The 72089-nt window shown below is 36.1% G+C and overlaps 1 long non-coding RNA gene across 2 annotated transcripts; it reads left to right on the top strand.

Moving 5' to 3' along the window:
* Positions 1 to 28559: 28559 nt before the first annotated feature.
* Positions 28560 to 47926, top strand: LOC146441644 (uncharacterized). Of its 2 annotated transcripts, none has more exons than XR_014850466.1 (3): positions 28560 to 28740; positions 43719 to 43870; positions 46506 to 47926. It is a non-coding gene; the product is annotated as an uncharacterized LOC146441644 (long non-coding RNA). The 2 variants fall into 2 exon arrangements; XR_014850467.1 differs by lacking the exon at positions 28560 to 28740 and adding an exon at positions 30910 to 31012.
* Positions 47927 to 72089: the final 24163 nt, after the last annotated feature.

Genomic DNA, 72089 nt, shown 5'->3' with positions numbered 1-72089 from the left:
GCCTGTTAGTCTGTAATAGCCAATGTTTGGAATTGCTAGTGGGTAGATACTTGAACAGTTGGTGTGTAATTGACATTCAATATACACATCTGAGAGACAACACTGAAACTCTTTTTCTATTTTAGCAAAAGATTGGATAACAATCAGAACTAGTGTAACCAGAGGGCAAAGTGTCAGGAAAGCAATCAGCAGATGAGCAGATAAAATGGTGATGGAATGGTATCACATATCAGATGAGGCTGAGAAGTAATGATCAAACAAGGCTAGAGAAAGATGAAATAGACGTGGAGAACACTTCTGCCACTGGCTGCTCCAAACAGACTACAGTACTTGATATGAGTCTGCTGAAGAAAAATGGTTGGACTGAATCATAGAGAAAATGACACTTGCCACAAAGACAGTTTTAGAACTGCATTCTATCGCATTACAGAATGCATTGTATCATTTGTCAATATTATCCTCATTAAGTGAATGTAACATTATTTGAACTATTTGTTGGTCTCAGAAGTGTGAGACTAACAAGCATTGCATGAACCAGATCATTTGTACAAAAAAAGCATCTTACTCAGAAAAAGCAGCCTTACAATTAAAAAAAATGAAAAATAATTTTTAAAAGCTTGAATAAGTTTGAAAATTCACATTGTCTTCTTGGTGAAGTATTTAATGAAACTGGATGATTTTGTGTTAGCAAGGGATTGATAAATTATCTCTGAAAACTTATATTTTTGACAGTTTGCTGTAGTCTGCAGGAATTAGTTATTTTGGTGCAAATTTTATTTATTTTACAGGTATGCAACTTGAGAATAATTCCAATGATTTTTTGCTGACTTACTCAGGATATAGTGAATGGACCCTGTCTACTTTTTTCAAAATTGAGACAAGCAACCGACCTGTAATGAAATACTCAATTTTTAACATTTGGTTTTTTTTTTTCCTTTGCAGTTTTTTGAATATACAATGGTTTATAACAAAAGACATCAGGTAAAACAATTCCAAAGTTTTACATGTCAGACCTATTGTTCAGTGATTTTCTTAGACCATGTGTTATGTGTGTTTTGTCTGGATAGACTTATTACAGTAGAAGTCCACATACAGAAATTTGTATTGAAGAATGTTTATTCTAAATTTTAAATTTTTTTTAAAGAAATGCACAGTACAGTGATGGTTTGGTGAGTCCTGCCTGCTTCATATGAGTGCTTGAAAAAGATATAAACAAAGAATTATTATACTACAGTTCCTGTATAATGGAATATCTATTGGGGAAAAAAAAATCCTTGAGAGTTAGGTTGCAAAGACTGAAGCTAGCAATCTACTCCATGCTTTATACAGTGCAAATTCTACAAAATTGTATGGCTAATAATTAGGACTCTGTATTCATCATTCTCAGTGCAACTCAAAATTTTATTTTTTTCAAGTCAAGAGTTTTTAAGAAAATTTAAAAAAAATTAATAAAATAATATCATTTCCCTTATATTACTTTAGTGTTTAAGAGAATAATCCAGCATATGAAGAGATCTGCAAGTTCCTAATATGCACATACACAATGTAACAGCTAATGCACATACTCAGTATAACAGCTACCACAATGTAGAATATTCTAGGAATGAGTGCTCTTAACAAAGCTGATTTGGAATCATTAACTATAAAGAAGTATATTTTTAGGCCTAACAGAGCAGTCACATAAAATCTGGTGGAGCCTGGGTCAGATCCCATCCTCCAGTCAAGGAACAGAACCTCTAAAATTGGAATCATAGAAACACAGAACCATACAACAAGACAGGCTGGAAGGTAAGACAAAAGATCACCCAGTCCAACCTTTCATGAGAAAGACAGCCTGGATGAGATTATCCAGCAATCCACTTGTGTCTTGGAAACTTCCAGTGTCAGGGACTCTACCAAGTTCCTGGACAGGTTGTTCCAGAGAGTGATTATTCTCATTGAAAAAAAAAATTGTGATGAATCCATGATGAAACCAAAATCTGATAAAAGTCTTGTTCCAAGTGCTATCTGAGATGAGAACATGGGACAGAGGAAGGAGAGACAGTTTCAGGTAAATTAAAATGAACCCATCAAAATAATGGTGAAGAGTCTGAAGGGAAAGCACTATGTCACAACCATGGGTGAATTAAGTCAGATTGAGTAAGTGTATCCCTCCAAAACTTTCCAAGAAACAGGTTTCCTTAGGATGACATAATCTCCTAAAATATTGTTTTCTGGATAATTAACAGTCTTAGCAGGTACAAGTTACAGATCTTGTTCCAAGTAATGTTTCCTGATTGAAGATACCAATATGAAAGTTTAATGATACACTGGCATGTAGCGTATTTTTCTGAGAGTCAGCACAGTGACTTCAAACTCTGTCAGAGGAGACCACTCAGCTGGAGACTTTAATATCTTGGCTAGACATCCTGCTCAGTATTTATTAAGTGAACAAAAAGAGAAGAGACACTTTCTTCTTACCTGAAATGGTAGTTCATGCCCTCCTATTTTTCCACTAAAAGCCATATCTCAAGTCAAATCTTGTTCTAGGGAGGAAAGCCTGTAGAACATAAGAAAAAAGAAATCAATATCTAATATATAAACTGTCTAAGAATTTAAATTAGGGTAACAGTTTGTTATATTTTGGTCTGAATTATTTATTATTTATTAACCAACTGTTACTTTTTAGTTGCTTGTGGTTTACTCATTTATGAGGGGAAAAAAAGTGAAGTTTCCTGCTCTTTCTCCTTCAGCACTAGCAAAACAACCTTTTGAATGAATGACTGCATCTTGAAAGGGTAGGGTACGGAAGGAGCTGCCTCAGGCTTGGCATGTTGCCTCCATACTTGGCACGTCTCTTGCAGCTCCTTTGTTGAAAAAGGGCCTGAGGAAGTTGATTGGAATAGTCTGAGGAACATGAAATAGAGGTTTATCTTAGAATAATTATGATTACTACCTGCCAAACCTGTTTTTCCTCAGTTGTGCTTGAAGTCTACTCTAAGTATATGAGAGTACAAATTAATGTGTCTGATAATTTAGAAAAGCATCTTTGATTTTTGATTTGCCATTGCTAAGAGTGGCTATTAACAATATGCAGACAGGGTAAAGTTTTCTGTAATAAATATACTGAAAATATATTCACCTTCTCAGTGTTTTACAGATATAGAGGAGTAATCTGTAGAGTCTACCTGGAATAGACAAGGGCATTTTGAAAGACAAAAACAGCCATGGTAACTTCATCTGTGTTACTGAGTCTTCACTTTGATTTATGAGTTACAATTTTATGAGTTACAATTTTATGAGTTAGCTAGAAGCCTTTTTTCTAGGAAGGAAAAAAAGTCCCTGCCATAATGATATGGATATCAGTATATCAGTTTTAATTTTTCAGTATGGCTAAATGGCTTTCTGCACTAATTTAGATTCGCGTGTCTCTGTTTTGTATTCAAAGAGATTTTTACTTAAATTTTTAATAACTTCCTGTATTAGATGTTCATTCTCTGACTGTGTTAATCAGATCACACATCTCTAGATTTGGGTAATTTTTACGTAACAAATAAAATTCAGAGGTGGATGACCTTAGCTTGTGCTGTGCTGGATGTTGCTCTGTTCTTTAGTGAAGACAGACTGAGGCCAGGGATCTTTGAGAATGTTCAGATTTGGAAGGCAACTTAACAGTGTTCAGTTTCAGACTTTTCTATCTCAGAAATGAAAGAACAGTTGCCCTGAACTGTCTGTAGGCAGGAATGTCTTTCTGTTTTCAGTGCTTCTCCTGTTTTGATTTTTATTCTAGGACAAGCATCTGCAGTTCCCAGCATGAACATATTATTATGGGGTGTGTGCCAAAACATCAGAAGTAATGCTGGTCTTGTGGAGAGGGCAGGATTTTCACCCCTCCTTGATCTCTCATCAAGGTAAATTTGCTGCCAGTCTTCAGATCTACCACTTTTCTTTGCTGTAAGACACCCTTTGAGCGATAACTGGAGACATCTGTAAGGCTTTTGGTCTCTTCCATTAAGCTGTGGACAGCGGGATTTTGAAATTGAAGAACTAAGTATTTAGCTTTTACTTCTTGTTTTGATAAAAAAATATTAATTAACAGGACAATATTGCTTTCAACAGGCTGTGTGCACCTGCACCCTTAGCAGCAAGTCCTCAGTTTCTGTTGCCTAGGAAAGAAATAGGGGTCTATTCTAAATCACAGATATTTAAAATTTTAAATGTATTTTATTTGGTTATGTCAATGGAAACATTTTAAATAAGCTTCTGTTCTATAATTTCTAAATTTTATTACAGAGAGATGGTGCTTTCAATGGAAAGTAAGACTGACAGCACTTCCAGAGTTCAGGAAAAAAAAAAAAAGGTGTTCAAGGATGTGTAAAAATGCAGATTGACATAAACTGAGTCAATATCACTGGAAATTACTATTTTATTGATAGTGAGTTACATCATCCTTTTTTAACTGTTTGTATGCTAATGTATATTTGATTCAACATGTGAATTTTGGACATAATTTGAAAACAAAAATACTTCCTGTAGAGCAAACTAAAAATTAGAACTAAACTGTGTCACTGAGATTGAATGGCTTGAAGTATGACAAAGATAAATTATCTTGATCAGTAGAGTAATAGAAATTGATTTGTAGTGTGTGAGAACGCCTGATATTTCATTCTGCTTATCAGGTAAAAAGGAAAGATACATGGATTGAAGATGAGGGTAGGAGCTCAAATCACAAAATTTACAGCTGGTTGGACCAGAGGTATTTCTCCAGGCTTTCAGCTTTTGCTGTGTAACACTCTGCAGTCAGCTGGATGACTGTGCTTCTTGGCACTAAATTTCACTGTCAGTTTTATTGCCAAGTGTCTTCCATTGTACCCCTTCTAGTGCTGTGCTCATTTTCAGTGTCTCAGCAGATCCTTTAACTTTCCACCTGTCCTCATTAGGGGTAATCCATTTATTTCACAGTTACCATCAACATTCTGGAAGGTATGCAATGGTTTTTTAACTTAAGGATCGTGGAAATTCACTCAAAAAATTATTGTGCTCTTTAGCCATGTTTTCTAAAGATTCTGAAAACTGGTTTGAACGGGCCAGTTTCAAAATGTCTCAGAAGTCTGGTATTTTTACAATTTAGGCAGCTATACTTTACAGTATTCTTCAAGGACTAAGAATTTTTTTTTTCTTCTACTTTTCTTTGTTGCCAGCAATGCATTTAATACCTTCCTGAATGGTGCTGGTAGAACCAACTAATTCTTCACAATTGTTTTTTCTTTGGATGTCAAGTAATCTTTGTAATATCAGCAAATTTTGTTACTTTTCAGTTCTCTCTTATTTTCCAAATCACTTTTATGCAGAACAGCATGGGATGTTGACATTTAAGTGCTAACAACATTTGATTATCTTTTGCAGCAAAACCTGACCACTTTATCCCTCGTATTTTGTGTGTGTTAGGTCTTTCAGAGAAATTATCTTCTTTCATCATGTTCACTTATCTTCCGCTAAATATTTTGTAAAGTATTCCATCACATTGCTTTGCTTCATCACTCATCATACCTCATCTTCTGTGATAAAATAATTGAAACAGTTTCTCACTGGCAGGGTTTTTGTATTTCCTACTGGGAGTTTTTATCCTAAATTCCTGGTAAATGTCCAGGGTTTAAAACACATTGTTCTGATAGATTTTATGGTTAAGCAAGTAAGATTTCTATGGTCAAACTATAATTAGGTAATAAGAATAACTGCATGTGTCCAGACACTTTGTGTGTTGTCATCACATGAAAGCTCTTTAATCACAATTGACAGTTGAGACATTCATGGTCTTTCACCATTGAGCTGCATCCTACCTAATGTAATCCAATTATTTAATGCAGATTTTGCACGAGAAAAAGAAGACTACAAGGCAATCATAGGTGAAATCTCTTTCCCTGGTTTGAAAATACCTTCCATTTACCTGCATCTCAACATGTATATAATTTCAAATGTACTTCAACCATGTTAAATCCTGCCCTGTATTGGATTTCTCATCAGTTTATTAAAAAATAGGAAAAATGAGTAATGGAGAATATTATTGTTCATAGCTTAAAGACAAGAAAACTTACATACCATGAGTGATCTGCACAATACCAGTGGCACAATCTATAGGAATCTAGCACCAGAACCCATGTTTCTAACTCTCAGGAACCGGTTTTAGCTATTATAAAAGTACTGATTATGTCATTTAGAGCAAAGATACCAGATTTATATCTCACCACATATTTCAAAGGTATAATGAGAACAGAAGTGTTTTGCTCACTGATAAAATATTAATGCTGAAAACTGAGGCAACTCAGGAAACCATATGAAGACATTTCCCTTGGAAAACCATCTCAGACACATTCCACATCCTCTCTCTCTTACTAGTTACATTAATAACACATCATTCAGTGCATTAAGTTTTATGTTTAGTGAACAACAATGGAAATACTGCTTCCTTTGTAGAATGGCCAAGGCAGTGGATTAAGAGATGCATTATCAGAAAACTTCCTGAATTTCCTGGCTGCTACCTGCCTGAACTGTATAAAAACCCAAGGTCTGTTTTGTTTTTTCCATCCCCAATTAAATTCCTCTCCTGTGCTGGTAAGAAGGTAAAAGAAATTAAATGCTAAAAAAAATCTCAGACTACATCCATCAGCCTTTTTTCTTTTTGTTTTCTTTCTTTTTTTCATGTAATGTGTATGGTGAAAGGAGGTGGCTTACCCCTTCTTCCTCCTGATGCTTCCAAACTCATATCGAAGGCCTGACATCCAAAACACCACAGCAAGCTCCTAAAAAGAGTTAGTAACCAGAGACAGAGCTCCTCATACATGACTACTGTGGGTAGAAAGGACTGTTCAGTATATCTCAGCCTCAGACTGTGTCAGGTCCTTTTGCTAGAATCCTTAGTCTGACATTCACTGTGTTTTTGCTATTGACTGAAGCAATTTACCATAGTTTTATTGTACAAACTTAAACTGATTTTCAAAGGTTAAGTAGAATGCCAATAACACCCATACTACGAATCTGTCTATCTGGCCCTTATAAAAAAAAAGAGGAACTCAGGCACATACACTCCTTACATTTAAATTAGGTACACGAAGTCATTGAATTGATAAATAAATATCAAACAAGCTGTGCATGAACTGCCCCAACTTTCAATGTTATCATACTTTCACCTATGTACTGAAAATTCCTCCTAAAACCATGTTTTTCCTTATTCCTTCTGTCAACTACAAACCCATAATTATGTCTGTGTAGTCTAAGTCCTACAAAAAGACAAAATTGGACGGAAAATAAACCCTTTATATAAAAAGCATATAATTCTTACCTGTGAAAGGTAGCAGGTGTAAATGCATCTTTGTGTGTAAGGTTCTGGAGTGACTGGACACCATTGCTCCAAGCAAAAAGCTATCCTAGTCTTGCACGACGTGAGATAATCTGTACTGTGCTTTACTTTTCCTCATTTTATTTCACAGTAACTCTGACAGTTGTATACCTTTCATGTACGTCTATGCTTTGGACAGTTTTGTTACCAAAGTAAATGCCATTTGGTTTTCATGAAGGCCATTTTACTGCAGAGTTTCCCAAAGTAAGAGGTTGTATTAAAGTATGTAGGAATACCTTCCTTGACTATTATATTGCATGAAATTATATGAGTATGTCCCTGTATTTGATTTCATGAAGTTTCCCATTATTGGGCCAATTAATGATTCATGTTTAAAGGTGCTTATTTCTATAAAGCTGTATTTTTGTCAAAAAATTCTGCTCTAAGAAAATATGAGAAAAAGCCTTGATACATACTAAAACCAAAGCTGTTAAAGCCTAGACTTTTCACAGATCTGAAAGGCAACTGAAAAGTAAGTCACCTAAGGAGGTTGTCTTGCTAGATATTTTGGAGTGATGACTCTTGTCTTTATGGATTTTTGAGGATATTGCTGAATCACAATGAAATTACTGATTGAATTATCTTTAAAATAGCACATATATTTTCTTAAATTACTGAAAAACAATAATATTAATGGTTCCCTTGTGTTCTGGGATAGATCATCTTTCCCTTATTAAAAATGGATTAAGAGAAAAGAATTCCAATTATTGTTTGCTCTGTTAGGTCTAGCAAATATTGAATAAATTTAATCTATCTTTTTCCAGGCATTAATTTTGTGTCCAGTGATTCACAACAAACTTAATTATCCTGAAAATTGCATTAAAAACTGTGATTATGACCACCAAAAGAAAAAATAAAAAATGAATAATGCTTGAATTCTTCCTATGAGTAAAAACCCAAATTTGTGTTCCTAAAGAAAAAGTGCAATGGGAAAATAGGAATAGAAGGTGATGGTAAACTGAAATTCCCGGTGTTTCTCAAATCTGTTTCTGTGTGTCACTTCTTTCTTTGAAATATGTCAGGGAGAAGACCTTTGGTAAGTAACTTCTACTCACACTTTTTAATGATAAAAAATACTGGTACTAGACTAAACAACAAATTGAATTCCCACCATTATTACCTATAACAGTAAATTTAGACATATACCGAAAGTACTATATGAAACAAAAGTAAGAATGTCTAAAAGTCAAACATTGTTATCATAAGAGACTTACAAAGAAAAACTATATATTATCAAAGTGTGACAGCTACAAGAAATACATCCATGCTTGTGGGAAAAGAGGGAATAGTTTCTGTTGACAAACTGAGAAAGAAGATGTTTACACAGACTTTTAATTTGTAGCTTTTAAATCAGCATAGCAATTGCAGTGTGTAAATGGATTTTCTCTTCTATCAAAAATAAAGGAATAGTTTAGGGTTTGTTTTCTATTAATAATAAATTACAGTTCTTTTTTATTAATTTAGGAATGTTCATAAACTAATTGCTTTATTAGACTCTGGAAAACTCATTGTGTTGCCAAAATATTTAAATGGCTTTAGAGAAACTAGTAATGGGCATGAAATTTTGTCAACACTGCAAATAACAGAAATGTGCTAAAATTATTTCAATTCTGTATGTCATAAATATCAGTTCATGTAGTCATATATGCTGTAATTAAGTGCTAGTGAACATGAATAGCCTTTTAATATAGGCAGATATAAAATGACTACTCCAAATAAAACATTATTTTTTATATCTTTAAGCTGTAGGCAATTGGTTCATTTATGGGACATTACATGCATTGCTAAAAATTCAGAGGAAAGCAAAACTGCTCATTCTGCAGATATGTTCCCTTTTTTAATATGGTTATTTTCATATTTTAGTCATTGAAAGATACTTAAGTAACCCCACGGTTTCCTCCTGAATTTGCATTATTTTGCACACACTACATTTGACTTCTGCAAAAACAGATTTTGTAGAAAAAACCCCCCACCAAACAAAACAAATGAGCCAACCAAACAACCAAAGATTTCAAGTTTTGGGAAAAAGAGACTGGAAAGACTGTAAATATCCTTACCTCATTCTTTGTAGAACAGTCCAATAGTGCACATATTTGCTAATAAAAGTATTGCTTTCACCATAGACTAAAGTAGTGGCAGTCTGCATATAATATATAAGATAGCCAAGAAAGATCTTAGCAAACCATGCCAAAGTAACTGGTTTTATCTGAAAATAAAAGAAAATATTCCTCTGGTGCTTTTTTTTTCTTCTTGTCTTTGTGTAATTCTTCTTTTTCACTCCCATTTTCAGTAGTTAGTTAAATTTAATTTCCATAAAAGTTCTAAAACTCAACAAATTAGCATTTTTAAAAATCATGCATGCTACCCACTACTGTATTAAAGGACTGCAATTGCATTAATATATACAAAGTAAAAACCATGAGTTAAGAATAGCATTCCTAAATATTGAGAAGATAAATACTCCCCAGGGTTTTTCTCTGAAAACCTCACCCTAAAGCACCTTGGTTATGTCACATAGTTCTATTTGATGCAAGACCCTTGGATTAGGACCATTTTTGGAACTAAGAGACATTGTGTCATTATGACACACCAGGTCTCTCAGCTCAGCGCTGTATCAATATTGGCTTCAGTAGCTGCACTTGGTGTTGTTGATTTCGTTCTTTCTATAGCCTGTTTTATTTACTAGAATTTTAATAAAAATAATTATAGACACTATTCAGTTTAGGACTGTAATCAATTGCAAAAGCATATAGTTTACTCAGCCATGTAACCAAGATCTAGCAGAAGGTGAAATATGCACCAAAGGCACAGATGAAAAGCAGATGTGAGAAGGACAACAAAGAGCCTATAGCAAGCTCAAGTTGAATTTTGAAGGACTTTTTAAAGTAAAATGGATGGGGACAGAGGTAGGGGCGAAGGAAAACAGAAATGGAGTGCCAAGGCCTAGAAACCAAGATGCAACAAATGTGAAGAACAAAAGAAAAGCAAGACTACTTTTCTGTTTAACCACAGATTCATGCTTAAAATATTATTAATTTATCATGAGCTTGCAAGTAGAGTACTAAACCTATGAAAATTTGAAACTGTGCAGAGCTACTCCCTTTCCTTCCTTATGCTCTCACCCAGCCAAAGCGAGGTAGATACAGCAGCAGGAGGATCAAATTCTCTGGTTGTTCATGGTGAGCAGTGTAAAAAATGGACAAGAGCAGTGCAGTGGTGAACAAAACATGGAATGTAGATATACAATAATCAATTACTTTCCTTTAGGCACCTCTCAGTTGACTGTTACATTTGAAGTTTATGAATCAACTCAGATTAGGACTTTGCTGTGTGTTATGTGTTCTGGCAATTGTGGCTCCTATTCCCTACACATGGTTATGAAGTCACTAATGAAGAGATATATATCTTCCTAGTCATTGCATTCCTGTAAAAGAACGTGATCTGTCCTCACTGCAAGATCAAAGCAAATACAACTGTTATAATTTCTATATCATACCTTCTTTTTCAGTCTTTTAATTGCTTATAGGGGAGGGTGAGGGGGGAAGGAAATGCAGTAGTTTTGTGTTCTGCGAATTCTGCTGCTTTATGGCAGCAAATAATTTGTTCCCTAATCAGACAAGTTATATATTTTATTCCAGTGTTGTGACAGTGTTCTGCTTTCTGGGGTGGAATGAAGACCACAATTTCTTCTCTTTAAAGGTATTATTCAGCTTTGAGGAAGGAGTGGAGAAGAACATAATTATCGTGTTAAGATTCTGTGACAGGAATTAAAAGGCAAATTAATATCAGAGTGTTAATAAGCTCTGAGTAACTCTATCTGTAGGTTACACGTACTGTAACTAATCCAGGCACAGAGCTTGTAATTTCAGAATAAAAACATAACTCATCCTTGGGTTTGTCTGTTTAAAACTGTTTAATTTATAATATTATGTACAGTGTGAACACTTTATACAGACAACTAATTTTTAAAAAACTTCATTGTAGAATAAAAAAAATGTCTTCCATCCTTCTTCTTCCTGCAGTATTTCTTCTGAAAATGCCAGTGCAATTTCAAATATTTTTAAAATAATTATAATCCCTAGCTGTGGAGCTTGTAAAACAAATGAGATCCCTAGATTAAACTCTTCACTAGTGCTTGATAAATTTGATTTTAAATGTGCTTCATGTATAAATGCTGTTCAGTTTGAATTATTTATTATGATGAGATGAACATTTATATTCATATACTGAAGAAATAAAAGCTGGCTTAATGAGTCAATTACTAATAAAGAATTTACAGAAAGCACCAATAGCATGTAGAGTTTTAACATGACTGTCAAAACCTGCCCCTGGGAAATAACAGAAAGGTCTATGGAACTATGAAATCAATTTATTATAATAATGTGAATCTGACAAATGCAAACAAACTGTATCTAAAGTATTTCCCACCATCTCATTGAACAATTCTTCAGAATGTCAGTACAGCACATATTGCAGCAAGCGCTCATTCTCAGGCTGCCAGTTTTACAACAATTAGCAACCACTGGGTTGTCTGGGATGTTAAGTTATATTTATTGAGACTCAATTCCATCCGGGAACAGAGTGTATACTTCCTCTTGATAGTACTATGCCCTTTAGGAACATTTCTCTAAAGAAAATTAGTGGCTGAAAGAATGATATGACAGAAATGTATTTCTGCTGTCACAATTTCTCAAGAGAAGTTTGGGGTTTTGTCTCTAGTACTTAATAAATTCAAATAGAAAGGCTATAAACAACGCACAAACAAAGGCTATAAACAGCATAAATTTTAACTAGCCTGATTAATACAAGATTGAAATTCTTATATTAATCTCCGCATTGGAGATATTGTTTATTTAAGCATTGCTTTCAAGCCCCTACTATCACCTGGGGAAGAGGGAGAGTGAGTATAACTAAATTTTCTAGTCTTTCATTTGCTTCTGAATTTTCCTTCAGAAAAATTTTCTAATATAAATAACAGGTGTAATTGCTTGAGAAAATTTGGATAAAAGATCTAGCATATATTAAAAGTTTAAATTAATAAAAAAATTATTATGACCTCATTTTGAGTTTTCCTAATAATATTAGTTATTAAAATGTACCTATAATGAGCTCACCTAGATCACTACACATGCAACAGAATTCCTTGGGAATCTTTACAAACTTTAGCACTTGTTTTCCATGAGCAGTAGCAAACAAAAACTCATTCAGGGAATTAAATTTAATTTTCAAAACAAAGAAGGAACAAAAGCATTTTAATATCATATAACTGTTATCATCATGATGATCTATTTTTTTTCTAGAAAAACACAGGTGCATAACCTCCAAGAATAAATATAATGGGAAATATGCAACTTTCAGTGCACAATTGTTAAAAAGGAAAAGGGAGAATTTAGAACAAATTGTTTATTGCAACACAAGTTGTGCAGTGAAAGACAAAATGTAAGCAGAATTATTGACAGTAACACATCTGAATTTCTCTTAATGCAGTATATATTTACATCTTAAGCTGTTTTGACCTTGGCTCGTGTATATCACTGTTAAATTTAGCAGATATGTGTGAATAAGGATATTAAATATGATCATCTATTAAAAATGATCAGTTATCTTCTTCTTTCAGATTTTCATGGAACTGCCATTGTCATTTGTGTTTGATTGTGCCTCCTTTTCCCTCAAAGTAACACAGAGTTAAGAATCAATAAGTTATGGTCAATTACTGTGAATCTTCTAAAGTACAGTTAATGATAGGATGTTGACATTTTGAACAAAGTCCTCTCAGATCATGAGAGAAGCAGACACTCACGAATACAAGATCCTGGCTATTTATGAGACTAGACTGTGACATTCAGACATGGGTGCATGCTGGATTCATTTCAGGGAGAAGAATAAGCTCTGCTCAGGCCACAGGGGCAAATAACAAAGAGTCAACAGAACAGGAGCTGAGGAAATATTACTTATCTATGAGAAATTCAGCCAAGGAAATATCATGCATCTATGAGAAATTCTTCAGCTAAATACCAGTCAAATTCTTGAACAGCTTCCTCAAGATATCATTCTCTGGTGGACAAAATTATTAGGACAATAATAAAAGGTGATCAGACAGCGATAAACCACTGTCAGTGATTGTCAAATTGTATCCTAAAAAGAGAGAAGCAAACAGAGACCCACTCTTCACACATTGCAGGATGAAAATTTTAGTTCATGGAGATGCTCTTTTCCTTAGAGAGTGACACACAGAGAAACCAAAATCTTGCTGAGTTGAAAAAAACCTGAACCACATTTCACTTATTCAACAAAATATTCAGGACAACAGCTCAAGATTTGAAGGACTGGGAACACCAAATCCACATGATCATGCTTTTATGTCAAGTTAAATAATACCATAGCTAGAGAATAACATCCATAGGAATTTACAAAGGGAAAGAACATAACAGAAGCTGAAAGGAAAAGTATGATGAAAAATTGTCTAAAGGAACAAATTTACAGAATACAAAAGAAAATGAAATACAAATGACAAGTATAGAAAAATGGGCAGTGAAAAACTTATTTTCTTTCCTCTTGAACAGATGAGACTTTCAGCTTGTGAACTATTCTGTTACACACCAGTAAAAACAGCTAGTGCTGCTTAGTCACGAAAAGTAGAATTGGACATATTGCTTCCCTTCAAACTCTATCAAGAAAACTAAACACTGGGAGGAAGAATTTTATGTAGAATATATAGAACCTGGAGAAATAGCAGCTTGAGCTACATAATGAAAATAATTCTGTAGAAGTGAGCTATCTATACCACAATCAAAATGCACACATGTTGTTAAAGTACATCTCTAGTGGTATCTCAGTGTATAAAGTTGTTTCCTTTTCAAGATATATTGAGGAATATGCGACAATCCAGTGACTGGCTCTGAAAGACTATATGAGAACTAAACTAAAGTTACAGTGGAACATACATGATTTTAGCTAGTTATTTGCCTTTTGGTAGTCCACAAATTTGAGCATTCCTATTTAAAAAAAAGTAAAAAGTAAGTGCAGCACAGTTTCCAGTATTGTACTTAGTAAGTAACCTGATAAGAAAAAAATTATCCTGTCTGTTTTTTTCCTGACATTATGTACTGGACTGACTTTTTTCAACTAGATCCTGATATTCACAAAAATCTTGATAAAAGCAAGAAATCACAACATTAGAAAAAATGAGAAACACACTATTAGGCGTCATGACTAGTTCTGAGAAATTCTGATATTTTTAAAATATTCCCTTACCAAACTCAGAATTTTAAAATGGAAGTTATCACACAGTATTATGTTTTTAACCTGTGCAATACTACCTTCTTGGTTTTGCAGTAATTTTGTTTCCAAATACCATGTAGATCCAGGCAAAAGTAAATGTAAGTAATGGAACATATTGCCAGTTATTAAATTGTAATTGCATCTCACTAGAGCATGGTAGTTGTTTGGTAGCTGCAGATCATAAACTATAAACCTGATAGTAAAAGAAACACTTCTGCTGCTTGGTGTTCTTGCTTGTGTTTCATTTTGCTTTGTTTTCTGTCCTGCTGCTTGAACATAATTTCTTATCAATTTCCATAAACAAATAAGGTTTTTAAAGCTACTCCAAAGATATCTAATAATTTAATTTATAATTTCAAGATCTTTGCTTCATTGGATCTATTGTGGCAATCAGCTCTGAAGCATTTATTTAATTTGCAGTTATACATCAGATTACATAATATTTACATAATTAGCATTCATAAACAAGAAATTATAAATTTATGTCAGAAACACTATTTCTGACAAAGATAAGGAATGCAAGTATTTCCTTCTGTAAAATGCCAAGTATATGGAAGTATAGTGCTTATAGGCCTGCAGGTGCAATGGCTGCGAATTTAACTTGTTTACCACTGATGAGATCAATACTTGAATAGAATACAATAAGATAATATTGCATTAATGAATGACCTTTTCCTTGTCTGTCTTGTCTTCCAGCAGCTATTGATATAATGACAAGTTGAACTCTGAATACAAAGAAATTATTTTGAATAGTAACAACTATGGGCTCTTTATCCTCTTGGCTATGGACTACATAGCTAAGGGCTATGAAGAATGCTTTAAATTTATCTTTGTTCTGCTGGTGCAGGGTTTTTTTTGAGTTTCATGAAGGGGATTTTAGTACCTAGCAAATGATATATAGAGATAGATCTGTCAGGAGGAATATTCAGAACAGCTTTTTTTCTGTCTCTGTATGCCTGAAATTTAGATAGAAGGCATACATTAGAAATAAAGTTTTAATTTAATATAAGCATATCCAGCTTTTTTCATTACTTCTATTATTTACAAGACAGAGATTGTTGCTTGGGCCTATGCAGACAGCAGAAAAGTTGTGTCATTTCTCCTCTAAACAGTATGTGGTCCTTTCATCTGCATTGTTGATGTCTTTCTGGTAAATGGGGATTAAGAAGATTACTAATAGAAAACTATTGAAGTGTTGAGAATATAGTAAATAAATTATACTTGGTCAATATATAATTTTCACAAAAATATAACAACATTTAAGTAGCAGTAACATTATGGCACCATGAAAAATCACTGAAGATGGTCATAAATTGTAAACTCATTTAGTTACATGGGTTCTGCAGAAGTTTTCTCAGTGTGTCTAAGAGGAATTCAGACCTGAACGTAAGATTGGACTTCTGTGGAGACTGGGACTGAATTAATAGTTTGCTAGGAGCAAGTCACATATAGCAAGAAAGCTCAGTGTTCTTTTAAAAGTTGTTTTCTATTATACAGGATACGGATACAGATTTTCTTCTGTCTTTGACAAAATGAATAACATGAGCTGTAGACAGACACGGCAAGAAGATGTATTTTAGCTTCTATTATTTTACCAAAATGTGAAGTGTCATACTTTGAAGCAAATCAAAACTCTGAAGTAAAATGAGACTCATTTCAGTAGAGTGACTGAAATGTTCTGTACTAACAATGGAATCATCTTCATAATAAAAAAAAAAAGAAGTTGTTCTTTTTTTCTTCCAGAATTTACTTTGTCAGCTATCTTGTTTTTTTTTACCTTGGAAAATCAAGTCTTATTTTTCACACATTGGCTTATTTTTTCTTTTGTTCTTAAATGCATTTTTCATCAGAGATAACCCAACATTTTCTTCTGAATGCAAACACATGTTCTGAAATGTCAAATGTCTGAACTATCTCAATTTTTAGAAAATGCCTTCTGTAAACTTATTTTACACTCATCAAGGAAACGCTTTAAAGTTCACAGAGAGTTTATATTCTACATAATCTTTTTAATTAAACAAAAATACCTCTTTTATATACTAGAAATATTGGTCCAAATAGTCTAATTACTTGTATGGCTAGTAATCAGTGCAAAGAAATGGCATCTTCTGATTCTCTACTTTACCATTTTAATTTTACCATCCTTCCACTTCAGAATAACTATATAAATACCTCATACATTCCTGTCTCACATTCTTCAAAGTCAAATTTCCAACATTTTACAATAGTGTCAGTACTTAGGAAGTAGAAGGGGTAGCATTTCATTTTTCCAATATATTGCTTCTGAAAGGCTATGGTCTTTATTAAAGAGGTTTGCAAACATGAACAAAATTATTTGATAGACAGAATGGCTCACAGAATTTATGATTGTGACATCATTATTCATTAAAATAATGATGTGGAACCAAATCTATTGGTTTTAATAGGCCAATAAAACCCGCAAAACTCTTCAGTAAAAGTTTGATCACAAGATCAGTGAGAACATTACACAGCTACAACCTGTTTCTTGAAATTTCACCAAAATATCCATTAAGACTGGCCACATGAATTAGTCATAGTACCCAGATCAAGGTCATGCTAATCCGAATCACAGAATATTCTGAGTTGGAAGGGACCCACAAGGATCATTGAATCGAACTCTTAAGTGAATTTCCTGTACTGGGGTCAAACCAGCAAACCAGCAAACTTGGCATTAGTAGCACCATGATCTAAACCACAGAGCTGATCTCAGGGTCAAATAATCCTTATTTAAAATTTTAGTCTGTTTATAAGAGAGGGTTCACAATTGTTAGAGGGTTCAGAGTCTTGTGTTAGGTAAATCTAATGGGATTTATTTGAGCAGTGAGAAGGAAAGATAGTAATGTACTTGATTGTGTGGACAAGATGAGAAGAGTGAGTTCAAGGATATGCTACATAAATGAATTTTAGGAAAATTATGACCTTAACTAAAATTTAAGATGAAGAAAATTGAATTTAATATGTATTATATGCTTATATTGATTTGCATTTCTTTTTGACAGAGATCACCAACTCATTATGTGCAACAGTTTTAATTGATATATGCAAAATATATACCTGACACAATATTTAATGTAGTCCTGAGACAGCTCCTTCTGCGTTAAATTAGTTTATACTGATCCAGCAGGGTTTAAAAACTATTAGAAGGAGACCCCTATAAGAGAGAATCAAACAAGAAAATGAATTTATACTTTTTAGTTTCTTAACCTAGATAGCAAAATATAAGAACAAGGATTACAATGTATAGAAATTATGATTAATTTTAGGAAATATATGGTCTAATAAATTATTTTTGCCTCATATTTATTAGTGAGATATGGTTTCTTTCTTTCAAACAAGATAAAGAATAACCCAGATTTGACATATTTACTAATTCAACAAAAGCTCTAGCAGTTTAACCTTTCCAGAGGTCAATGGGAACAGCCAAATCATTAGTGTATTCTTGTTAACAAATGTCTCTGTCTCTTCTATGGCATTTTTTTCAATTCTTAATTAGCAAAAACATGTAACAGAGCTCCAACAATTATCGCCACATTAATCTGAGTTAATTTCTAAGCAGAAATAGCTGTCTGGAGCCTTGTATCAGATTGTATGCTATAGTGTTATCTGCAATACATTTTCTCATGAAGTATCAATGAGCCAGGCTGACTAATAAAACAGAGAAAAATGTATAGCTCTTGCTGTCATTTGGATGATAAATACATTATTCCTATCATGACCCTCAGTATTTGTTTCCTTTCCTAGACTGAATGCCTTTATCATTCTGTAGTTAGCAAAATGTTTAAGGAGGATTCAATAAAGCTTAAGAAACTGAAAATAGTAGTCAGTGGTCAGTTTTAGATGAACAACAATCACATTGAAAAACAAAAAAAGCAAATTTTTGTGCCCCCTGAAATATAAATTAAAGTTTGCATTGGATCTACGTGACAATTCCCCCATGGTAGTTGGGGAGATACAGGGCTGGCTTCTGTGAGAAGCTTCCCCCATGTCCTGCAGAGCCAATGCCAGCTGGTTTCAAGCACGACCCACCGCTGGCTGAGGCCAAGCCCAACAACGACAGCTCCTCTGGAATAAGGCATTTAAGAAGTGGCAAAAAAACCCCAAACTCCACAGCTGCAGCTGGAGAGGGGAGTGAGAATATGCGAAAGAAACATCCCTGCAGACATCCAGGTCACTGAGGAAGGAGGTGCTCCAGGTGCCAGAGCTGAGGTTCCCCTGCCGCCCATGGAGCAGAACATGGAGAGGCAGCTGGGCCCTGCCATCCATGGAGGACTATGGAGGAACAATGACTCACCTGCAGCCCGGGAAGGAACCCATGCCACAGCAGGTGGAGATACCTGAAGGAGGCTATGATCCATGGCAAGCTGTCAGGGAGGTACATGGAAACAACGTGCAGACCACAGACTTTAAATTGCAAACAAAACCAAAACTAACCAACAACAGCAGTGATCATGATGACATTCCAAAGACATTTAACAGGTGATAGGTTAGGTGTACCCATTGGGGATATTGTTACTGCATGGACCAGAATGATGACCTGCAGAGCACACAAACACACACAAGACTCTCACTCTGGGGTACCCAGGAGGTGGGTTCACTAAGGGTCAAAAGGTGGGAAGCAGTACAAGAACTGTAAAAATTATCACATGGACTGAAATGAAGACAATGTAGTGAAAAAGAAAAAATGTTTAAAAGAAAGGAATTACTAGCAGAGTTCCTCAACATTTTATCTTGAAACAGAACTCCTGCATTCTTTAATAACTGGGGAGGGTCCTTCTAAGCACAGGCAGTAGAAGCAGAATGAAAAACATAATGAATTCCTGAAACTGCCGTTACTTGTTTTTAACTCTTACTGTTTGTTTTCTGAATGTGCAGTGAGGAGAAAAGAAAAATTAGGGATGATGAAAGCAGTAAAGCAAGAGTTTTAGATCTGGTTTCTCAACAGGAGCTCCCTGTTCAGCAGGCATCTCAACATCATATATTTGGTCATAATACTGATATTAGTAAGAATATTTCTATTCAGCTTGAGAGATTAAGTCAAACTGGTTTGGGAAGTTTCAGCAGGCAGAGTGCAATGAGTTCACTAGTAATGCAGGAAAGTTCTGACTTGATACATCTAATTTCTATGTACCTTTAACATCCTGAATCTACTAGCAGTGGAAAGAACCCCTGGGAAAAGGGGTTTCATTTTGTGTTATTGAAGGAAAACTTGTCTCCTGGCAGTGCCCATTTTTCTCCATTGGTTTCTGTGGCAAGCTTTGCAACTTCCTCAGATAACGAGTTTGTTAGAAGTCATCATATCCTATATTTGCTATTAAGGGCCATGTAGAACAATAGTAAGCCACACTTTGTAACAGTGAAATATGGAAACAGTGTCTGAGATACATACAAAGAATAAACTATAAAGGAGATCTTAGTATGCCCCTAGTAAAACAAAATTATTCAAGTAGGTTGCATGCTTAAACACCTGCTACATTCTTCCTATTTCACCATTATTTTATTACTATAAAGCAGACTTTGGCTGATGCTATCTGTGGAACTGGTTTGTCTTACCAGTTTCCCATTATAGCCTTTTTACAAAACATTTTTCTTAGAAATGAAATATTTTTCAGGTCCATATAGGTGATCAGAGGGTCTGCCTTCAGATTTTTCTCTGTATTCATGGATAAATTTCTATGCCTTCATTGATCATATGGATAAAATCAAGTTTGAAAATATTTCTCACTTGAAACATTTTGTAGATATTAGCAAAGTCTGATATTTTAAAGTGAACCTACATACCAGAAACTCTTTTATACATAATAGAGCATAAGCAATATCCCCATCTCAAACAATGTTCATGTGTAATATATTGTAGAAAACCTTCTCTTTAATCAGAGCAGAAAATTTCTATAAAACAACTCAGAACAGCTTTCTTTGCTGGGAAAAAAAAAAACCCCAAACAATTCTTTTTTTCTGAATTGACCTTACAAGTCCAACAGAACTGAAGAATTTTATTTGCTGTAGAAACCTCTAACCATATTGTCAAACTACGCTTTTCAGTAGTTTGGGATTTGTTCCTACAAGTCAATGTCTACCATTATATATCTCCTCCATACACATTCCAGTTTGGAAATATGTTGGTCTCAATGCTATGCTACAGCAACTACTCATTCCACACTGTGATCCTGGCACTGCCAATAGATGCAGAGTTGTCTGCTCTTGTTCATTTAATGTGCCCTTTAAGAGCTGCAGAGTTGACTTAAAACCTCTGTGCCAGGCAAGTGCAGCAAGCAAATTAGTAACTGTCAGGGAAGGATCTATTGAAAAATTGTCCTCTGTGAGTCATCCAGCTCTTAAGTGAAGGATTATCATTGCTTGCATGATGCTTACTCACAGAGCTCAGACATGCTATATGGATCAAGTTGACAACTTTCTGCAAGTTGTGAGCATCACTGGCTGAATCATTTTCCTTCCACACTTCTGTCCTGCCTGTATATTTTCAGGCTCAGCACGTGCAAATAGACCATTGTCATATCACTGGAAGTATTTCATTGCTTGTCAAACTATTTTTCATCTGGGCTAATAATCTGAGTGAGCTTGCATTGATCTCCTGGAAGGAGAAATGCACTATGCCCAGTGAGAAAAAGAGAAATTAGGCAATGAAAGACACATAAATACCAGTGAGATTGCGAATCTTCTTTTGTGTAATCACTCTGACCTGTGTTGTCATCAGTGACTTTACCAGGGAATTTTGTGTGCTGCAAATGACTGCAATGACCTTTTTCTCCTCAAACTGTTATTCCACTATGCTTCAGAAACAGACAGTTTAAACCATCTGATTATGCAAGCACCTAACTTAGTTTCTTTATGGAAGGTTAGCATAAGCCTTAAAAATAAAGGATTTTTTTACTGTTTCACAAGCTAAGGTATGCTAAATATATCAAGTGACTTGTCAGATTTAAACAACAGGTCAGTGAAAGGAGTTGAGAGTTCATGTCTCACTATTTTTAGTCCAGTGTTTTTTCAACCGAATTCTCCTTTCTGCAAGCTTTTTAAAATAGTTACACCATATCTATTGGAATTAAGGGATTTGGGACCACCATAATGTATATTGAGTTGTGGATTGATAATAATTCTCAGGACTTTTGTGTGGTTTTTAGTCTAAAATGTTTCACTGAACAATGGATGGCAGTACACAATCAGAGTTCATACGATTGTAGATACTTGTACACACTCAGTGCATCAATTATTAGCAACTTTGTTATAATGCACAGCACAAAGGAATCAGTGAGAGAGCAATTATGCCCAAGCATTCTTAACAATTAGACAGACATATAAATAAATCATTTACTGATGGAGTTAGGAAAGTATGTACTTATTTTTCCCTGACATAGTGAAATAAATTTAAAATATTTTATATATACTTTGACTATAGTCAGAAGTGAAATAAAACACTTAGCTTATATTGCCTCATAATATTTTGAAAGCAAGGAGAAATCCCGCTAGACTGATGGAAAAGCTTTGGGGTTTTTGCCACTACATGACAGAAAACAGTAATTGCATGGCTGTGTTAAGAATGTTTGACACCAGCATGAAGCTATACGGAAATTTATATTTTGAATGGCTTTACCCTATCACTGGGAATTTTTGAAGCACTTTGCTTGCATGGGATAAATATCAGGTTATATGTCATGTTTATACTTTTTTCTCACAAAATACTATAATGATGTAAGAAAAGATATAAATAGTTAAAATTTTAAATTCCGAAACTCTATTGCTAAGTGTTTACTAATTGATACAAAATTATGGGTTTCAATTAGAAAAGTTGTCAGCCAATATATGCAGGCCAGTTTATTTTATAACATTTATTCCTGCATATTAATGTGCTAGTATGAGCTTTCAAAATAACTCAAGAGCTGGAAATCCACAGATGATTTGAGTAAAGAATCAGTCTGTTTCAAACAGACTGCCAGCAACAGATTAGCCAGTTATAATACAAATACAGAAAGGTTTGCACATCAGAGGCACTGAACTACGAAAATATTGGTTGATTTCTCCAGAACCATGGACTTTCTTTGCATCTGCTTTCTCTTCCTTTGTCTGAAGACCAGAACTAGACACTCACGGGGAGGTGGACACTAAAGACCATTGATAGGTTTTATTCTTAAAAATCAGAAAATCCTTGTTTCAAAGGCCAGTGAAACTAGACTTCTCTTACTATGGAGAATGGATGAACCCCGAAAAAAACACTGACACTTAAGTCCAAAGAGACAACGTTAGTCTGCCTGATAAAAACTGTTGTTGGGTGGGGGGTGGGGGGTGGGGGTTGGTTTTGTTTGGTGGGGGGGGGGGTTTGGGTGGGGTTTTGGTTTGGGTTGTGGGGGGGTGGTTTTGTTTTGGGTGTTTTTTGGGGTTGGGGGGGTGGGGGGGGGGGGGGGGGGGGGGGGGTGTGGGGTGGGTGGTGTGGTTGTTTTGGGGGGGGGGGGGGGGTGGTTTTGGGTGCAAATATATTTTACTGTCAACCTAACCATTACTAAGTGGTTTTGCATGCTTTGTGGTAAGAAATCTTTATTGCCTTGAGGAAGGGCACTTTGGTCATCTTTCCCTTCCAACAAAAGCCATTTTATGATTCTGTGATTCTATGATTCTATGATTCTATGATTCTATGATTCTATGATCCCATTTTCATGAGACGAAAATATCAAAAAGGGTGATAGAGATCCTTTGAATGCAACAGTTTTTCAGACCTGTAAGAATACAGACTTCCCGGAGTAAGTGAGGCAAGTGGAGAACGACACAGACTCTAGCAGCAAAGCAGGACTATGGCAACATGTTGTGCTTCTAATGGGCTCAAAGAGATCTTGAATTGCATATTCCATTAACTTCTGCTTTATTTTCCAATTTCCAGATGGAAGGCCACACAATATATTATTTCAAAAACAATGCCGTAAAGCAAAAAAGTTATGACTAGACCAGATAAGCAGCTAAGTATCAATACAATTAATGTGTTCAAATAAAATTTCTCATTTTTAGGAAGGTAGCTGTTTCAAAAGAAAAATTTACATGGATGTGGATTTAAAACATCATTCTTGGTCTTGGTCCTGATAACTATTATGGGTGCTAAGCTTAATCTGAACATGTCTTTATATCAACGAATTTGAAACATGATTACTCTCCTCCATGGAGGTAAGAACTTTCCTGTATTGCAGCCAGAAACATTTGTGCCCAGCAGCTCTGCCTGATGTTAGAAGAAATACAAGACTTCACTCATTTTTACTACACAGTATAATTAAGTAATCTTGTTTTTTTTTTAATCTCTGTGAGTTAAGGTCCTTATGCATAGGTTCAGATCCAGTACTGGAAAATCTCCTGCAAGATATATTTAATATGCCTTTAAGGTATAGTGACAGCCTTCCCAGTTTATTAGCTTGAGAGGTTAGTGAATTATGATTTTTTCCAGGGAATTGATTTGTATCTGATTACTGCTGTATCCTGAGAGAGAGTAAATTAACACCATGCAGTTCCTTCTTATCTTTCTTATCTTTCCTGATCAGAGTTTTGTTCAAAAGAAGCTCTACAGCACAGAATGATTCATGATTAGTGTGCTGATTTTTTTTTTCTTTTCTGGCCTTAAGGACTGGACTCCAGCTGTAGTTAGCCCAGACTTTCACACTCTTTCAAAGAGTTAAGCTACAAAGGTAACTTTATAAAAATGTAAACCTGAGATGACTTCCCACCCTCATAACCTGCAGTTCTTAGAACTGATTCCTTTGAGTCACTAATCCCTGAGGGCCAGGCCAAAGACAGAACAAGGACTACCCCTACACTCCTGCTAGAGTGAGCCCACAGACAAGGTTCAAGGTCTGCTTATCTACCTGTCATAGCGCTACTTGCAGCAGTGCCCATGGCAACAGTCCAGGGACACACAGTTGTGACCTATTCATGAACTGACACAATAACAAGAGTTTAAGCATTTTGGAGGGGCTGAAAAATTCATGTAGCCTGCAGCTTTCCCTTCTGCCCTTGCCGTGATGATTTTGTGCAGAGATGACAACTGGAGACACTTCCCGCAGGTGCTGTTTTTGACACTGGCCATGGCAGAGGTGTGAGGAAGCAGAAGATAAGTTTAATTCAAGTTGCCAACAAAGGACAAGACGGATGCTGTGTGTAGTGTCTTAGGGACTGGCTGGACAGTGGACAGCTTCCTGCATGCATTTTCTGTCTGGCACATTAGAGATGCAGATAATGAACCCTGTCACACAAATCCCTGCAATTTCAGATCTTTCACACTCTCCATCCAAAATACATCAAGAAAGATAAGGATCTGATTCACTCTTACCTTCATTTTCACATACATTCTGTTTCAGCCAAATCTGATCCTCAATCACTTATTTTTCTACTTTGGACCATAAGTGATGCTCCAATGGTTTGGGGCTTTTTTCAGCAGTTGTACATAAAGAAAACTCTGTGGGAGGAGTGGGGTTTCATTCATTTAGATAATGTATAAAATATATGTTTTCATGAATGACATGACTATTTGTGCAGAAAATATATGATTATAATATTTAAATAATAACAGAATATTCAAAAAAGTAACACTTCTGCATAAAATAAGCATACTTTTAGAAATATCTAAATTAGCTTAGTAGATAAAATAACCTTAATTCCTGTGGAAGTGATGGAGCATCTAATCCTTAAAACCATTTCTAGGCACATGAAGGACAATGAATTTACCAGGAGTAGTCAGCATGGATTCATCAAGGAGAAGCCATGCTCAATCAAACTGGTAGATTTCTATGATGAAAACACTGATGGGTGAGCAGTGAGTAGTTTTTACCTGGACGTCATTAAGGCTTTGGACACTGTCTCCCATAAGATCCTAATAAAGAAGAATGATGAAGTATGGGGGGGATGAGCAGACAAAGAGTAAGGTGGATTGAAAATTGGTTAAACAGCTGGATTCAGGGGGGAGGTGACCTGTGTAGAAAATCTAGTTGGGGGTCAATAACTAACAGTATACCACAGGACTCAATACAGGGTCCATTCCTGTTCAACATCTTTGTTAATTATCTGGATGATGAGACAGAGTGCTGCCAAAGAGCCAAAAAAAATCACAACGAGAAAAAAAAAATATCCTATTTTTTCTTGTTAGATTTGGCTTGGATGTCAATTATCTAAATAATCAATGCCACTTGAAGATTTTCATATTTTCATAACATTGAAAAAGCGATTCTTGTATCTTAAGATTTTTATAAAATTACTCTGATTATTTCAGAATATGTGGAGTTCAAATAATTCTGGTTTGTTTTTTTTTTTGTAGAGGTTTAGGCATCTTAAACCGAGTATCCTAATTTAATCTTATTATAACCTCAGGGAGATGCATACTGAACTTATGAAATTGATACTACTTTCCCAATACACAGTTTTGTTTGTGACCTGACCTCACTTGCAAGATATGTTCTTTATAGTAATTTTTGAAAAAAAAAATCCTTCATTTTAAGGAGGAACCAGCAAAAACAGATATGCCTGGGTCACGATGAGATAATTTATATTAACTCTTCTTGCTCTTAGCATTTGGGACATCTTCTCAAACAATGTGTGAACCTTCATAAAAATATGCAACATATGGACAACACCTCTATGTGTGTCTCACAGTCATTTAGCTTTTCAGAGAGGACACTGAGTCACTGTGTCTGTTACAGAGGCACAAGGGGTGGGCTTCAGTTTATAACCCTATATTGATTTAGTGTTTGGAGCTGGCTCCTAAGTAGTCAGCTCAGACAGCCTGTGGACAGATCTGTCTGTTCACAGAGGAGTATGTCAACATGACTTAGAACTCGCTCGGGGATATTTTTGTCAAGTTGTTACTGCAGCACTATTGTATGCTGATTATTTAAATAATTAACTTAATGTATCTCTAAAACTTAATTTATATAAATCTATTTCCAGGGCTAAATTAAAAATGTTACATGTTTCTGATGGATAAAGATTCTGAATTGTCATTTCTGATTAGCAAGTCCCCCGACCAGCAAACTTCTGAGAAATGGAGATTGTGTGAACTGAGAAAAACTTGTCTTTAATTGTCTTTACATAATAGTTTTATTGCCATTTATTGTTAGTCCTGGCTTACCAGAGAAGTCCCAGATGACTGGTGGTTGGCTAATTTGGCACCCACCCACAAGACAAGCTGGAATTATGATCTGGGGAGCCTGTGAGTCTATTAGCTTGACCTTGGTGACTGTCAAGGTTATGTAACAGATCATATTCAGTAATGTCACGCAGCACATGCAGGACAACCAAGGGATCAGGCCCAGCCAACATGAGCTCATGAAAGTCATGTCCTGCTTGACCAGCCTGACCTCCTTTTAAGACCAGGTGACCCACCTAGTGGATAGGAGAAAGGCTGTAGATGTGGTTTACCTGGACTTCAGCAAAACCTTCAATACTGTTTCTTAGAGCATTCTCCTGGAAAAGCTGTCAGCCCATGGCTCACACAGATGCACTCTTCACTGGGGTAAAAACTGGCTGAATGGCCAGGCCCAGAGTGGTGGCATATGGAGTTACATCCAGTTGGCAGCCAATCACTGCTGGGGTTCCCAGGGCTCAGTACTTGGGCCAGTCTTGTTAAATCTCTCTATTGATGATTTAGGCAAAGAGAGTGAGTTTGCCCTCAGTACATTTGCAGACATGAATTTGGGTGGGGGTGTTGATCCGTCAGAGAGCAGGAAGGCTTGACAGAGGGATCTGGACAGGCTGGACCAATGTGCTGAGGCCAATTGTATGAGGTACCACATGACAAAATTCTGGGCCCTACCCTGCTGTGACAACAATCCCATGAAGTGCTACAGGCGGGGGGCAGAGTGGCCAGAAAGGCATCCAGTTAAAACGATTTGGGGGTGCTGGTCAACAGCAGCTGAACCTGAGCAGTGTGTGCCCAGGTGGTCAAGAAGGCCAATGGCATCCTGGCCTGTATCAGTAATAGTGTGGCCAGCAGGATCAGGGCAGGGATTTTCCCCTTATACTTGGCACTGGTGAGGTCACACCTCAAATCCTGCGTTCATCACTGAGACCCTCACTACAAGACAGACATTGAGGTGCTGGAGCAGTTCCAGTGAAGGACAATAAAGCTGGCAAAGTGCCTGGAACACAAGTCTTATGAGGAGCAGCTGAAGGAGCTGGGGTTGTTCAGCTTGAAGAAAAGCAGGCTCAGGGTTGACCTTTTCATTACTCCAACCACCTGACAGGAGGCTGTAGCCAGATGTGGGTTGGTTTCTTCTCCCAGCCAATTAATGACAGGACAAGAGGCCACAGCTTCAAGCTGCATTAGAGGAGATTCACGGTGGACATAGGAGGAATTTCTTCATGGAAAGAGTTGTTAGAAACTGGAATGGCCTGCCCAGAATGGAGTTACCATCCTTTGAAGTGTTCAAGAACATGGCAGAACATGGAAATTAGTGACATCGTCAAGTTGACAAAGTGGTGATAAATCCAAGGATTGAAATAGATGATCTCAGAAGTCTTTTCCAACCTAAATAATTCTGTGATTCTCCTACAGAGTTAAGCACTTTTCTCTCCCAATCCCCATCTTGCTGTCCGCTCACTCAAGAGGTGTGGGAAGAAAGGCTGCAGTCAAAGACTGAGGCAAAAAAATTGAGTACTCAACTCAAAAGTTGTTGAGCTTTCTCATCTGTAGATACCAATTTGCCAGCCCTCTTTTTCAGAAGGAATATGCCTTGTTTGACCTTCCTTTTCTAGCCAAGGGCTTCTTGTACAAGCCCTCGCTTTTTTATCTTTGCGAAATTCAGCTCCAGCTGCGCCTTGGCCTTCCTGACTTCATCCCTACACAAACAGACTGCATCCCTACACTCTTCAGCAAATGCCTGTTCTTGTTTTCATTGCCTATACTTTTGCTTCTTGGCCTTTGGTTTGACCAGCAGGCCTCACTCACCCATGCCAGTGTCTTGCCTTCCTTGTCCCATTTCTTGTGCCTGGGCATCACTAGCTGTTGTGTTCCATGGAAGGAGTCCTTAAAGATCTGCCCTTCTGCTTCCTTGTTCCTGAGAGCAGTTTCCTAGAAAGTCCTGGTGAGTAAATCTATGAAGATCTGAAAGTTTGCTTTCCTAAAATCCAAGTTCTTATCATAGAATAAAATTCCCCTTCACCTTCTGAATGCAATACCCTTTTTCTATTGAGAGATTATACACTATTCCTCATTAAAGTATTTAATTGCAAAACATAGATTTCATTGCTAGTAATAAATGACATTATTTAAGCAATAAGACAGAAAATCAAATTATCCCTCCAGAAGGATAATTACATGTTTTCAAATACCCTTCAAGATAGTAAACTGAAACTTGGCTGTGATTTGACTGGAAGTTTGAATCAGATGGTCCCCACCAATCCCCTCCAATCCAAATCCTTCTATGATTTTGTAATCACTCACATAACATGTCAAGTTGGGGACAATTTACTATCTTTTCCCCAAAGATTTGCATCAAGCTTGTTGGGTCGGCTTCATGCTTTGTGCCTTAAATAATGGGAAAAATTAATTGGTGTAGATTGTGTAAACATGCGTTCATGAGCAGTGGTAATAGTGACTGCAGGTTAGAGTGAGGCTGCTGTGAGTCTGTATCTGGTATTTGGAGTATATGACTTCTGTTACCTTGTGGCCTAACTTAACATAAGGAGGAGAAATCCTGTGGTGCTGCTGCTGCTCCTTCCCTCAAGGCATGTCTTCCTTCTTATACAGCAGATTAATCTTGGACTGGGGCTTATAACTGGTTGTGAAGACTGCAATTCTATCCTGTCACTGTTTTCCAAATAAATGTTTTGTCCTCTGTTGGCAGATTTTCTCGAGGAAATCTTCAAGAAGTGGGAGCAGAAGCAGAAAAATTTAAATGGACTTTAATGGCTGATGCTTCCTAATAAATGTAAAGAAGGAGAGAGATGTGGAATAATACCTTTCTTACAATTAAATGTACCATGTTTACATGAACTCTGGTTATCCTGGCAGCTGGTAAAAAGATGAATCCTCACAGGAAAGTTGCCTTAATTAGCAGCTTAAATCCCCATCATTGACAAAGAGCTATCTCACTTGGCTTGGGTATGAATAAAGTGCAGTGGTTTTTGAATTTCCTGGTTTCAGAAAAAGAAGGCAATAATTTTTAAAAAAATCAAGGTATCGTATGTTTACAAATCAGAATGCTCTTCTTTTCTTTCACAATACAACTTCAAGATGGCAATGCTTATTGGGGAAAGAGGGCAACAATGAGCTTGGGGATGATTTATGTGCCTTGTTTTAAACTGTGTAATGTTATACTGCTTGCCTGACTAGTATTAAAGGAGTTTGCCCAAGCAAAACTAACAAAAAGAAAAAAGGAATAATGAGCAAGATATTAAGCCTTACAGAGACAGTGTAGAGAGCTAATAGCTGGTGAATGTACTTTTTGCCTTCAGGTAGACTTCTAGATTCATTCATTATAGGACTGAACCTAAGATCAGTCTTAAACCATGAGGCTCCTAGAGCTGGGAAGACACTTGTCATCAATTTAGTTAAGAGGCAACCACACACCTCTGCAAGGTGTGATGCTTTCTATCAGCCAGGATATTTCCTGGGCCAGTAGCAGGATGTCCAGGGCAGACAGAAAAAAAAATGTCAAAGTACAAAGTATTTTTAGGTTGTTATGAAAGGTCCATGCACACATGCAAAGGAAGCGTAATGCCCTAATAACCTCATCAGAGAGGAGGTCTGAGTATCAGTAGCTGGATTGGGGTGTAGGCTCTAGAGTTTGCACACCCAAATGCCAGCACCTGGAAGGTCAGAGGATGCAGTTACTGGGTAGACCAGCTGCTGGAGGAATCCAGTATTCATGTGTATATTTTCCTCTAAGAGGGTTCATTTTGACCAGACTGAGGGCAGAACAGGATGAAGTAATTTGTCCTGTTTGTGGTTGTGTGAATGCTGTTTTTCCTGCCTGTGCTGACCTTTGTGCATATATGTAGATATGATGGGGGTGGTTGTGGCTCTGAGGGTGTGTGGCTGTGAATGCATATCTGTGGGGACCAGGGAACTGGGAGCTGGCAGCCTTGTACCTATTGGGCAACTGCATTTAGCAGCTGTTAGCAGGTGTAAAATCCCTTTTAGTTTTATCTTAAAAAAATACATGCCTTTGGGCAAAGTAATCAGGGAACAGGTGGGTGGTGCCTTGCAGAAGTCCCTTCTGCTAACTTGCTATTTAAATCACTTTGTTTTAGAAGCTCAGAAATACATTTGTGTTGTGCTGTGACCAAAGACATGCTGTCTTAAGAAGCTACACTTCTAATCCAGATCCAAAGTGACTAGAAGAGAAAGCTCATGTGAGGCATGGGAACATGCTGCAGTGTCTGTCTCTCTAGTCGTGTTCATACAGAGATGTTTAAATCAAGTGCTTTTGCTCAAGCCTAGAGGGCAAGATCTTTCTTGTAAAAAAAATAGAATATGAATATTGTTAATGAACAAATTACTTCAGTTCAGAGATATGTTCTTTGGTGAGATGGAGAAATTCAAGCCTGTAACTTTAGGGATGCTCTTGAGAAGTGCCAAAAAACTGCCAAAATTTATGTCTATCAATAAAGTGAGCATGATTGAGAGTCCTTTTGATATTTTGTCATGGGATGCAACTTATTCATTGCTGAAATAATAATGCATCTTCATAAGAAAGAGCACACTGAGGTATTTCGAATCCCACTAAGCCCATCACTCTTCAGGTTATCACACAACCCTCCACTTCTAGTTTTCAGTCACTCAGATCAGCTGTTTTTGCTGGAGATTAATAGAATTATGCAGTATCTATTTGTCTAAAAGATCTGCTAAAATGGCACATTATCTCAGATAGGAATCTGAATGCAATTTTGCCAGATATATTTATGTGTTTCCTGCTTAAGCAGTAGCAGATGAATAATAAAGACAAGGAGTTAATTCATCGTCTTATTGCTTATACTTGCCAAATACTGTTACAAACTGAACAAATCTGAAGCTACCTGTTAAATATTTCAGCACATATATATATACACTCTGAGATAGTTGTGAAAGTACCCCATTTTCTAACACTATTCTGGTGTTTCTTGAAAGAAGGATCATGGGACAATTTAATGGATTATGTGTTTGTGGTTATCATTGTCACATTGCATTTCAATATTGATTTTGATGGTGTCCAGGGCTTCCCCTGATGCTTAATTTACTGCAACAGATTTTATCAGGCTTAAGTGATTATCTTGATGTAACAAAACACTGGTAAAGGTGTGTTCTAGTTCTGTCATTATGATGTTCTGGCACTTAATTTGGCTAAATGTTTAGAGTCAGAAAAGAATTGTTCTGCCTTTATGCTAAGGGTCTGAGTAGCCTTCCTTTCAAGTATGGAAAACACACAACAGCATGGAAGAGAAAGGTCCTTACAAAGTACTCATTATTCTCTGAAATGTTGATTCTAAATTAAGATCCCAAATATTGGCTCTCTATTTAAGACATTTTATTGAAGTCTGCAAATTACAAAGTCCTCAAAAATTTACATTGCCATTGAGCTTCAAAATATGATTCTTCTATTTTGCTTTAGAGTCATGTTCAAAACATCTTATGAACTATATCTCTGAACTTCAGTGTAGGAGCTATGTTGGACAGTTTCCCTGGGATCAGAGGAAGGAGACTGATTGATGATCAGGGTAAGAGACTCCTGTACAAGAGAGAATTAAGGAAAGAACACTTCAGCCTGGAGAAGAAATAAATGAGGGGAATACTGGAAACATCTACACACCTAATGTGTAGAAACAGGGGTGAAAATGTACAGGGGTTTTTCTTGCTTTTTTCTTCATTTATTAGAAAAATTAGGGAGGATTAAATGAAGTTACACAGTAGCAAGCTCAGAACTAGAGCAAAAAAATAGTCTCTTCCACAAATTTTAAGTCAGTCATGGAAATAACTCACACAGGACACTATCAATGCTGATAACCTTAATGGAGTTTAAAAGGATCCTGAATATGTTTATGAACAACGAAATTCATTCAAAGTTACTCAGGGCTTAAAAACTCTATCTGTTTTAGGGAGCACCTGGGGAGCAAATGCCTGAAGGTTATAACTGTATATATATAAATACAATATAAGCATGTAAATATTCTTGTACTCATGTAAGTGTTGTTATACTTCACAGACTTAGGCTCTTAAGCACAGTCTTTGCCTGACCCTCTGCAGATGTTGCTATGTTCATTTCTTTGACTGATGTTTCCCTGCAGCATTATTGCCTCAAGGATTAATATACTTCACAGCACATCCCTGTTTATTCTCTTGCCTAGCACAGGATAGAGATAACAAAAGAAATATTCTCCCTTTCTTTGCAAAGCATTAGGTTATACATCTGACAGTTTCTTTGCATCTATCTAAAGGATACAGACCAGCATAATCCTAATTAGTATATTCTTAACATGAATGATAGGAATTTAGGAAGCATTTGAAACTAGAATCAGATCACAGGGTTCTGTACGTTCATATTACAGAAAACCATATCCATGTTAGAGCTAGACCACTCTTCTACCTCTGCCAACCATACAGGCAGACTGCTCTACAACTGTTCTTTCTATGCCAGTAGGTTCTTAGATTTGAATAGTTTCTGTTCTTTCCAATAGCTATATTCTGCTGTGTTTAGGCAGAGGAGTATTCCTTCTTAACTTTATTGTGCCAAGACGAATAAGTTGAATTTTCTTCATTTCATTCCATGGATGGAATCCTCTATTCTCATCACGCTGAGAGGTATTGTCTCTTCCTCCCTTCCTGTTTAAATTCATCTTCTTGAACCTAGTTTATCAAAATTGTTCCATTTCTATTTTAGGGTCATACCAATACCTTGTATTTTTTCACATTTATATGCCTGCATATGTCTGTATACTTAACATACTTCAATATCAGTATCACTTCAAATTTTCAGTTCCATATTTTACCCATGACTCATATTCACCCATTTTGGCTATTTAACCCTCCTGGTCTTTCCCTTCCTTGGGTGGCAGTGGAAAATCCCAATTTATAACAGACAAGCTCTACATCAAGCTCTAAGTGAATGACCTGGAACCTTTGTCTCTACTGTCATCTTGATATACTACCTTTCTTCCATGTTCCTTGCAAGTTCACCTTCTAGTCTGATAATTCCTCCAAGGTTTTCCTCTTTATTTGTTGTCAAATAATAAACTTCCAAATACATGCATATAAAGAAAATTCTAATGTCTTCCTTCCTTCCTTCAATGCCTCCTCTACAGTGGTCAGTAAGTACATTACGTAGGTCATCTGCAGTCAAACAGGGATGTGTAGCAGATAGATGAAAAGTGTATGTGTATATGTATATATGTATCTTGCAGATTTTTGTTGAGGACATTTGTTCAATTGTTTCTGTAAGTTGAATAAAATGGCCATATCACTTCATCTCAGTAGAGACACATATGATGGATTCACCTACTCCTATCTTTTTCCTTTTTATTGAAGCCTGCATAAATCTCTGTAAAAGCACTTAACAAAGACTGTATTTACAATGTATTATTTGACATTCATGAGGTTGACAAAATCTTTTTGTACACAAATAGGATTTAAGGTTGAAACAAACAGCTTATTCTTCGCAACACCCAAATGCAATCACGAAGCGAATCAGAAAATGTCCCATTACTGAAAGTAAATTACTAACATTTACATTGTTCTTAAAAGAGATGTTTAATTTGTTTGAGGCTTTGTGTTGCGTTTCTCACTTGGCACATGAAGTGTTGGAAGGGAATGTTGTTTGAACAAAATTGAATTTGCTCTGTTTGTATTGGAAAGTGTCTAGTTTTGAAATGAATACACTTAATGGAAGTAGACAGGAAAATGTACATATCTTTCTCTCTAGGGAATACTGCTCAGAGTTTTACATAATTGCTTCTGGCTGCTATTCTTTATTTACTCTTACCTCTCCCCATTTAAGAAAAGGATAGTTTTGTGATATCAACTGATAGAATATCACGTTATTTCATATAATGTGAACTCATAACTCTTTTTGCTTTTTATAACGTGAGACAAAGGAGAAAAAAAAATTGATATTACATTGTATGTGGCTGTTGTCATTGTAAGTTCCGATAAGATTGAGCTGTGTTTCCGCAGCACAAAATGCTGTTCTATTTATTTAGATAATGTTGAGCTGCAAGATGGCTCGATATACTGAAGCCAATTGAATTAATCACCACTTTTTGTCCTTCTCGTGTATGCTTAAGTTGTTCTGTGTTTTAAACAGTAAAGGTCTGGGATTACAGAAATCATAGAAACTGCTTTACTCTCTTGATCACTCCAGAAAGACTTGTCCATCCTCAGATAGTGGTTTGTTAGTGATTTGAGGGTAATGGTGCATCCCTTTGGAACCACTTTTTTTCTAATCAGATGTCAGATTCCATTTTCCTTGACCTTGCAGAAACTTTAAGCTCAAGCCCCTCTCCTTGCCCTTCTTCAATCAAATGTCATCTTTAATTTCTTCTGACATTTGAGCCTTTTGTTTCAAAAGCTGTGATCATGCAAAAACTATTCCCTTAGTTGTTTTGGACATGATTCACTATGGCTTCAAATGTCTTTTTTGTTCACATAGTAGGCAATAAAATATATTACTGTGAACTGTTGTAAAACACCTATTTTAAACTCAAGTGCTCTTGGTACAAGCCAAATCAATGTTCATAATGGAGATTTTATACTCCAGTGTACAAATCACCTTGCACTTTAACTGGACAACTATTAATAAGTCATAAGTGGAAAAGAAAGCTACGTGATCTGCATAGCCAAAAAAAAAAAAAAAATTAACTCTTTATTATGCTCATCTTTCATTTTATGTTGGTAGTTGACCACATGTTCCCAAAAGCACTCACACTGCACCAGCTTCATTGTTACAGTATAAATCATTTTTAATCGTACTGTTCACTGCAAACCTGTGCTATCTGAAAGTAATTACAGCTAATTCAAAGAAGGAGGACACAGTGGGTTAAGCTTAGCTAAAAGCTGAAGCCCTACCTAGTTGCTCACTCCCTCCTCTGCCCTCAGTAGGAAGAGAGGATGAAATATTTCTAAGTGGAACAAGAAAGCTACTGGGTCAAAACAAAGACAGAAGATTCCTTATTGCAGCAAATGGACTCACCTTGATGAAAATGAATTTATTAGCAATTAAAATTAATATTTACAGGTAGTGGGAAACAAAAAGATATTACATAGCTGACATATAAAACCATATTTCTTCAATCCATTCCCAGGCTCAGCTTCACTCTTCACCCCGACTCCTTTCCCTTCTCCCCCGAGAAAGCACACAGGACACACAGTGGGGTGCTGTGGTCACTCTGTAACACCTCATCTCTGCCGATGCTTCCTCCTCAGGCTTTCTGCCGCGTGAGTCTTTCCCAGGGGCTGCAGGCAATCCCTGTCCCGCCGGTGTCCCTCCCGTGCCGCAGGGCCATCCCTGCCGGGCCTCTCCTCCCTCCGTCCCTGCTCCGCTCTCCCCTCAGGCTCGCAGGGCTGTTTCCCGCACGGTTCCCCTGGCTCAGCCCCGGCTGCCGGGCAGCGTTTTGCCCTCCCTTGGCCAGGCTTTCCCCGGGGCTGAGGGGCTCAGCCTGCCCTGCCATGGGGCCGATGGAATGTGCTGTGTCTGCCGTGGGGCCGGGCGGGGCAGACCCGGCAAAGGCCTCACCAACAACACCTGGGCACGGAAACCCCGGGTGAAAATGCATGAGGATGGAGGTCAACAACTCATCACATCAACACTTTTTTTTTTTTAAACTAAACGTCACCTTTTTCATTTCAAAACATGAAATCTAACTAGCATGCACAGCTCCCTGAATGCAGTTTGGCAAACATTTCACTAGCTGATGAGGACATATTCTCACATGAACAGTTACCTACATATGTAAATAAAATTCCTACATTTTGTTCTAATAAAAATTAATACATCATGTCGGTATTATAGAAACAGACATCTGTGTCCTTTAAACCATAATTATGTTCAATAAAAAGGAAAGCTTGAAAAGTATGAAAGAGACAGAAGATTGTCAAAAAGATACTTTCGTGACCTACCTGGTTGCATGATCTTCTTTGAATGAAACACCTTTTCAGATAAACATCACATGAGAAAAATCCTTCCAAGGATAAGAGAAAAAGAACATTTTATTTGGGAAAAACAATCAAACAAAACAATCAAACACAACCAAAACTAACCAAAAAAAAACAAACAAAAAAAACCCCAAGCAAAACCAAACAAACAAAAAACCCCTCCCAAAAAAACCCCCAACCAAACAAACAAAAAAACCAACCCAAATAAAAAACCCCAAAATATGTTCATATTAAAAAGAAGCTTCAATTTCTCTTCAGTGAGAAAATTTTACTTGATAGTATGTAAGCATAGAAGAATTCTTGCTCTATTCTTGTTAAATCATAAACCTTTTAAAAGGAACAGTGTGAGAAGAAACTTTATTTAACATTCCTCTGTTTCTTTTTTTCAGCCCCCTATTTAGTTTTAATCACTGGCTTCTGATACCATTTGCTCCTAAAAGTTTTTGTATTTCTCTTCAGCCTTCAAATGGGTTAATTTTGAACTGCATGTGTTTCCCTTTAAATCTAGTTACTATTGAGTTTCTGGTGTATTCAAAAAAGGTAATTTATCCACATTTCTTCTTCTAAAATTTTTTTTCTGAGGTTCTTTCTATGTTGTGATAATTTGAAAAGTCAGTTTTGCATAAATTATATGAAAACCATCTAGTCATTCCTGAGCTTGGAGATATTTGAAACACTGGCTTTGCAAATTGGCACTATATGATAATTAGAGTATGAAGCTATGTATTGGATATAACTTGGCCACTTTTGTCAACATAAACTTTGAATTATTTATATCTAGCACTACTAGCAGCTGGGAATTACATCCATTTATACTTGGAGGCAATTCCCAGCTGCTACTAGTGCTAGAAGTTCTTTAGATACAGTGGGAACTCCTAAACTTAGTGGATTCTGATTAAATAGTTTGATTTCATTTTAGAATATTTTCTTGACTTGCATAGAGGTTAAATTCTAGAGAATTCTAAATATAGAGCCAGGTTAAATTCTAGTAATGTCTGACAGGACCTACTGTGAATCAGTTTTTCTCCTAATGAATTAAGATGACTATGACTGAGCTTCATTAATACAGACTGCTTGTCTTTCTGAAAGGCTTTTAGGGAGATCTCTCACCACAGATTTTTACAGATATTACAGAATAATTTTGCATAAGTAAATAACCGGTTAAATTTAGTAGAAAAAATTCTTTGTGATAGCCTCAAGACGTTGTTTTAGTTAGCTGCTGTATGGAAGACTGCATGGCTAAAATAAGTTTGTGATGTTTTTTGACTACAAGAAGGCTTCATTTTGTCTTTTTAGGTTGGGATGTCTATTTAACAAAGTGAATGGTTTTAAGGAATTCTTAGGCTAGAGAACCAGCAGTCTTATGTGATAAGGGTGTTTCTCCATAGTTGTTAATGACTTTTTCAGAATGAGCTTGTGGGTTGGGAAAGTATTAAGTGAATTACTCTCCTGAATCAATTCAAAGGTAACCCATCACCCTTAAGCCCCTTAAGCTGATTTAATTCCAAGCTGAACATCAGACTGCTGGCTTCATGAAGTGCCTGCATAATTACAAATATATTTATTGTAATGCGCTATGGTACCCTGACTGCTTCATCTCTAATACAGGCTGAGAACACAGGCTGTTGAACAATAATTCAAAAGCAAGAAAATGAAACTTTCACAAGGAAACAAAAATCTAGATGTATGTAGTGGTACCCACATAATCAAATCTACAGTTCTTGATCTATATCCATTCAAACAGGGATTAAAAGGTACTTGGACAACAAAAAAGAAAGGGTAGCTCCACATTGAAAAGGATGTCAAATTTCCATTCCTGATTGAAATGTTTGTCACTTCATTTTAGCAACTGAAGATGTAGTGGTCATCAAGAAAGTGCTCTTGAGAATTTTACTGGAAGATACTTCTACAGGATGTAAATTGATGAAGTGAGGTTGGGCTGTCAAAAAACAAAGCTAAAATTCAATTAAGTCATAATCACCAACTTGGTGTACATTGCACTGTATAATTGATGAATGATGAGAAATTGTCATGCAGATACAAATTTGGCTGCTTGGCTCATAGAAAGAAACAAGAAGAGATAATATCATAAGTGGAAAATACTCAATGTGTTAAATGGGAAAGAAGATTGATTTCATTAGGTAGTTAAATAATATGCAATTTAAATATCTCTGACCAGTGTGAATGAAGAAAAAAGTATAACTTTTTTCTATTTGAATTTGGGACTTTTTAAAGAAGATCTGCTAAATCTTTCTCATATAAACAAAACTTCAGATATGAAGGCATTAAATAGACAAATCAGATTTTGAGCAAAATTGAAAGTAGTTAAAAAAATTTAAAATTAATATAATTGATAATTTTTAGATAAAATGTGTCTGTAATTTAAATACAATAAGATAAATGAATCAGAAATGTATTTTTTCCTTAATCATTCTTTCGAAAAACTCTTTAGAAGTAGGATTGGTATTTGCAACAAAGCAAGACAAACACAGTTTTATAAGTTAACTTGGTTTTGTACAGGTCTATATTAGTAGATTCTAAAATAAATTTTTCAAATAAGCGTTTCTACCTCTATATGGCTGTTCCGTGTAATGTCCCAGCAGTGTGATGAACACAGGCAGGAAAAAAGGTAAAACAAATTCTGAAGTATCATTATGATCACTGATAGTTCCTACTTCTGTTTAAGTAATATTCTGTTAATGTATGTGACATAACTCCTTTCAAAAACAGAACTTGCTCCAAAACACAGGTAAAGGTTTAACTCACATTTACTGTTACTCCCAGTTTTTCAGTCCCATCTTTAACTTTCCCTGCTAATGGTTTTAATGTCTATTTCAAAGTACTTTTTTCACTGGAGATGGTGGCTTTGCCCAGCAACGTGCTGGGGTTAGTGATATATTTAGGAGAAAATAAACTTGAAGAAAAGCTCCTGTGAACTGAAGCTAAATACATAGATAATTTTTCTGTTCCTTCTTTTTTTTTCCTTTCTGTTTAGCTTTTATTGGCCATTAATAAAAACTCAAGCTGTGTCCCTCTATTTCCAATATCTGACTCACACATTGGAATAACTGAGATAGGGGCCAGAGCCAAACAGAGGAATTGTTGCTGGACATAGGCAGAAATGTTCACAAGTTCCAATCTTGACATAAACAGACACAAGCAAGTTTTCCTAAATTGTTTTACATTGGGTGTTGGAATTTGTAAATGCAGATGACAGAGTATGTAATCACAAGTAAATCTGCACAGAGGGTCTCCTCCATCCTCTTGCCTCTTGTGAAATCTTGCTTCACATTAACTGGAGCTCAGTCTTGTTACTCAATCAAAATCTAAGTACCAAAAATGGGTTTGTGTCAAGCACTAGGTATTCACCCCATAGAGACAGCAGGAGACGTAAAATTTAGGATTCATATAGGTATTTTATTGTGTGCATCCTTTTTTCTACTCACATCTGATCACCTGTTTTGCATTGGTGTTTTCCATACTGTATCTTGGGCCCCTTAGCCATGAGAAAAGACATGAGAAATGGGACTATCTCAATAAAATCCATCCCTGGGGGCCTTTACTGTAAAAACTATTAAAATGTGACTGCTGTAGCACTGGGAAGGAGGGATTAAGAAAGTCTGAGCTATAAAATTGTCTTGTTCCCATCATTCTCACCACAGGATAACACAGAGAAAATTAATTTAAAATCAGCTGGAAAAATAATAAAAAAAGGAAAAACTGCAAACGTTTAAATAAAATCTGGACTTTGAAGTCCTACATTTTATTTTTTAAAGTAAAATAGCAATTGAACTAAAACATTCTATATCCTAAAGGTGTTCTTTTTTTGCCTAGGTTTAACCTGTCTTCCCTTAACCTGTCAGTGTACTGCTCCAAATATCTTTTCCCTTTTTAGTAGGCTATCAGTTATATTTTTTTTCTTTACCTGCTGTTTATAGTACAATAAAAATGGATATAAGATAATTAATTCCTACATTTCTGTGAATGTGATGCTCCTTGGAAAGCAAAACAAAACAAAACAAAACAGAAAACAAAAAAAAACACCCAAGCAATCAACTAATTAATGTAGAGAAAGAAGATGAGGGTAAGAGAAAAAATTAGGAAGATGAGTTTGACTAAAATATTATTATTTCCATTTAAATTGCTATATTTTCTGAAAGAAATAGAAGATAAGATGACAATAAATCTTATATATGTTTTAGACAACACCTCATTTGCTAAGCTAACATAGAGTGCCAAAAATATAACATCAGTTAGAATTCTCCTTGTCTAGGGAAAGGCATGATCCATTATTTTTCCTGATGATATATACTCCAAGAGCACAACTCTGCATAACTTCGAGAATCAAACTTTCTTTTCCAAGCACATTTGAAACAAATATACAGCACTGAAGCAAAACTGTAAAAGTAGTTCTAGGTGACACCACCCTGACTACTGCAGCTCATTTATTTAAACTGAGTTTGCTATCACTGTGAGACTCTATTGAGTTTCATTTTAATGATATACATATAATAAAGATGTCTTTCACTAGAATCTTCATCTCTGAGGGAGATGCCTGTATATTTCTTTGTTTTCTGTGCTTGGTAATAAATTATTAAATTTGGAGGACAGAAATAATATGAAAGAATTAACATGGTCACTATGTCAGTAGAAGAAGGTGATTCATTCTCCTAAGGTTTCTTTTTGTACCTGGTTCATCTGACACAGTGATTTAATGGGGCCACATTAAAAATATAATTTTGTCTTACTGATATTTATTAATGGATACAAGACCAAAGGAAACCACCTTCCTTCCCTCCTTCCTTCCTTCCTTCCCTGCCTGCCTGCCTGCCTGCCTGCCTTCTAGGTACTGGACACTGACCAGGCTGTAGCATCTCCAAGACTTTCCACAGCTTTGCAACCACCTCAGAAGGTGGTGGGTTGTGTATCCTGTAGAATTCCTTTCTTGTACTGAGTTGCCTTCCCTGGGCTATAGGATTAGCAAGAGTTCATGTACTTTATCTACTTTATAGATATAGATATCTACTTTATAGATATAGATATCTACTTTATAGTTTATTTATATAACACAGTGTCATTAACACAGAGACGGAGTGATGACAACCATCATAGTGCTGCAGTGCCAGGCTAAGGCTGTTATGGATAGTTTTGATGGTATTGCCATTACCTGAAGTATTACTGCAACTTGTGTTCTGGACATATTTACTTTTCTATTTTGGGTTCATTAAAACATTTTGTCTTATTAAAAGGAAATATGAAGGTAGGACAGCTAAAATGAATTCCTTCAGAAGTTCATTCAACATGCATTTGGTTATTTCTTTCAGTGGCTCAGATCAATATAAGAAATTATGAACCTTGACTACATGAGCTCCTTAGCTTTTATTTCTAAGGCAATCCTCTGATTTACTGAACTTGCTGTGTCGTGCATATTCTGTAGTCAAAGCCTAATAGTGAGTTTTTGAGAGAAAATATTCTTCCCTTCCAGTTTTATGTGTTCATCTATTTCTCTGCACTTTGAGACACTTTATCTTTCTTTTTTTGATGTCATGCAAAGGAGGAGGCAGATCAGAGGAATGTCAAAACAAGTGTTGGAAAATTGACAAAGCAGTAGATCTACTGTGACAAGAAAGTAATATTAGCTTTAATCAATAATAGTATATATCAGACTCTTTCTGCTGCTGATATAATGATTTAAATGAAGGGTATATGAAGGACTGGGCTTGTGGCTAGCTGTTAGTCACAGCTCTTTAACACCATCCAGAAAGATTTGCTGAAAGTATCAGCCACATTAGAGTATGTACCTTCTTGTGCAGTGGATGGGTTGAAGTTTAAAGATAATTTTGAACTGTGTCATAAGGGGTTTAAGTAATTTTTGTGGGTAGGAGAACCACAAAGCCATTAAACATTAAACCCACCTAAAATTAGTAGGCAGGATGTATTCATTAAGAAGTAGGAGTATATAGATGTAGTCATCACTTAGGAATAATTTAACACAAGTGGTGTATTGTGTTGGCATATTTCCATTTCACATCATTAGTTTAACAGCTATAAAGCAGCAAGGAACACACTGTCAATGTACTCTTTGCTGCCATTGTATTTTGGGGTGCAGGTCTCTCTTAAATCCGGATTTACACAGCTTTGCTTCCAAAAATTTTCAAACAGAAATTCTTAGTGAAGGCTATAAGAAAACTGTCACTCTTTGTTTGAATTAATCCACAGATGATACTAAATACATTTGCATTTTAAATCTGAGTCATTTTAATGTTGAAATTACTTCAGTTGAAACAGTAGAGTCATTTTAGAACTTCTCTTACACTGCGCTCAGATTCACATGGGAATTTAACCTTTACAAATATCACTATTTGAAGGGGGAGAAAGGTACTTAGAAAGAAAATGAGGAAGTCACAAAAAGACAGTCATCCTGCAGCACTGTTTCATAATTTTTAATATTCGCCTGACAGTCAAGCTTGGGTTTCATAATTGGCTTCTGTTGATAAGACTGCTATGCAGAGAAAAAGAAGACATGGGTAATTAAACAGGTGAAAGAAGCTGCTTTATTCGGTTGTCTGCAGTTTCAAGAAGTGAAATGCACACAAAAGATAAAAACATTTTTAATCCACATACTCCTCTCTGGAAAAAAAACTAATAATAATAGTAAAGAAAACCAAACCACTAAAAGCCAAGATAGAGGGATTATTGTCTGTACAAAATACCTACAAATGAAATAGGATTTCTAAAAAAAAGTCTATTTTCTAATGCTGTAAATAGATTTTGAATTTACATTACCGTATTTAGAACAGTGTACTAAACAAATAGCTAAATGTGTAAAAAAAAAGTAATTAAAGATAATGCTAAATATAGTTTTTAAAGATGAGAATGACAAAACAAATTATTATTTTTCAATGGAAGTGATGAGGTTTGAAATTTTTTTGTCTTTAGATAAACTACAATGTGCAGATTTGGAATTGGATTTAAAGGCATTTCAAATTTAAAAGCATCATAGCTCCTCATCAGCTGCAATCTTGCAAGAAACAGAACTAGTGCAGTGTATATCTCTTTTACACAGAGCAAGTGCATACTCATAGGAAAGGGTAAGTATTCCTACTTTATTCTCGGTGAGCAAGGGTATATATGCATGTACCATTATCGTATTTAGTACATTTGCAAACTCCTATGTATTCTACCATCAGAGTTTTAGGGGAGGGGCTCTCCTTGTGCCTTCAGGAGAATTTTGCTGTCTAATAAAATAGTATTAGTAAGTGTATAAATGCTATATAAATACTATATTTAACATTTTCTTCTGTTTTATAAAGATATTGAGATACAATAATTTATTCATTGTTTGAGTACACAAATTAAATATGATTAAATTCCAAAAGCATTCTGCTAACATTCGACTTTCCATCTTTTTTAAATTATCAAAAGTTAGCTTCCTAAGACCATGAAAATGCCATTTCTTTTGCACTGCTGCTTTTAGTGAGAGGTTGGACAAGATGACCTTCAGAGATCTCCCCTAACTAAGGTTATCCTATGAATCTGTGATCTTTTTTCTCCCACATTCTAAGATAGTGTTTTAAATAAAAAACCTATATGTTAAAAAGATTGTAAACTGGAATGTTCAAATTTAAAGTTGTTATGCATGTTACATTTTAAAAAAAGGGAAGAAGGGAAGGGAAGGGAAGGGAAGGGAACGGAAGGGAAGGGAATTCTGAAGTACTTCAGGTAAAAAAAACAAAAGGGGGAGGGGGAATAAGATACATTCAGGGTACAGATCAATAGCTGCTAGATACAAGCCCTCCAGCCTTTGGCTCAAGGGTTCATAGCTGCAGTAACTTAGCTGATTTACCTGGGACTTAGTCTTCCAAAGTCTTTGCCAGACTCTGCAAAAGGTTCAGGCAAAATATTGGTTAATGTTAAATTAAGTTTTTCAAATTCAGAATCAAAATTTTGATACCTAGCTGGTATAAACTGGAAGTTGTTGATTTCGTTTTCCATTCACAAAAAATTTTTCTTTTCTTAGCAATTCTATCTAGTAATTATTGCTTCCATCTTTTATTTATTCCTGCATCTAGTGGTTATAAACCTCACAATTCTCTAATTCATTTCCAGCTCACAATTGCTACCTTTTCAGTGCTATTATTCATCTAACTATTTGGGGAAAACAGCAAAACTTTGGTTTTTCTTCTATTCCTCAAGCTTTTAGATGAACTGTACCAAAACCACAAGTGTACAAGTCCCCAGATTAATTGTATGTGATATTGAACAATTAACAGAAACCAACCATTTGCATTTTAATAACATTCTGACAATCTGGTAAATGAATCCATTAATCTTTATTAGCTGGGTATCAGACACCGGACAGTAGAGTTCACTGGTGTGTATAGGTAAAAAGAGGAATGTAAGTCATGTTTGAAATAATTTTTCCACCAAAAACTACAACCAGTAAGTCAAGCTTGGCTAACACGATGTAAGATACTGATCTGTACTCACACCAAGAAAAAAAGCAGAAGCTGATAGGTTTAAATAATATGATGTCTGTCACACGAAACAAATGGCTGGGTCATTAAAATGAAACTGATTCTTCCCATCTACATTATGACACTGAGATTAAAAGAAAAATTTATGGAATTAGAATGTGGCTGTGCTCAGGACGAAGGTCAGACTGCTGCTGATTTCTCATAGAGAGTAAATCAGAGCTGAACAGATGAACAGAATGAAATATATCTATCAGCGTGAGGAGATACCTTATTATTTTCTCCCACAGGCCTTGCTGCTGGGTTTACATTCTATTTTATGCATTGTAGTCCTAGTTGCACAAACAGAAGTCACTCATTAAATAACCTATTTTGAGCTGAGGTCTTTGTTTCTGCAGAGGGTAGATCTTGATATTGTAACCTCTAAAGCTGCAATTTGACTGTATATGTGATTGCTTGCAGTGTTTGCATCTGCACTCATTCTTTCATTGCTGCTTAGTTCTCAATTAATTACTTCTCCGAGGAATTACAGCAGCAGCAAATTGTTTTCAGCACCTCTGCACTACCCAAGCAAAGCAACTTTAGTCCTATTTCTTCCCTGATACTGAGGTGAAAACTGAATAAATGGGGAACAACAGAAAACAATATATCCACACCTTTTCCCCCTGAAAAGTTGTTGAGTCTATTTTGCTCATGACAATAATTAGTAAGAGATCTCCCTCTCTTTATTTCAACCTACAAACTTTTTCAGCTGATTTCCTCCATCCTCCACCCTCCTGTTAAGGAGGGGGAGTGAGGCAGTGGCTGGGTGGGCATCTAGCAGCATGTCAAGGGCAGCTCACCACAAAAGCCTGATATCTAACTTGCTTTTTGAATAGCTATGGAGTATGAAACTATTATTTTCATGGAACTTAAGCTATTTAAGTCCCTAAGTATCCTAACTGGTATTGGTTTGCTAGTAGCACATTATGTGTAGATCTTAACAAGCTTGAGAGGTGAACCCATGTGAACCTCATGAAGTGTGAGGTCCTGCAGCTGGGTTGGGACAGTCCTGAGCACAAACACAGGCTGTGCAGAGAATGGACTGAGACCAGCACTGAAGAGAAGGACTTGGGGTGGTGTTGACAAGAAGCTCAATGTGACTCAGCAATGTGCACTTGCAGCCCAGAAAGCTGAGTGTATTCTGAGCTGTGTCAGAAGAACCACGACCAAATGTCAGGGAGGTGATTCTCCCATTCTACTCCATTCTCAGGAGAGCCCATCTGGAGTGTTGTGTTCAGCTCTGGAACTCCAAATGTAAGGAATTGGACCTGTTGGAGTGACCACAGAGGAGGGCCGAAAAGATGATCAGAGGGATGGAGCACCTCTCCCATGAAGACAGGCTGAAAGAGCTGGTGTTGCTCAGACTGGAGAAGAAAATGCCCTGGGAAGACCTCTTTTCAGCCTTCCATTACCTAAAGGGGCCTACAAGGAAGCTGAAAGGGACATTTTAGAAGGACATGTAGGGACATGACAAGAGGGAATGGCGTTAAAAGAGGGTAGGTTTAAATTAGATATTATGGAATAAATTCTTTCCTTCAAGGGTGGTGAGGCACTGGAACAGGTTGTGAGGAGAAGTGGTGGAAATCCTATCCCTGGAAGCATTCACAGTCATGTTGGATGGGGCTTTGAGCAACCTGCTCTAATGATATTGTCTGTGACCATGGAACCTGATGTTATTTAAGGTCCTTTCCAACCCAAGCCATTCTATGATTCTATGAAGATTTCTTTTTTTTTTAATTACATGCATCACTGTGCAAGTCTTTCAAATTTCATCCACCTCTGTGCTTCTGAATAGTATATCTTTTAGGGTCTTCCTGAAGTTTTTCATTCCTGGTTCTCATTCTTGATACCCTGCATAATTCATGCTTCAATACTTTTTTTGACATTGCTAGTCACTTATTGTTTCCAGGTTAACTAGAAATTATTTGATATAATACACCACATGTCACAGGCACATGTACCTCTGGTAAGGCCCACAGTGACTTCTTCCCCTGAAAGAAAAGGCCACTTGTTCCTAGGACTGGTTCCTGTCTTTTTACTGATTATTTTTCGTATTCAAGCACTTTTGCTATTTTACTATGATTGCCTATTTTGCAGAAAGCTTATGCATACTTGAGTCCCTTAAGATTAGTTAATAAGTTTAAATTTCAAAAATGAACCACATAATAAGCTTTAAAACTAAGGTTTAACTTACAACCAATTCATATGTTACTCGTCTGTTAATAGTAACACATAACAGGACAATAAAGCATAGAGTGCATTATTTTCCTGCAGTTTTTAACAGTTTTTTGGTCGGTTTTCTTTTGTTTGTTGGTTTATTTTTTTTTTTGAAGGAGAAAGAATGGGAAAGGTAAAGTTCCCTTTATCATTATTTTTCTTCCTTATGCTGGTTATTTCTATCCCTTCCAAAGCAGTAAATGTTAAGTTTATATTTTTAAGTTCTGTATCCTTTGCACCCAAAAGTCATGATTGTGGGCACATTATACAAAACATTATTCCCCGGCCTAAAAGACTGAATACAGGGATGAAAACTTATATGTATTTTTACTTAAAAAATAGAGGCACCAAAAAATGTAATCTCCCTGAAATTTTGGGTTGAGTCAGAACTGGAAAATTTGTCACTTTATAGAATCTCACCAGTCACTGTTTTCCTGTTTATATTTTCTTTCTTATAGAACTGAATATCATAATGATGTCAGGGGATTTAATATTGAGTGTCATTTCAGTTTTTTAATGTAGAATGTAACCAAAAATATTTGGAAGAGAAAGCAAGAAATAAAGTGAAAAGTGTAATTATTTTGTTATCATATGGTAATATCACGTTATGTACACAATCTACCCAGGAAAACTACTTTGAATATATTATTTTCAAAGATAACATAATATCTTGCAGCATGAAAACGATCATGAAATCTGAAATGGAATTGAAAATACTTGCAAGTAGCTCATTTCAGTTTCCACATATTATGCACAATGCAATATTATGAGGAATTTTCTGTGCAGGTGGAAATTTAATTTTATTCAATGCATTACATTCTCCAGTGTCTTTTCTGACAGAGTATTTCAGAATTTTGTATTGTGTTTATTGAACTCATTATACAATATCCCTGGGTAGCTTTATGACACTAATTAGAGAAAGGTCAGTGAGAATGATTCTGACACTGCCTTTTTAGACTTCCAAAATGGATGCCATGGCAATTCATACCAGCTGCTGGCCTGTGCCACTGGCCTGTGACGGAGTCACAGTGAGGTTGTTTTTATTTGTTATTCTGTTGCAGTTCTTCTTTATATTGCATCTCTCTCCGAGCTTCCCATATCAGTTCTCAGTAATGCTTAATTTCTTACCCTGTTCCTCAGCAGCATACTGATTTGATTTTTATATCCATCCATCTCAAATATGTCCAAAGGATGAGATGTTAAATAAATGAGATATTATGATGAAAGCACATTTCCAGAAAAGCTGACCTTTCCAAGAATAGTCATGGTCATTCAGAAAAACTTTCAGCAGATGTGACTGTCCTCTAAAATATTTCTTTCTTTTCTGAAGCATTTTGTACTTGTAATTGCTTCAAAGGTACTTAAAATTCAAGCAGACAAGAGATGGGATTCTGTCTCTCTCCAGTTCTGCACTGCATGTGAAACAACCTACCCTCAACAAGAAGCAGTTTAATACATTATGTATGAGAAAATGTAGCAAAGTGGAAATTAGTGTATATAGTAGGAACATCTGAAAATTAAAACCTGGCCATTTTAATAAAAAGGATTTGCCATAGCTGGACTAGGAAAAGATATATTAAATGGAATATATTTTTAATACTCAAGTACAAATGCATTTTATACAGTGGAAATACAGGATAATGTGTTTGTGCATATTTTCTATGTGATCACATGGCTCTGTAGAAAATCCCATCCCCACCCAGGAGTCAAGAAATATCTTTTGAAGAGAAAAATTAGTTTCATATTTAATAGTGAGAGAAGAATTTCCCAAGTAGAGGTTTTCTCATGGAAATTTGAAAATTTTGAGAGATTTAATACTGAAACAAGTCAGTGTTTCACTATGCTATAGACATAATGAAGTTTTTTAGCAAGCAATAAGGACAAAATATATTTATCATGCCTCTACAGTTCATCCCATCAACAATTTCTGAAGTTTTGTAAAATTATAGAAGTACATTTTCCACACATTTTACATGACTTTTAATGAACCTTGCAGAAAAGGAAATATGGAAAGGAAAATTTTTGAGAAACATAAAAAAAATATTCATTTGAGAATAGCTGCAAATTAAGAACAGTTCCAAAACAGCATCTTAAAAATAATGGTTAAGAAGCCTTCATGATGGCTCTTCCCCTGTAGAATTTTTGTGGCTATATTGTCAGTAGTGTGTAAAGGTCTAGCACCTTCTTATCAAATGATTTCCTGAAGACTGTAACTGTTTGAAGTCATGGTTATGAACTCTTTGATGATGAGAAGAGACCAGCTATTAATTTATTTTTATAAAGCAATTTGTGGTCCTAATTTTCAATTTTGGAATAAAATGTTATGCTGATTTTTTTCAAATTCTTTATTTTTCCATCTGAATTTCCTAGCTTTCTGTGCTTGTCATCAGCAACATAAGTATTGTAGTAAAATATATAAAAATCAAATCATTGCTAAATATATTTAGATTTTATTACAAAGAAGGGGATGTTTATCTTAGGGACTTCACCTACTTTCTGAAAAGCCATTAGCCTATAACACTGTATAAAATAAAAATACAGTTAAAATTGTCACTCCATTTCAGGTTTCATCAGCATGTTTCCTTGGGAATGTGGGGGTTTAAAACCATATCCATGTATCTAACTGTTCTTCAGGAAGCTTATGAGAAGAGGTAACAATTTGGTAGTGTTTGTCAAAAATATCTGTTGAAAAACACCCTATTTTTTCCCTTTCTTCCATCCACTCAAAACTGTCAGCAACATTTGCACTGATTTTGATTGCCCTTTTAAATGTTTTAGGACTGAGATCAAATCTGGGACATATCACCTGGAAAGGTTTTGCATGATAATGAAGAAGTGGCTGAAAGAGTTTGATTAGAGTAAAAGTTGAAATTCATCCACATTACACCCTTATCATAATAGACACTACTGAGATCTGCCTCAGAATATTATTTAGAACCCAAGTGTACCTGCTAAATGTTACATTCATTACAAACTGCATATTACTAATTTAATTTGAAGGAGGACTGATTCCAGTCATGATACCAACAGCTGTGGATGTAAAAGTACAGAGATGACTACCTCCATTATCATTAAAATTCATAGGAGGTGGCTTAAGCAGTTCCCATTTTCATTACATTGTTTTCCTGTAGCAATCAGAATGCTGTTAGACTTGGTGAAAATGTGACATAGTAAAGGGCCTTAAACTACCCCAGAATTTCACATTTTAAGGTGCTCACTAAAATATTACAATATTGATAATTTGATTTTTTTCCTTATAATTTTTAAGAGAGTAAGTCCAGTGAAAGTCCAAAATTTCTTTAAATTGCCCAGAGTGTGGGTGAAATGTGTCATCCCAACAGTCATTGGTGGAGATATATATATTGTTTTCATGCACATTCCCTGCAAAGTTCAGATGACTGTCAGAGTGTTTTATTCTATCCATAGTTTTATTCTATCTATTTACCCATTTTTAATGTTGAACAGGACTTGTTCCAACACTGGTTATTTGTATTAACAGGATGAAAAAAAAAAAGCCCTGTTATGGCAAAAATCTTGATTCCTTTCACACAAGGCAAAAGCAACTCAAGTGAGTTTCATCTACACCAGCTGCAGTATTTTGATTTTAGCCATTCCCACAACATTGCTCTCTTCATTTTTCCATTTGCATTAAACTGTTTAAATGGCCAGGGCTCAAATCACTGTCTCCATGTCTATAATGCTAAACTGACCGTGCTCAGGATTGTTGTCCTGTGCTGGTGTCATCTGGCCTGGAATGGCTGTCATCCATGGTGCCAAGCTCTCTGTTGGGAATGGTCCCTGTCTGTGACAGCTCTTGAGGCACAACCAGAAATGGTTTGAGAGAGTGCTAGCTTGTTCAGGATGAAATCATGACAAAGATTGTTGAAACACTTTGAAAAAACACACACACCCACATAAAAGTAACAAAAAAATTTAAAATATTTATGTCTACCTTAGCAGCATTTAGTTTCTCAATATGGACATAGTAAAATAGAGTTGATAGTTATGACACTGAAGTTTACTATCCCTTGATCCCAAACTGAACCTTGCAGCCAAGAGTTTTCCTCAAAGGTCAATAAGGCAAAAGTGTCAAGAATCTAAGGAAACTCACTGCTGGTGGATGCATTGAAAAAGAAATGCTGCACAGAGGAGCATCCAGCCCTGAGGACATAAAAAATGTTCATTCACTGCTTTAGGTCTCTTTGCCTCATTGCTCCCTCTCAGAACCAGACATCATCTTTATCTTCTAAAGAGAGCCCCTTTCTTCCCTTTTATAAAACATGGAAGCAGCAAGAGTGAAAATGAGCTGCTCTTAAACCTCTATATCTCCTGTTTCATACTACAGCAAAACTTTTTACTACACCAGTGATGTCAGAGTCCCGCCCTAACCTAAAGCAGATCAAAACACATGCCTGTCTTTTAATTAAGCATAGTAGCTACATGGTTCTAAACCAGAAATGTATGAGCACAAAGCTCTTGCTCAAACTCTGCAAAAAATAATCCAAAGTAAACTGAGCAGAAAGAGAAACCCCTTGTGATCAAGATATTCACATACAGAGAAGAAGGAGGTCTGATGCCTTGACTTTTTTTTTTTAATAACTAAAAGATATAGGAACTGAACATTTTAAGTACTGTAAAATTTTAAACTTATGGAAGCAAGACATAGATTTTCAAAATGTCCTGACTAGTAGAACACAATAAATCTCACTTTCACAACACATGCAGACACAGGGTGATATACTGTAACTGCAAAAATGTTACACTGCTTTCAAATGCTCATGCCCTGTTAATGAGATCTAAAGATATGCAGTGTGGGATGTCATTATGTTAACTACTGTTAAATTTCTATTGACTCTTCTACTCTGGAAACCAAATGAGCTATTCCTTATGCAAGTTTAGTCTTCCTACCCAGGATATCTCTTGCAGGAGACCTCTTCCGCCCTAAGGGAAAGGACAGAGACTACTCACACAGAGCAGGTTCTGCTGTGTTTCTCACCCAAGATGCTCAAAATCCTCACTGGCCACAAATTAGAGAACTCCTAATTAATCCATATTTTTTGATTTTATCATATTTTTGCCAGGGATAATCCACAATGGAATGACATATTAAATCAGAATTATCGTTATATTAAATAACCAGCCAAGTCCTTTGTTTTAGAGAAAAGGATGACAGTATTTGACAATATCGGAATAAACCCTCTCCAGGGTATCCTACTCAGGCCTCCAGCTAGGAATTTGATTCAATGACAACTCTGAAGTTAATTTTCCTCAACCCTCCCAGCTTTGTCCTTAGTGCTACTCTTGCTGCCTCTTGTTAGAATTAAAGAACCAGTTGTTAGAGACAGAGTGAACAAGTAGTGTCAGGCTATACAAAGACTGTATGATGGTACTGATTACTGAAAGAAACATTACAAAGTATGTGTAGTAAAATAATAATAAAGCTCCGTACTTCATAACTGCTACGACATTATATATCAACTGCAAGAAGAATTGGCTGATACAAAGAATCATCAGTTCTTCGAACTAATCTATTTGTTTGTTCTATAAGGCAGTTTGTTTAGCCCTTTTTCTTACCTTTTTGTGCTTCACTTCTTGAGCCAAAACAATCAAGGTTTTTCATCCCAGTTTCTGTCTCCTGTCTCCCTGAGAAGAGAAGTTGTGCAGCAGACTGGGGGACTGCTGGCATCCAACCAAGGTCAACTCATGTACAACAGGTCAGCAAATCTTACAAGGTGTATGGATTAGCTCTTAGAAAACACTTTGAAAATGTACTTTGTGTGTTTGAAGACAGTGATTAAATTTCTGACTCTGTCTTGAGATTTAGTGATAAAATAGGAAACACTGTTCCCAGAAAGTTTTATTTAGAACTTTAAAATAAATTTAAAAACCAAAAAACAAACAAACAAAAAACCCACCCAAAAAAACCCCAAACACCCAAACATAAAACCCCCACAAATTCAGAGCAGAATATAAAGGTCTGGAACCTAACATCCGACCCTGAGATTAGCTCAGTCGGGTAGAGCATGGTGCTAATAACACCAAAGTTGTGTGTTCAATTCTGTGTGGGCCATTTACTTAAGAGCTGGACATGATGATCCTTCTTGGTATCTTTCAACTCAGAATATTCTGTGATCTGGTAAGAACTCCCATAGCAGATGAAGAATTTCTAAAATAATATGCACTGTGGCTATACTGAAAGCAAAAATTTCAGAGTGACACTTAGACTAGCTTGAAAATTTATTCATAGGTTTATAGAGGCAGACACCAAAAGAATAAAGTCATTTTCATTGTGTTTGATCTTCTGTAGCTACAGAATGACAATTCCTGACTTGTACAAGGAGGGTAATTCTTTCTTATATCAGTTGGAGAACAATTGAAATTAATAACTCATGGTTATGGAACCTAGTGTCTTAATGCAATATAAATAATTTTGGTTCTGGGATCATTTAATATAATTTGTTTAATGCATAATGTTTGACAAGGGAAGATATCTTTTTGTGTCTTGTGGCTTTAGGTATTACAAGTGCAAAAAATGTATTTGGATTGTTGTAATATATTAACTCATTTAGTTAACACATTTGTAAGTCAAATGGCTTTGAATTTTTTTCAGATAATGAAGGATGGAGTTTGCATATGCTGGACAACTTTTTCATTTAATGTTCACGTCAGAGAACTAAGAACTGTTCTGTTGCAAAACTGGTGTAATTGATGCTTTCACCAGAAATTAACCTTACCTCTTTGCTATATAAAAATATATATTAGTATGATGAGGATTAATTCTTCTGCTATTTATATCAATATAATATAAGATATTATGAGGTGATTTCCTAGATGATGGATTAAAATTGTGTTTTCCCCAAGAGATTATTCTTCTTCTAATTCTGTGGAGCTTCTTCAGTAAATTACTCAGTCCAACATAACAGTTATTTTGTTTGATCTCTGGTAATGATCCTAAATAAATAATCTTCAGAACTATATGTGTAGCATAAACACAGTCACATAAAAGGCAAAGAAAATGCATAATGAACTGATATAAGATGAGTCTTTTACTAAATTTAAGTCTATTTCTATTAAATATTGTACTGTAAGATTTAACTTGGGTCCACAAGTATAATTGTTTAATGGGCTGAATGGCAATATTGTCCCCTTTTACAGTTAGACTTCTAAGAAAATTCAAAGGATAGGCTTCAAAAACTTGGTCCAATATTACAGTTCATGTCAGGAGAACAAAAATACATTTAATGGATGGGGTAAAATGCAGTAAATTTAGTTTTATTCTGAGGCTAATGGAATTGCTTTAGGCAATAAAACAGCAGGGAGGATGTAAATATGCACAATGACCAACAAGAAACCCCAAGGACAATGCCATTATCCTTATTAAGGACTCATCCACAGTTAGAAGTCAGGGTGGACTTGGGACCTTACACTGATACTGTAAATATACTGCATTCTGGCTACCATTCACTAATTCCCTGTGTACTCTTAACTAACTATTTCTTACTGGCAAAAATGTGCACAGACTTTTCATGGATAACTGAACTTGCTAAGACCATATTTACAACTCAGACTGCAGTGCAATGCAGGGATACTCAATCTAGTTTGGAATGAGCTGGCTTAATTACAGGAAACATTGGAGCCTGAATAACAAAAGCAGATTGCATTGTTTCATGGACAGGGAAAATCAGTCGTCTGTGAACACCGTGCTGGGAGGTATATTTTTATAGGAATGAAGCAGGCATGGTCTTTGCACACCTCAAGCAAGTGCAGTGGGTTCATTGGAGCAACAGTGAACTAATTTACACTCTGTTTCCCTGTTCCTAAAGTCCTGTGTGGGTAAATCCTAAAATTATTGGGTAGGTAAAGGTCTGCTCTTAAAAGTGAAAAGTCCAAGGCTCTTAATAACTTCTAAATTCTCAGACAAACAAAAAATGGAAATTGTTCTACAACCTGTCTTTGCTTTTCCATAGTTAGTTTGTGAGAAACATGGTGATTGAGCTTCTTTAGAGACTTAAGCAAGTAGTATGAGGAAGAAAGACACGGCAGAAGTTTTATGGAGATGAGGCTAAAGCATGATAAAACTGTTTCAAGCAAGCACCTAGCAAGCCTTTATGGATGCTGTAGGCCTAAGGTCAAACCGGGAAGTCAAGCCTGGATCAAGGAGACATTAGCTGGGATGCAGATACAGTGGCAATGAAGCCTTTTCTTGTTCAGGAAATTAGCTAATATACCTTTTATTCTTTTCATAAGAAGGAGAGGAATGAAAGGAGTTTTTTTTGGTTCAAAAGTTCATCTCGTTGTTTTGGGTTTTTGTTTTCTTTTTTTGTGTTTCAAGTTCTTTTCTTTTTCCACTTCATCAGTCCTTGTCTCTGACAGATGTTTGTTGGGCCTTCTCACTAACAGCAGAAATTCGAGAATATTTGCGGCCAATTATTTCACAATGTTCTAGTCTCAGTGAGAACGCTGAAATTTTCAACATCTCCTATCCATATTCCTGAGCATAATCCTGTTATATATCGCATATGAGATTTACTTTCTTTTCAGTGTTAGCTGAATTTGGTGATCCTCTGGAATACCTGAATTCTTTTTCTTTTCCCTGCTCTGTATTAGCAAACTTGACTGTTCTGTTTAAGTGTAATAACTATTCCCTCAGTTCCATTTGCACTACTCCCACCTTGTTATCCTTGTGTTGTTTGCTCAGTGCTGACAGTGGCTTTTTTTAATTTTAACTCAGGAAGATGTAGCTGCCTCCTGTTTATGACTTAATATATGAGCTAATTTTAATTGGGAGGCACTATCCCCTGCTGATTCATACATTTCAGCATCCCTGAAAGATCTAAGTTTTTTGTTCCTGTGATTGATATTACTTCTAGCATGTGACAAGAATCTCATTTTCATCCTAAAAAAATAATCAATTCAATTTAATTTTGCATACTCTGTTTCAAGCTTCAGATAATTTTGAATTCTAATAGTCCTTTGATAGTGTTATGGTCCTCTGGGGCTGCTGTTTCTAGCAATCATAATAAACATTCCTTGAAAGATGGAATGCATTATTTCACTAATACTGTGTGAGGCAAAACATAATAAAAAACCCTAAAACATAATGCCTTAACATCTGAGCTGTTTTGACAGCTACACAGATAGTATGTTGGGGGAAGTTTTAATGCACTTTTTGGCACTTTTTTGAGTGCTTTGGGAATACTGTATCTGGTTTCAGGCACCCCAAAAGAAAAAAAAAATTAATAAACTGGAATAACCTGCAATTTAGTGAGGGGCTGAAGCACTGTTCAGCTTGGAGAAGAGATGGCTACAGAGGCACATATTGAAATAAACAATCCAGGCTGTCTACTATAGTGCACTTTCAGCAAAAAATGAGAGACTACATTCGTAAATTTAAAGCAGTAGGTTCAGACTGGGCATAATAACAGATTGGATATGTTTTCCTGAGGTTGGACTGGCTATTTTGAAACTTTTGGAGAATGCTGAACTTAAGATCTTCCAGGTTCCCTTGTCTTCTTTGCTCTTCAGAGCTGTTCATATTTGATTCCACCTGCCTGCTCCCTGAACAAGCCTTAGGCTGTTTCCTTGATGCCTGAGGTCTGGGATCTGCTACTTCATTTCTTCTTTGCCCTTGGGAACTTCATATCAATTCTTCGTGCTCACTATGGCCAAGGTTGTTGCTATGGATTGTTGCATCCTCACTGTATTAATATTCAGCTTTATGCTGGAGCTCATAATTGTTGATGACCTTTGTGCTTTTAAAATTTCTACTCATAACAGAAGGAATAATCTGAAGAGTATCTTCTGCATAACTTAATATAAACATCATTTTGAGGAATGTTTATTAATTTGTAGAAAATACCACAAAGTAGGAAGGTGACTGAAATCTAGATGTACACTTGTGGGTTTATTACTGTTTGGTTGGTTTGTGGTTTTTTTTAATTGGTCTTGGTTGGGGTTTTTGTTAGGGTTTCTTAACTGATGGAGAAAGCTAGATGAATATTTCTTGTAGCTGATGTAAATTTCCTCATCTTTCTCCAGCTTTTAAAGCAATGAAGCAGTAAGGCTCAGAACTGTATGCCTGTGCTGTGTCAGTGCAGAGGGTCTCTGGCTTCTGCAGTTGTGTGTAATCCTTAGCTCTCTCCCTGAGATTGTGTGACCTGGCTCTCAAACAAATTGGTTTGCATGGCATGTACAGCATGCTTGACAATGTTAGTGACACACTGGAAGGCTATTAAAAAAGATAAGCATTAACTGTAAATAGACTTACAAATGGGTCTGGTTCATCCCTCACTCCAATTTTATTAATGTGTCAAAGCAGAAAATAATCTGCTACATAAAGCAGTGAGTCACAGAATCATAGCATGTTAATGAACTTGAAGATCACCTTGTTCCCAACCCCCCTGCAACGGCTGAGATGTTAATTATGAATCATTCACTTTCCTGTTATAAAAAATTATAACCATGAAATTATCAAAATAGAAAGATTTGGGAAATCATTTATTATAATGAATATAATAGGATCAGAGAATTGTATGTAACTGAACCAGCTGCATGACCACCTGAACCAGTTCAACATTTCTCAGCAATGTAGAAAAATTGAGGGCAAAGTTAAGTTTCTTTCTGCAGTTAGCTTATACTGAGCTGTAACAGATTCTCTCTTATATAGTGAAGATTACTCTTGTGAGTTGAAGAACTTGTATATCTTTAATTTCCTACAAAAAATTACTCTAGACAACTTTTGCTATTTAGTTGCAGATTTTATTACAAATTCACATTAAATACCCAGCTGATATAGGTTCTTTTATGGTACCAAAATATCTGAGCATTCCTGATAATAGTTACTCCTTTAAAACTCTAGAAATAAATCAAAACTATTCTCATTTTACAAGGGAGGTTCTGACTGGCAGAGCAGTAAAGGGACTTAACACAGTTTATATTAATAGGCCATGGATGAACAACCAGCTAAGCCAAGTTTTCTAAGGAATGCCAGCACTCAACAGAGAAAAGAACAGTTCTTTGAACCATGAAAGTGTCCTTAGCAATATAAGATTGCATGCTGCAGTAATTTTGTAGGTATATTGGTCTGTATTTTCTGCATTTTGCTAAAACTGCTCGTTGCCACATTCTGCTGCTGTACACACCCACCTAGTGGTTCAACTAAATGTTTGCCTATTGCAGCAGTGCATTCAGCTAACGTAAGGAAATTGCAATGGTTTTAGTCATAATGTCCTCCACAAGCAGCTCTTGGAGCATGAAAGAATATTTCTTTTGTGGCAAAACACTCTTGCACATCTACCAGCTTGGTCTGAGTGCAATTATGCACTTCTGAACCAGCCCAACCAAATCCTCCATTGAGAATAGCCTACATGAAAATATTCAGTGTGAATTGCCCTACTCCGTGGTGCATCCTTTGAGAACAGATGCTAAGTTATTCACCCGTGGACAGCACTTTTTCCCTCCAAGGCATTTCCGGATGATTTATGCATATTTTCCAGGGTAATGCCACCTGCTTTCCTTCTATCTGGGGTACATATGAGTAGGCAGACCCCTAAGTCTTTCCTCCTCTACAACCAGGAAGTCCATAAGTCATGAGTATAACTTCTGTATCAATGTCCCTCCTTAAAATTGCCACAGATGATCCAGAAAAGGTCAGCTTGGTGTTTAGGAAAGGATTCATGCAACTGAATGTGAAGAATTCCATTTATGCACAGGCCTCTGTGTTTTGCCTTGGTTTGGCCAAAAGTAATAAACAAGGTAATTTTAATTGTTTTCACATCATGGAAGCAAGGGGAATAGAATAAGCAACCATGGTACAATAGAAGTTCCCAATTTTTATATGCTGTTTTCCACTGAAGAACAGGATGTGAAAGTGTGTGTAGGAATGAGGTATATCAAAACTAAAGCATGGTGTCAGAGGGTCATCATTAGAAGTGACAGTGTCGCTTTGTTCTTGTTTAGAAATTTTTTAAGGAGTGGGGGGTAGAGGAATGGTTCCCAGGGAACAGTAGGACTGCTAGCTGTGGATCATCTGCTGTTAGGCTGGAATGCAAGTATACTTCCATTGATGATGCCTACATATTTTCATTCTAAGACTAAGAAGCTGAATTTTCTGAGTTTCATTTTCCATTTCCATCATCCAATCAAGTACTGGTCAAGAAAGGCTTTAGTGAACTGGGATTTTGTAGTTTTCCTCCAAGTAAGGCAAGTTTAATATTTCAGTTGGGAAGGGAAAAATCAAGAAGGTTTAAGCTCACTAAACATCTTTAAAGGACTACAATAACATAGAGGGAAATATCAGACAGCTAATGTAATATTTGAATTTTAGATTAGGTAGTGACTTTAAGCAGGATCAAATATATATCAAAGTAGATAATTGAGACCAGGCCATTTTTTTTAATAGATGGCAAGAAGTAATTGCATTATTTCACTTTATCCCTTTACCTGAGTAGTGGCAGTGGACAGGCACAGCTTATTTAGTAACACAGCTTGTTTTGTGTTTTCCTGTGTGTAGGAAAGTTGATTCTGCTTCCCTTGGCTTTGCACCCTTATGATTCCTGAGAATCTCTTTTCTTTGACAGACTACATACTGACAGAGTCTGCCATATTGTCATGTTATATATTCTCTATTTTTAGTCTTAACTTTCTGGAATATGGGAATTGAAGTCAGAAAAAAAGATATGGAGTCAAAAAAAAAGACTGCTAATAGATGTATTGTAAAGAAAATCTCTGCTATGTCAGAAGTCTCTTACTTTGCCTCTAATGTTTCATATGTGCTTTATTTCCATGGGTTAATGAAAAATATTTTGCTGTAGTTGTTAAGCCTCACTTGTGAGGCATTCCCTGTCACTGTTTCCATGCAGTGTAATGCTTTATAATGTTAGAGTATGAAAATATCCCTCTAATGCTATCTGTATTGCAGGAGTTTGGGTGGAGCTGTGGGGTCCAGCAGCTATAGGGGTCTTTTGTTATCAGTTTATGTGAGAATTTAAGAGAGATAGGCTGAACTGCCCCTAGCAGGGGCTGAGACCATGAGCAGGACAATCACTTATGCATAAGTGATTAGCAGAAGTTAAGAGAGATGACAGTGATCGTCTTGTACATAAGAAAAGTAAAAACATTGTTACCCTGGAAACCAAAGTTCTTGTAAGGACCAAGTTATAGTTTGTAACAGTATAAAAAAGACTGTGCTCTGTACAACAAATGGGACTTTGCATGAACCAAGCTGAGGACCCTAGATCAACCGCTGACACAGTATCCTCTCTACTATCTGTAGCTATACTAAATTCTTTTGTCTTTAGCTAGGAAAATCAGTGTTTTTGTAAATATTTCATAGCAGGGACTGGAGAATTATCCAAATGCAAATTGGAATCATCCATCACTGGATTCAGCACTTGTTATCTGTAGATGCTGTCTCTCTTATATGTGAACTTTAAGGAGTAAAAGAGTTTAAGCAAACTGCTTCCTGAGATCTAATCAGTTTCCAGTGGAGCTTTCCAAATTTCATCTGTGTCCTCCATTTTCTTCATGCTAATTTAACTATGGAAACTGGCTATACCAGAGAGAACATAAGGACATAGATCCTTCTTCTATTACTTCTCCTGATCATTTACAATTTCATTCTTAAAGCTATTTCCTCTGCCTACTCTGCTGTGTTTTGTTCAACTAATGTTCCTGTTTTCCTTTTAGATCTTATTGTTACAATATGTTGTATTGGTTCTTTTTTAACATATACTTTTAAAGAATTTTAAACAAGAGAAAATGTCTCAATGACTACAGTATCATTATCTCTGCCAGAGGAAGAAATCACACTTCATCAAATATTTTCTCATGGATTTAGGAAATCTCTAAAATCTATCATTCTTGTCCTTTCAGCCTCTTCAGCTGGTAGTGAAATGATACATCAGGAGAGATGCAGTGGTTAAAGATATTTGTTTCTAAGCTTTTCTTTAAATACAAAAACAGAGGGAGAAAAAATTTGAAAGCTACTTCGTGTTTCTGTTGTCTTCAACATCAAGGTCTATAACCCTTTTCTCTCACATCTTATTTGTTTTCCACATAGAGGAAAAGCTATTAAAAAGCTGGAGATGTACCCATGTTTTTGCTGAAATAAGTTTGCATGGTACATTTGGCAAATGTATTCAAATTTTCCATTCCCTATGTAACATTCTGTTGTGTTTATCCTGTTTCTAACACTTAATAACGTTCATTTTTTTCTGAAAGTAGAATGAAAATTGTAGGAGACATAAATTAAGAAACGTGATTGCTATTTGTAATTTCATGTTGTTTAAGCATAAGCTAATTAGATCTTACAGTGTTTAATCCATCCATAAATGTGAGAACATTCACTGTTGATTAATTGCATCTCATAAACATTCAGTTGCTGCACATTTGATTTAAAATGTCAAGGAACACAGTAAGAATTTGTAAGTTTTCTTTTTTTGAATATGTATGCCATCCTTCTATAGAAGCAGCCAGAAGTTCCCTCCCATAGGTAAAAAGACTGTATTCAATATGCTTAGAAATAATTTGGAATATTATTCTACTCCTATCATCTTCAATTAGCACATGGAAAGACTACTACCTTTGAAATATTTTCCAGTTTTGTGATCAACAAAATGCTGACTAATGCTAGTCTCCATTTTATATTGTAATGAAGTTTTGGAGTGAGAGTGGTAGTAGACTAACATGGGCATTCCTTCTTTCACTTTAGGATAGCATATGAAATTCCTCACATAGACTTCCTCATTGTGCTCTTGGGAATATAATCCTTTGTGAACACCTCCAGGTGTGCTAGAATAGTGACTTACACATGAACTCAGTTCTTAGATAAACTGTGTCTCCCAAGTTAATGGACTTCACTGTAGGAACTCTGTAAAAATATTAATTTAACTGAGATGACTGAAAGTTAATTGATTAGTGCGCATAAGGCTCAGGAATTACTCTTACTGAATTTTAACAAGCACTACTCAAGAACAGAGCTGTTTACATATTAAAGGATTTTTTTTTTTTACTTTGTGGGGTTGTTTTTTGTTGTTTCAGAATTTGTATGCAGTGTTTGTGAACAATAAGGTTCATACCCCAATTATAAGCAATGGCTAATACCCTACCTATCCATTTCCCTGATTCTGATGAAAAAAACCACTATACTTCTGAGAGTGCTATGCATGAATGAATTACATTTCGGAGATATAACTAACAATAGTGATGAAAATCCCTCCGTGGCCATACTTTCCCAACATACATTCAAACAAACAATGTGTGTTTCTAGAATTTGTAGATTCTGCCATAGACTCTAGAGTTATGATGATAAATAATGCAGAAGCTGAGGCATTCCTCCACATAACAATATTAAAATGTGTGAAACATAATGTTTAGATGTCTGATTACTTATTTGCTAATGACAATGTTTTATTCTACGAGACATGAAACTATTTTTTACTCTCAAATAATTTCTTTACACTTTTTCAGAGATTAAAACTTCAGGAAAAAAAAAATCATTGGAGACCTAAAATTGAATTTACAAAAATAGTAATTTTAATTATCTGAAAGTATGCACATTCTTAGAAGAAAGTATGAACAGCTATTGAGATTTTCACTGATTTATATACATGCTTGCAATGAAGTTTTCAAGAACATTAAACCAAATTAATCATATAATCATAAAATTATTTGGATTGAAAGGGACCTTAAAGATCATCTAGTTCCAACCCCTTGCCTGGGGCAGGAAACCCTTTCACTAGACCAGGTCACTCAAGACTTCTAACCTGGCTTGGGATGGGATGCGGCACCTACAGCCTCTCTAGGCAACCTGTTCCAGTGCCTCACCATCCTTACATTGCAGAATTTCTTCCTAATATTCAATCTAAACCTGCCCTCTTTCTGTTTTAAGCCATTAACCTCTATCCCATTTCTACACATCCTTGTGAGAAGTCTATCTCCAGCCTTCCTGCAGGCCCCCTTTGGCACTGGAAGGTGCTATAAAGTCTCTGCAGAGCCTTCTCCAGGCTGAATAACCCCAGCTCTCTCAGCCTGTATTCATAGAAGAAGTGCTCTGGCACTTTGATCATGATTGTCACCCTCCTCTGGACTCAGTCCAACAGGCCCATATCCTACCTATGTTGGGGTCCCCAGAGCTGGACATATTACTCCAGGTGGGGTCTCATGAGATTGGAGATGTCCTGGGAAAATTACCTCCTTCAACCTGATCATGCTCAGCCTGTATTTATGCTTGGGATTGCCCTGATCCAGGCACAGGATCTCACACTCAGTCTTGTTGAACTTCTTGAGGTTCATATGGGTCTACCTCTCAAGCCTGCCAAGGTCCCTCTGGACAAAAAGGGAACATCTGGGAACTCACATGCTCACAGAAGACAGAACAGATGTCCAAATATCTGGCATATTAGTACTATATTTTGTCGTATAGGAGATAAGATGGGCATAAAGCACATTTCTCCACATTCAGTCTGAAATCCAGGGCATGGTCTCCAGACGGATGTCTCATATTTGTACTACCTGTTTAACTGCCCAGTTTTCAAGAAAACTGTTTAAAAAGGGAGGTGGATGTTGACTCACTCTTCCTCCTGCTTATGATCACTGACAAACTCAACAAAACCTTTTCTTGCAGTGTTAGTTTACTTAATAGACAAAATTTGATCATGCAATAATGTGTTTGCACAGAAAATAAGCATTTGTGTTGTTTTTTTAGGTTTTAAGTTGGAATCAAAACTGTGCAATGAATAGAGAGAAAAAGGAAGATGTGTGGATAAGAGAGAAAAACATGCTTTTACATCTGTTATGAATACATTACCAGTGCAAAGTGTTCGATGGATAATGCAGAACAATAACTTTTCAATGTGTAGGTTGATGAGAGATTGTGAACCATCACTATAAAATAATTTATTTTGAGTTAGCATTTTTATTTTTTAAGTAAATGGCTGAAACACTTTAAGAGAGTAAATGACAAATAGTGTAAAAATACATCCTGGATTGGTTTCAGCTTTCAATATGGATACTCAAAGTGTCTATGAAAATTAAATCCTATTCATGCAAACCTACAGAATAGATAATCAGAGTGAGTTGGAGTACATCTCTTTGAGAAAATCTTCATGAACATTGACAGATTTATGTAGAAGTTTCAGACTAGCCAATCTCTCAGTTGCAAATGGCATTAGAAATATCACAAAATTAATGGTATCTGGCAAAGTATGACCTAAATTGACTGTGCTGCTCTTCCTTAAATATATTGCTACATCAAGAATTTTATGCAGTCAAACACCCTTTTCTGAAGCCCTGAGTAACAGATTTTAAATCTGGAATTGAACACAAACATTTCCTTGAAGACTGCAAAGTTCTTATTGATGTTTACATCTATTCACATTGAAAAGAAATGAGGAGGGAGAGTATCCCAAATATTATTTAACTCTGTTTTTCTGTTTAAGTGTTATCCCTTTTAAATGATACAGAGTGATGGAGAAGACAAAAAGAGTCAGTGTCAGCCATGTCTCATCACATCAAAAACTTCTGGGAAAGGTGTCTCTGCCTTTCTGTGAGAGTAACTGAGCAGGCTCAACTCAGATGGACAAATAGACTAATGTGGAGCTGGCAGAAGGAGTTAGGGAAATGGTTTTGTCATAAGCAACCTGTTATCTGTGTTAACCAGAGGCAGTGTGCTGCAAGCAGAGGGGACTGGATTAAAAAACCACCCAGTTTTTCTACGCAGTCATCCAAGGGTAGACTTGATTTTCAGGTTTTCTCTTCAGTCTTTCTCATTCGATTTTGATAGTCTCAGTCTTAGCTGTTTAATTATTTACTCTGGAAATCCATTGTCTTTGAAAATTATCTTCTCAACCCCACTTCTTGCAGAGTGATGTGGAAGTTTTTAAAAGAAAGGCTGGGACAATTGCACCTCAGGCCCTGAAGCTGTGAGTCTGTGTTGCTAGGTTTGTTAGTCAGATCATTCAGCATGGCTTGGAGCAAGTTAATAAAAATCTCAAAAACAGAGATATATTTTTATTTACGTTGCTATTTGCAAACACAAAGAATTGTTCAGTGTTTATCACTGACAACAGAAAGCATTTTAGAAGAGTAGAAGAAAGGGTAGCATCATCTTCAGCTTGAGGAGAAGCTCCAGGGAGAAGTGCAGAAAATTCGTCTTTGACTCTTCATAAACGAAACAGAATTTCATAACTCTGTGTTTTCTTGACTAATCGTTTCCATACACACAGTGGTTTTGTTTGTTTGTTTTTTTTTACTGACTTATTTGTTTCATCAGGCTTCTGCTAATAAATATTTTTTAATAATAATTACTTGTTTTATTTCTGTTTTCATGTTGTGAAGTTCTGGGTCTTGCTCCTCTTTGTGGCCAGCTCTTAAATTTACAAGAAGTTTGACCTTAACAGCAAAGCTGTCTTCAATAATATTGAAAAATATTGTCTGCCACTTCATGGTTTAAAAAGTTGTTATAGTATGTGTCCAGTTGTTGAAAACAATGAAGAAGTAGCTAAGCAAATAATAAGATATTGAACTCCGCAGTGTTTACTTTGAAACCAATCTAGGTTTTTTTTACCATCTTGGCTGATGGTAAACTAGATTTGATAAAACTAGATTTCCACTTTCCCAAAACAGATTTGGGAAAAACATCAGCAGTTTCACTCACATGTTTTTCATTTGTTAGGACTTATCATTATTTCCAGCAATCAGAGTTACCTTTATCTTACTATCTGGAATAGCAGGAGTTTTTTCTAGCGTCGTATTTTCCTTGACTTCCAGGATTGCTTCTTTTCTTGTAAAAATTTCAAGGTGTCATTGCATGTAGGAAATCAGTACGCACTTTAACATGTTTTATCTCCCCTATTTTGGGCATCTTTATGAAGAGCTAAGGACATTTAATGGGCAGCCTTTCCTTCTTCTGACTATGGCAGTGGTCAGTGCAGTCTACAATTGCTCTTAAGGGGTGACAGAGCCATTAAAGTGCTGCTTTTTGCCAAACTTAGGCATCTTGCCAGTGGGATTTTCAGGCTTAATCATAGACTTTTAGTCCTCAGGTATTTCAATGCCTCTGGTAATTTCCACAACTGGAGCAGCTGAATGCTAGATAAAACTGACCTGTGGATACCCAGGAATAGTTCTCACCAAATAAGCACCCTCTGTCACGTAATCACTCTTTAGGCAGTTTCTGGTAGATGCCTGGCTTAAAAAAACAAATGACAAAAACCTCATGAAAGTTACACAAATAACTTAAATTTTGGTTAACTTGATCAAATTTTGAACTTTGCCAGTTTTCTTTTATTTTTTTTTACGTTCGGTAGAACAGGAAGTGAAATATAATTTAACATACAGCAGTATTAAAATACAATGTATTAAAACCCTTTGAGGTCTAGTTAAGCATTATCTGTTTGTTTTTGGGATTTTTTCTGATAGTCATAGCTGAAGTTCAGCCTTGAGAGAAAGAATCTAAGATGAACTACAAAGGTGAATTTTGTTCACTGCCACAGAATGAGTTAATGTTGGCATTTTAAAGTAACTGATAATATGAAGAAATAGGTAGAATGCACTTCATGTTTACAAGGTACTTGTTCTCTCATTTTTTAACCCTGATTTCATTAAGATATACTTTGCATCTTGTCCTTATGTATTATAAGGTTTAGCTTTTGCTGTGCTTTTATACCAGACCTTGTCAACATAAAATTTCAGAAATGTTGTAACACTGCAGTATGAGCTTAAACTTTTTAGGATGGCTGCAGTTTTACTGATAATGATACTTTTAACAGATGCATGAAGATACTAGCAGGAAAACATAACAGGTGTGCAGAGGAGGTCTGTATTTCTTTGACTACACCTCAGATATGCACGAAAATAGGGCATAAGTCAACTGCTTTGTGTACAATAGATAATTTTTATGTATTAGCAAACATAGGTTTTCCATTCTAGTTTTCCTGACACAATTTTCTAGTGCCACAGAAATCTGCTGTTCTACCGATAACTCTTTTCAACATATCTGAAGTACAGTAAAGCCTGAAGTAAAGTAAAGGATAGGCTAAAAAAGTAGTCTGTAATTTACAAGCCTATACATACTAAAATGTGCACAAAGAAGTGAGGATCTGTTATACTAAGTAAGGATTTAGTAATATGGACTTAAAGACTATAAGGCAACACTGGCTCCTCAGCCAGCTTACTTCAAGTTTCAAGGATGTGTTGTTGTTTGGAGTGTCTTATGCTGAGTGTCTTATGAGGATTCATGTCTTAATGCTGGTTTATAAATATCAAAAGAGAATTTTGGTTCAATTTGTATTGTGGGTTCCAAGACACGTATTGAAAATGTTGTAAAGTAAGGCCTGGGTGTTACCCCTATACTGGTGAAAAATTACAAAGAATTTGAAGTTAGGTTTTGGGGTTTTTTTGTTTGTTTATTTGTTTGCTTTTATTTTACGCCACTAAGCAAGTTTTTAAGAATTTTATTTCATTAACTTCTATTACTTTTCTAAAAACTCATCAGTTGATTTACAGACTGATTAAACATCTTCCATGCCTTTCTAAATTATTCTTAATTACAAAGGCTGTTTCCACAGTAACAATTTATATCTTAATTTCATAGCAGATTTCTTTCTACTTCTTCAGCTCATCCCATTTATCTACCTTATTTGTTATTTGAACTACACATAAACTTCAGGGGTGCTTATCTCTTACAGCTTTTGGGAAGGAAAAACTGCATTAAGGCAGAGATAAAAGTGTTTAGTATGCAGCTAGTTCAATTACCATGGATAGACTTCTCTCTTTAATAGAAATACAGGCCTTTGAAGAGAGTCTATAAGAAAATAAGCCAAAGAATCAATTAGATTCTCCTAGAATTGAATAAAGTGCAATAAGCACCATTTAAAATGTGTAATAATTTTTAACAAACACACATAATTTTTACTAGGTTTGTGAAAAACAGATAAGTCATGAAGGCATTTAAAACACTTCTAAACAACTCTGATGCTTAAAGAAGTCCATTAATATTTTAATTAAACTTGAAAAATATTGTTCATTTCCCTTTATCAAGCTCATTTCTTCACAGAGGGCAAACTTATTCAGAGCAAGCCTGAGGAGAAAGAGTTGGGGGTGTTTGTTGACAAAATCTCAGCATGACCCACGAAGACACACCCACAGCTGAGAGTGCCAACAATACCCTGGGCATGACCAGCAGGGCGAGGGAGGGCATTCTGCCGCTCCACTCCATTCTGGTGACACCCTACTGAGAGTGCTGCATCCAGATTTGGAGTCTCCAGTACAGGAAAGACATGGACCTTTTGAAAGCAGGTCCAGTGGAGGGACACCCTGAGGGCTGTACCACCTCAAAAGATGATCAGAGTGCTGGAGCAGAGGAGTAAATCACTGCTAGATAGAGACTTTCTAGTGCTAAGTCCATAAACATTGAATAGAAATAACCAAGCAGCATGCTTGTGAATGACATGTTTGTTCTAAGGCTGTATATGAAACCTTTAAATTCTGCTTCACCCTTATTGTCACACAGTCATAGCCAAAGAGCTTTAAGGTTATTTATTCACTAAGTTTTCATACACTGAGTTCAGCTTTTGGCAGTTCCTGCTGTTTGATGGTGCAACGTTGCATTAGTCAAGAATGCTGGGGAAAAAGAGAATTGCCAAACTTCAATAGACCTCAGACATTTTTAAGTGATATTTTATGACCAATCTCATACTTAGCCAATAAATAGACTGTGAAAACAATTTCCCATCATCCATCTTAGTTTGAAAGTAGAATTGTTTCCTGAATATCAAAACCAGCTGGGGCTAACCTTTAATCAATTTGTTGCGTAGATAGCAGTGCTGAAATAACATGTCCTCTAGTATATCTGCAAGAGGGTACAAAGGAACACTTTGGTTGCACAGTTTAAGGTTTGAATTCTACATTTTCCCCTTACTGCTCTGCCAGTCCATGGGGAGCTCCTGTGCCCTGAAGCTTAGATTTTCGGAAAGGTATAGACTGAGCATTCACTGCAATCAGCAAACTGGCAAAACTGTAAAAGTTCCAGAGATCATATCAATCTAGCCATAGTTAGAATGTGTTTAAACTGGATCTAGAAATGGAATCCCAGATTTCTTTTTTGTTTTCGCAGCATGAAGTGACTGCCTGATATCAAAAGGAGTTTTCTACATATTGATTGTAGACAATGCCATTACGATATTGTCTAAACTGCTTTAGTTTTCAGCATAGCAACAATATTTATTGGCTTTAGGATATATCCTAGTAAAAAAGTGAAGCAGTCTGATCTCTAAACTGCTTTCTTGCCAGCAGAGAGTAAAGGGGATGCCATATTTTTTTTTTTTTTTTTTAAGATTGGCCAGAGGCAATGAAAAAAACCAGTACATGCATATTTTGCTGTCACAGCATCCATGGCATTCTCAGAATTGCATGTTTGCTGCCATTTTGTGACTTTGTGTCAACTGTGATGTGTGTTCTAAAACTTTCTGAGGATAAATGAGGAATTCTTATAGATTATGATGGCTTTTTAATTGGTTGCATTTCCAGTTATGCTTGTGATTGCACCTTGAAAAGACCATCTCCCCTCTCCTGAACTTTCTTTTCCTGAAAAGGAAAAAGGAGTAGTGTCTCCAAAGTAAAGACTATAATTGATAACTTTCCAGAGTAAAGCTTTGAAGCTGATATTTTTCTCCTGCTCAGATCTTCATATGAGTATTGAGAGTATTTAACTTATAGAAATATGTGAGGTTAATTTCTATTTATCTTCTTCCTCCTTGAGATTTTACTCCCATATTTATTTTTAAGATATTGATAGGTTCTGGAAGACATTGAATTGAATTGTCTGTGGCATGAAATTTAGGCAACACCTCATACTCTTTATCTTTGATAAATCTAAGTGACTTTGCATAATGAAGAGGCACTCTAAATCACCCTTCTTCCTATATCTCTTCTCTGTGTGTTTATGCAATGCACTCCTGCTGTCTATAGATTCATATAAGAGTGAGGGATGCACTAGCAATGGAGTATGCCAGCGGATCACAACCTGCTTATTTTACCTGAGTCACCACTGAACATTGTTTTCATTGATTTTCAGTGAGACTTTCTGGTTGACAAAATGCAAACTATGTGACTCAAATGCTCCTTGAAATAAAATAATTCAATGGAGGATAATCCACCAAATAAAATATTCCCTTTAAACTCTACTTTAATATTTAGTCCAGAACTTGATTGTTTTTTTTGCTTGATTGTGTTTTGGTTTTAATGTCACTTAAGAAAAACAAGGAAAGCGCAATATTTGCCATTTGACTCTAGTATGGCAAAACTCCTTGGATTTGATACTGATTTCCATGCACAATAACTATTGTGTTCTTTAAAATTTCTTTTCAATGTAGAGTCGAGTTTGAATGTTACATGTGCAATACATATTTATTAAGGTAAGAGCTAACATATTGAAATACCTAGATTGGATCTATAAATTGCTAGCTTTCCAACTTCCTTTTCATTATTGATTTTATGTAAGTGTAGAATATATGGAAATTTATCCGGTATTATAATGAAACTGAAAAGGAGACTGGACTGGAGAAAGCAGCAAAAGCATTTTTGGAATGTTAATACATGTTGTGGGTTAATTCCTCTGGGAGTTAAGAACCACACAGCTGCTTGCTCACTCCCCCATACAGTAGGATGTGGGAGAGAATGGAAAGGGTAAAAGGTAAAACTTGTGGGTTAAGGTAAAGATAGTGTTTAATAGGGAAAGCAAAAATTGTGTGTGCAAGCAAAGAAAAATAAGGAATTAAGTCACTACTTCACATCATCAGACATATAAATCCAAGATAGCAGGGCTTTATCATGCATAACAGTTAACCAAGGATGCAAATGCTATAACCTCTAACACATCCTCCTTTCTCCTTTCCTCAAATTTTATTGCTGAGAATGATGCTATATGGTATGCATTACCCCTGGAATAAAGCCTGGCTTCATCGATGGAAGTACTGAAACATGATTCCAAAGCACTGCTATTCCCCTAAGGGAAAGAAAGGTTGCATCTGGAACCTCTTCAGCAAACCAGGTGGACCCAGGTGGACTTCTGAGGTACAACATGGCTACTGAGTGCTGGGGTGTCCCTCAGGGTGGGGGCAGAGCGAGACAGCATCCTTGCTTGCAGGAGGTGTGGGCTGTTTGCAAAGCTGGCTCACCAGGCCATGGGGCTGTGCAGCAGCAGGTATGGAGCATCAGGGAGAATGGAGGGCTCAGGACCAGCACAGAAGCCCCATGGAGATGAACTCATCAACCCCCAGCACCACAGCACAGGGGCAGACAGAGCCTTTGGTCCAGGTTCAGGCTGGTGTTCCCTGTACCAGCAAGGATATGACTAAGCTGCAATGTGTGCCCAGCTGCACAGGCAGATGGAACAAAGGATGAGCTGTCCCAGCTGTGTCCTCTTCTAATTTCTTGTGCACCCCCAGCCTACTCTCTGATGGGGCAACATGAGAAACCAAAAAAGGCATTTATGATCTGTAAACATCGCTCAGTAATAGCTAAAATATCAATGTGGTAACAAAATTGCTAACAAAACCAAACCACTACAGTATCAGCT

The sequence above is a fragment of the Lichenostomus cassidix genome, chromosome 2 (genome assembly GCF_008360975.1).
Source record: "Lichenostomus cassidix isolate B80296 chromosome 2, HeHo_3.0, whole genome shotgun sequence".
Lineage (NCBI taxonomy): Eukaryota > Metazoa > Chordata > Aves > Passeriformes > Meliphagidae > Lichenostomus > Lichenostomus cassidix.
Note: the sequence above shows the minus strand (reverse complement) of the source record. Positions and strands in the feature narration are given on the sequence as shown.